General features: G+C 37.2%; 5 protein-coding genes and 1 pseudogene across 6 annotated transcripts in view; 4 read left to right on the top strand and 2 right to left on the bottom strand.

The window, feature by feature from the left end:
* Window positions 1-235: 235 nt before the first annotated feature.
* LOC139122689 (peptide methionine sulfoxide reductase-like) lies at window positions 236-5964 on the bottom strand. Its single transcript, XM_070688305.1, has 5 exons — window positions 5858-5964; window positions 4318-4442; window positions 2650-2822; window positions 1459-1710; window positions 236-899 (listed from the first exon to the last, which is right to left on the bottom strand). The coding sequence occupies exons 2-5, from the start codon at window positions 4438-4440 to the stop codon at window positions 653-655; spliced, it is 795 nt and encodes a 264-aa protein (XP_070544406.1). The 5' UTR covers window positions 4441-4442; window positions 5858-5964; the 3' UTR covers window positions 236-652.
* A 14962-nt stretch (window positions 5965-20926) lies between these two features.
* Window positions 20927-22606, top strand: LOC139123344 (protein FAM151B pseudogene; annotated as a pseudogene).
* An 80-nt stretch (window positions 22607-22686) lies between these two features.
* Window positions 22687-30379, bottom strand: LOC139122693 (renalase-like). Of its 2 annotated transcripts, none has more exons than XM_070688309.1 (7): window positions 30262-30379; window positions 28227-28332; window positions 26603-26748; window positions 25531-25725; window positions 24368-24541; window positions 23900-24075; window positions 22687-23618 (listed from the first exon to the last, which is right to left on the bottom strand). In XM_070688309.1, exons 2-7 carry the CDS (start codon window positions 28322-28324, stop codon window positions 23442-23444), a joined length of 966 nt encoding a protein of 321 aa, XP_070544410.1. In that variant the 5' UTR covers window positions 28325-28332; window positions 30262-30379; the 3' UTR covers window positions 22687-23441. The 2 variants fall into 2 exon arrangements, with proteins under 2 accessions (XP_070544410.1, XP_070544409.1); XM_070688308.1 differs by lacking the exon at window positions 30262-30379 and adding an exon at window positions 29919-30114.
* LOC139122691 (protein FAM151B-like) lies at window positions 30092-33355 on the top strand. Its single transcript, XM_070688307.1, has 3 exons — window positions 30092-30229; window positions 31330-31456; window positions 32325-33355. The coding sequence occupies exons 2-3, from the start codon at window positions 31357-31359 to the stop codon at window positions 33338-33340; spliced, it is 1116 nt and encodes a 371-aa protein (XP_070544408.1). The 5' UTR covers window positions 30092-30229; window positions 31330-31356; the 3' UTR covers window positions 33341-33355.
* An 11340-nt stretch (window positions 33356-44695) lies between these two features.
* Window positions 44696-52096, top strand: LOC139122695 (uncharacterized). The gene is made up of 3 exons (XM_070688312.1): window positions 44696-45187; window positions 50234-50541; window positions 51511-52096. The coding sequence occupies exons 1-3, from the start codon at window positions 45028-45030 to the stop codon at window positions 51583-51585; spliced, it is 543 nt and encodes a 180-aa protein (XP_070544413.1). The 5' UTR covers window positions 44696-45027; the 3' UTR covers window positions 51586-52096.
* A 19587-nt stretch (window positions 52097-71683) lies between these two features.
* The window catches only part of LOC139123302 (uncharacterized), a 7090-nt gene continuing 6684 nt past the window's right edge, over window positions 71684-72089 (top strand). The window contains exon 1 of the mRNA XM_070689457.1: window positions 71684-72089. This exon is cut by the window's right edge and continues 104 nt beyond it. The gene's annotated coding sequence lies outside the window, so the exon portion shown is untranslated.

The following is a 72089-nucleotide window of genomic DNA, read 5'->3' on the forward strand; positions in this document are numbered from 1 at the left end:
TGGGAAGATTGTAGTATATGTTAGTATTGCAAGAGTGTAACTTCTGTTAGTTTAAAAGGAGAATTTCCAAAGTACTTTTAACTTTATTGGCTGCATGTCCGGTGCACAATTCCAAATATCCATGTAGAAAATGACGGGATTCTGCCAAAATCTGGCCATGGGAAGATTGTAGTATATGTTAGTATTGCAAGAGTGTAAGTTCTGAATATAAATAACATGTGCAAACCAGTGGATATCAGTGATACTGTGAAATTTACTCAAAAATTTATAGAGTATAGAAATTTTTTAAGTTATACATCACTGCATGAATTATGAAGTTTTTTGGTCAACATTTGTATTAAAAATATATCTTGATGAAATTTTTACAGATCTTGAAATCTAATCTATTTGGAAGTCACGGTCCTTTTGCTGCATGTATATCACAAGAATGTCTTAACTGCAAGTAAAATTTTTAATATTTCAATAATTCTATTATGTGATGACAGCTCACATCTCCCAAGTTGCATCATCCAAGATTTCTAAGATTGCCTTTCCAATTGTGACCATAGAGGGCATCATCTGCCAAGTTTCATTGGAACTTACCTAAGCCCACTTTCATTTTCCCACCACTGAGGGCAGAATAGCAAATTATCAGTTTCACCTCCAAGAGGTTTCAAGGGTTTTTCTTTGCAGCACAGGAGCCCATATCTTTATTTTTCATGAACTTTCTCACATAACCAGCTTGATCCGCTGTCAACGCTAACTTGTCCACTTCATTCTTGAAATTGTCCTCTTTCCCATGGCCAGTGATGTATCCAAGCAGACGAGATGCACGATATGAATTCAGTAATTCTTTATCACCCATGCCCAGGCTGCTCAACAGGTTGTCATGGAAGCGGAGAAAATATTTCTGATGGTAGCTGTGGAAAATGCAGAACAAATTTTAAAAAGCATCCTAAAGCATATTTAATTACAATGAATATTTGATTTAATGTGATGAGACTGTACTAATTTCAAAAATTATTTTTCATGCACAATTGAAGTTGCAAATTGTGAAGTTATGATGATTATATGAATGAATAACAATTGTAATAAGTATGCTTTGTCAAAGAAAACACTGATGAAAGTGGATTGATTCTCTGTGACACCAAAGTGCAGTAGAACCTGAAAATCAAACATGAAGGCAACTGGAATGACTGTTCTAATTACATTCTCATTAATTTTTGAAAAAAAATTTCAAAAAATAGAATCGTTGTTACAGTAGTAAAACAAATGTAAATCACATTGCATTTTCAATGCATCAAAATGAGTTTTTTTTAAGGAACCTGTCAATGATCAGGCTTGTTGATGGCTTGATCGACAGAGTGATGACATCGAACCTGTTGTGTGCCTTTACCATGATATGTATGCCCAAAAGAACTTGACATTGCCCAAAAATGACTGTTTTACTCAAAAATTGTTGCAGAAAATGCAACTTACTCTTCAGCATCGTAGAATGTACCAGCTGGTAAGATCTGTGTAACTATCTTGTCTTCATTTTTCTTTTGCTGTTCTTCCATGCTCTTTTTGGACAGTTTTTCTTGTTCTTCATCGTGAACAAAGATGGCCGACATGTACTGACGTTTGTGCTGCTCGGCAGGATCATGATTCTCCCAGAATACCTGTAATAATTTGCTGAAGTCTGTCTTCTCAGGATCGTATTCCAGTTCAACTGCTTCTGTATGGTCCCCTCTGAAATGGTGATCATGTCATGTAGTCATAACAACAAAGATTATCATAAAGTCTGAGACTCAAGAGCTCAGAAATTGCTGAGAATTTTTTTTGTTCTGAACAGTCTTTGTAGTGGAGACATGTTGTGTGGTACAGATAATACCCTAAAATACCTTTTTATGCCAGGTGTATGAGAATAGGCATAGTAATATCTAAAGCAGAGGGCACTTGGTGTGTAATCCTTGAGGTTAGCTAACCCTTGTATCCTAAATTCAATATAAACAGATATATTCCGAACCTTACTCACCATTGAAAATAAAGGGTTTGCATTGAACCATGGATTTGAAAGGGTTACCGCTTGATTTCAGAGTCCTTAAATTTATCTAGAGGACCTACTCTGATATGGAAGAAGTTTATTACTAGAATTTGTGCACTTTAAAGATATTTATCAGCAGTTTTATCCTTGATAGTCTGGACAGTGTTTCAGGGAAGCAAGGCTTCAAAACCACTATGCCTCATTACAACAAACATTTACCAAACACTGAGTGTTTCTTTCTGGTGGTCCCTGCATGATCAGTGTCAAGGTGACCTAGTGGTCCAGTAGTCTAGTGTGGTGGTAGTACACTTATTGTACATATTCTTTACTATTTGAATCAACAGAATTACAATTCACTGGTTTGAATAAAAAATAATTTATTGTCCTGACAAGACCTCAAACAGTGGTGAATTGACTATAAACCTGATAGAAATCATGAAATCTGAAATGTTGGTGTTGGCATACTTATTACATTATATTCTAACACAGTGATAGGATATATATTTTCGTTAGCCATTTCTGTTGAGATGAGACCATAGTGCACATATGGCAAATGGAAGAGGGTACGCCACAGAAATGGACTTGAAGGACTAGGTGGGGAGGGGATGGGGAGAGAGTATTTAGAAGGCATAATATTTACTTACAAATCTCTATATGTAGGATTTTTCTTTTCACCTCCTATGTAGCCACACTTGACACGGATCACTCCGGGCGTTCCTCCAAAGACTGATTCAACTCCCCAAAAACAACCCATGGCAAAAGTGGCTTTTACTGTTTTCACATCTGGCTCCTTATAGGGCAGGTCATTTTTCTCAAACTGAAAAACAGAAACATCAACCACAGCCAAGAGTTATTTCCAAATATAGTAGCTTTCCAAATGTATATTACACATACACTACATGTTTAGACAAGTTATTTTTATCAATCGATCAATCCATACAGTTATTAACAAATTCAACCCTTTACCTCCCAGACAGGGTATCACTTCCCCATCTGCCAAGTCAGTAAAAAACAGTATTGCGGCTTGGTATGTTATAGCAACTTTAGTCTGTAAAAATCATGTTTACAGTATCTCTGTCTTCAGGGACCTTTAAGTCTTCAAGTCTTTGTTAAAATGCACCATATGGAACATGTTTTGTTTTACTAGTTTAAACCAACTTCACCTGATGGTGAAATATGAACTTGGCAGGAAAAGGGTTAAGGCCAAATGTCATGAATGTACCACAATGTTTAAAATGACTTCTGTGCGCACTTTATATATTTTATAGCTTCACTGTTATTGCATTTGACTAAAACTCACACGTTTTTAACCTTTACACCGTCCAAGAATATGTCAACCATCTTTTAGTACTACTACTGATGAGAACTATTGATAAGTTGTGGTTACCATGGTTACAATATGTAAATTAGCCTAGGTCGTGATATCTCTTATCACATTAACAATAAATATTTATTACTGGTCATGTTTTGATCATATAAAGCATTTTAAGCAAAGGTGTTGCACAACTTTTATTGAATTGAAGCTGTAGACTGGCAGTCAAAGAGTTTAATATCCTGATGATAGTATAACATACTATCCTTTTAAAAATTATTTTTTCATGAAACAGTCATGTATATCGATCTACACATATATATGAATAACACCTGCAGCTAGAACATTTTACATGTGAATTGAAATTATATTACGTTTGAACTATAACATTTCTATAGGTTGTTTTCAACAGTTTCAATACTACTGCTTGTTGTGTGATTTGAAAATTAACCTTTTAAAGTTAATGTTTGATCTGAGGTCATTCAATGTGATGATTGTTGGTGAAAAATCTTTGAAAAATATTTCTTCCTAGTGGAAGAGGAAAATCAGTGTTTATAACACAAATTCACATAAGAAGAGCTACAAATGTCACGATTAAGGGTCTCTCTGTTTGTACATAATATATTTAACACTAGACTGATCCCCAGTTGCTCTACTTTTCTTGGAAGCAGTAATACTGGCTGGTGTCCACCCCACAATCTACACAATTGCCTACCTGTACCACTACAAGCGTGACAGAGCATTTACTCCTTTAATTTACTCTAATTTGATATTGATATGCCCATAGACTTGGAACAAGTCTATCAGATTGTTTATGATTTCAGCAAAATTGCCAAAACTTATACAATGTGGATTTAATTTTTCCAGTAACTGAAGACAAACTGACCAATTCATTATTATTCATAATGGCCGTCAGGTCCTTTGTGAAAAAACTGATGACTCGGATTTGTTGTGTCATGATCACTTAACAATAATGATAAACTCATCCTTTAGACAGTACCATGTGTTTCAGTAGCTGACTCTCAAAGCCATCACAGTCTTCTTCTTCCTCATCCTCCATAGCAACTGTTGTCATGGTTGCAAAAATGCAACATGTCATGAGAAGACAATTCCAGAATTTCATGGCTGACAAAAAAAAATGAAATAAACAAACGAACAATGTATTGATGAATTTAACAGTGATAAGTATCATCAAAAATTGAAAACAAGAAAATTTTCATCATCACAATTGCTTACGGAAACATTGTGGTATCTGTAACACTTTTAAGTTGGTGCTACTGTAAGTTTTTACCATAAGCCTACATGTTTCAGAACTAGTTTCAGAACACGATGGCTGGCCAGTATATATCTCCAAATCGGTCAATAAAGTCAAGATTTTATACGTTGGTAGGCTGGTTAACATATATCAGAGAATCTCCAGTCATCTTGTCTCGTTAGGTCTGCTACATGTACATCGGCAATATTAGAAAAAGTTTGTTTACAATTTCATCATTTTTTTCAAACTTTGGCAAAAACAAACTGCAGTCTATCAAGTTTTTCCTCTATTTTCCTTCTTACTGTAACACAGTATATCAGACAGTTATATTCCATCTCTGTAGCGGACAATCACAGCCAGATCATTAGGTTTTATCATAGACCCTCGTTCTCGAGGGTCTATGGTTTTATTGACTGTCTGTGATTATACACTAATGATAAAGTTCATACTGCTTCTGAATTTCGCTGGATTCCAACACGTTGTTGAAAAGTTTTGTAAAACTTTAACTTTTGTTAACTTCTGGTAAGTTTAGACCAATTGCCAAATCAAAAACCCTAAAATAGATCAATCAAAAACTTCTTTTGGAGTTGATATTGTGACTTTTTAAAATGTCCTGACAACTTGGCTTTTATGATTAAAAATAGGTGCAATGATACACTGTCAACATATACACTCCCCGGGACTACTAGTACACTGTATATGTTGAACGGGTTCATGAGTGCCTGCGATTTGTACACATTGACATGCCACGTTAGCCCTACGAGTATGGCGAGAGGGCCGGCTTTGGCTACGCCGCGGAGGCGGCGTAGCCAAAGCCGGACACTCTCGCCATACTCGTAGGGCTAATGCCACGTTTGTTTGGCCAAAGTCAGACACATCGGAGTGAATTGTTGTCAAAGCAAACAGTACCTCTAGTCTGTGGGCCGCCGAGCCCTAGAAAAAGCTCTGGAAGTCGATTTTTTTTACCCTGATGTTTGTGGATATTGATATTATGTGTGCATGCAGATATATCCAAACATTATCGACCGAACAGTTATGGATACAACTGGTGCACGTCTTGGAAACCCGGACGCTGAATGGAGACTCTGAAGTTGTTGTTGACTGTTGTTTTTGAGAAAGACTATTGGGAGCGTACACCCTCCAGTTTCACAAAAATATCACATCGTCTGGAGCCCATCTGGAGATCCAATTCAATGCTAGCAACGTTGACGTGAATTATTGTTATTTGAAAAGCTCACAGATCTAATAAGTTTTGCATAATGAAATCAGATGAAAAGCGCCTTACTTGAAAACAGGTTCCATATGCTACAGTCTTACTCCGTCATTTACTTCGTGCAGGTTGAGTTGCACGTACAGCAAAGCGTCAGACGCCGACACCTCACCCCAAGTCACCTGATAAATAGTGACCTTAAAACGACCTCTGACACCAACGTTGACCTAATTCCACATCATGCCCATGTGTCAAATAGGTCAGTGCAGTCAGTGGCCGTTATTCTATTGTTGTCGACTGCCGAGTATACCACACAGCATTTTGGAAGAAATACGATTTGTTCTACCTACATGCACACAGCATGTCTGCTTTTCCCTCTCCAGGTTGCGTCCATAAGCAGATAAGGGACTTGAAGAATTTTAGGGACTGGACAGAAATTAAGGGGGACGGTGTTTTTTCAAAATGTTGATGCGCGAATAATAGAAAACCTTCAAAAGTGTTTGCGCTAAAATTAGGGGCCCTCTTCAATTTTTATGCTTAGAAAACAGTGACCCTGCCCCTGCATGTCACAGTCTCCTAATCAATAATATCTTAACTGACGTGCACGTATCTTTGAACTTTCAAAGAATACTTTTTAATTAACCTCTACTAATAATCACTTTTATGCGAGGTTTTAAGTATTTCAATGAAAATTACAATAAATAATTTTGTAAACTACAATTTGCTATTCAAAATCCAAGGGGACAAAAGCTTTGAAGCCCCACTAGCTGTAACTCTTGAAATTTGTTGACCTCAAAATATCTTCCTATTCTCTCTTGGTTTTCCATGAATTCTACCCACTGAAGGGATATGGGCTTTAGTGCATTAGGAAACCATGTCTCAAAATTTAACGGTCATATTATTTTTATAGAATCCAAAAATCAAATTTCGTGTACACACATATACTTTTTACCTCCCACTTTAAGCAAAGCACATTTACATAAAATATCAAACATATATAAATTTACTAGATATAGCTTGTTACAATGTATATAGGGAAATTGTTTATAGTTTGCACAATAGTTTCCAATGTCATATGATTTGATACTTTGGGTGTAGCACTGTATCGGACACATCTTGCCTTCTTACAGTTGCAATAGTTATGCAAAAATGATGACCCCCCCCCCCAAGGCACGCGTGAAACTTCAAAAATGGCAACCTAACCCCCAAAAAACACCATGTATGTGTGTGTATATATATTATATATATATATATATATATATATATATATATATATATATATATATATATATATATATATATATATATATATATATATATATATATATACATATATATGATGGCGGAGGATGGAGCGTGAAATTTCATGACGGAGAAGAGACGAGAAAGCATATATCAGGTTCCGATTTGCAATTCAGAAATAAAATGATCTTTCGCCCATTGGCTGATTGACTAAATGCAAATAAATGTATCACATATTGCGTTGGTTCCCTTCCAGATGACGAAATAATTTTTTCCATCATTTAGTCGAACGCCATTCAATTATAATCTGTTTACCTTTATAATCCATAATCTGTTCCAATACTGAAATTGACAAAACTTGTACCCTGGTACCGAACACCTAGTTGGAAAAAAATTTCTGCTTAATAATTCAATACAACGACAGCCGCTTGTGCGATTGTGGCCGGTAGTTCGATCGTTTCTCTGGGGCACTCGCCTTCAAGCTTTCGGGTCTCGATTTTGGGGACAAGCACACTCCACGGCACTAGCAACTGTGGGCGGCTATATCGGTATTTTAGACAAAGAAGGCACGGGAGATTGTCCAACAGTCTATTTTTCTATGCACACCACAGGGAACTCAGTCTTTGATGTTCTCTTTATTCATTACATACGTTTTCATGTTCCAGGTATGTTGTTATTTACTATAATTGTATGTGTTCGAAAACAAATATAGAAAAAAAAAACAACAAGAAACATCGGACACTGAGTTTCCTGTGCCGTACACACACAATGTACAAAGGACACAAACATCAAGAACAATCTATTCTGTGACTCCTGATAGGAGTGAAGATTGTAACATTATTCAAAATACTTTGCGATATCTTGTTTAATCAAATGTATGTACATGTATGTCAGTGTGCCTTAGCATGAAAAAGGTTGCTGCCGATCCTTAGCCTCGTATAATATAAACAGTCAGGGGTGGCAGGGCTACGGATCCACAGCAAGAAAAAGGCTGCCTTTATTCATTACTAGAAATATAACACGTGCGGCATACGGGGCGGTGATGAGAAAAACTTGCGATGTGAAAATTGCTCAAGATAATTTTCAGGCTAGTCGATTTTGTAAAGACATAAACATGACAGGGAAAAAAGAATAAGGCGAGGACATATCGGAGTGTAACGGTCGGCCCCGGGCCCGTACTGGGTACCTCCACGGCACTTGCAGTTATGGGATCCTTTTGGTCACAGTGGTGTTCCTTTACATGTAGTTGTAACAACAGTCAAAACAAATTAGAGTTCTTCAATTTTATTAACAAATTACTACATAAGCATAAGACTTCTCGTGGGGCTTGCTTCACTGACTGTATGCAACATCCATATATTGAAATCAACAAAAGATGAGATACCCCGACCTACACAAATTATTGTTATTGTTACTTTATTTCCGTTTATGTCATGAGGGTATTCTGAGTTACACAATATTGATATACACAGATATCCAAACAAAAAATAAAAATTTACTTCAGTCAAGATAAAATACGAAAGTTAAAAATAACTGATTGCACCTAATCGAGTGATTAAGAGCCATCGCATGTAGAAAACTACGTAACTGCGCTTTTAAACTGTGACAAACTTTCTGCTATGTATTCTCTATAGATGAAGGAATATATTATTCCAAATGTTTGCAGTACGGTATACAAACGATCTCTGTCCAGTTGCTGTCTTAAAATTTGGAACATACAGATCAACATTGCTGGAGCTTCGAGTTTTGAAATGATACATCTCAGAAACATAAGAAAACTGCTGTCAATAGCCAGGTGCAAAACCATTCAATATTTGCATGTCTGAACAGCAACAAAAAAATTAATACGTAAATCATTAGGTAGCAAATAGAGACTTGGAAGAATGAAGCGGAAAGAAACTCTTGCATCTACTCCCGATATAACCCTAGCAGCTCTTTTTTTAAGTTTTGTAAAGTCGTTATCCTCTATCATACTGGTGATGTCGAAGAATCTCCGCATGATAAATTCGTGTAGCGATATAATCAGTACATATATTCAAAACTCATTTCTGGATCCTTCGTTATAATTTGTCCAAACTGGTCTAGCAGAAACGATGTAGACTCACGCATGCTGTCTCTGCTTTATTTAAACCAAGTTCACGGTTTCGTTGATGTTGGGGCAGTCTCCGAATCTATATTTTAATTGATCGAGCAGGACATTGGTTATCAAACGATTATGGTTCCTGAATACCAACTGCGGCGTGAGAATTTCATTTTTCGACTGAAATGACATAAACTTCAGTCTCCGAATCTATTTTAATAGATCTAGCACAAGATGGTTTTTCAACCGGTCATATACATCCTGAATACAACGTGGGGATTTCATTTTTTGACTGAAATAACCTACAGTCACCATACGAATACCGCTACGTTTTTTACTATCGAAATGAAGCTCAAAAAGTATTGACTTATTTTTTTTGAATATATCAATATTCAATGAATTCAAGTCCATATTTGTGCACAGTTGTTGCCATGGTTTCAAAATTATTTTCTAGTTAACAAAGTAGTACAAAATAAGCTCAACCAATGATAATTTGGTCTCGAACATTTATGTACAAAAAGGACCTCTGCAATAAATTGTTCGACACAGTTCACGACCTGGCGTTTTTTAAAGTTGCCGACTCATTTTCATCACCCGATGTTTTTACCGGATTCAAAACCTTTCTGTTAAGTTAACAGCCAAATTTGAATAGTCAGTTGTATTTATCGACACAGAGGAGTTGAAGCAATCGCCGTGGTTCACGTTTGACCAGACAGAAACGCTCTGCACACCGAAATTCACCGCCATAATACCACTGACCGTTGCCAAGATAAAGGCAACTTTGCCTGCCATCTTTGGAGGCTTGATTTTGGCATCGAACATTGACATTTTGTCCCAGAATGACAGATCCTTTGCAGCGGCAGTGAAGTTCACTGATGACCTGAAGCGGCGCCATACGTGCTCGATATGGAACCCGCCAACAGCGATCACTGGAAGGATCAGAAACATTGCAATTTCACACCAGATTGTGATCATCAACATCAGAGGTTTTGCATGATGAAAGTCGTTTACATTCATTGCGTAATTCCAACGAAGCTGTAAATAAATCTTCAAGTCACAAACGAAAGCTGAAAAACCATCCATCGACATAAAAGGTTTTGGAGTGGACTGAATCTCATGAAGCTGCCAATTATCTTTCTGAAACACGTTTGAACATGAATATCGTCTGAGTTCACAAACGATATGAGCGCATTTATTTCTCTGTCGACTGCGCGGTGAAGAAGATACATAATGTAACAAAAAGAAGCGAAGAAAAAATATCCCAAAATACCGGTGACAACAGAAAAAGCGGTGTTATATGTAAACTTTTGCTTTGGCAAACACGGAGACATATGCAGCTCGAATACAATAACATTGAAGGCAACACGGACCACAGTACAAACCACTGGAAATGCTAAGAAAATGTAACCTATTTTTGTGTATCTCCTCACATCCAAGTGCATCAAACTGACCCGGATGTACCGACAGGACAGTGCCTCGACTCGTCCAAACGGCGGTAGAGAAAGCATGCGTAGTAAGACAGGAATGAGCATACACAATGCGTAGAATAGAAACGATATAAATGTTAGCAATTTGTCGCTTCTTCCGTAATATTTGTTGAAACGACTTATGATGGCGTAAGAAAACAAACCAATCATCACGAGAATCCAAAACCATGTACAGGCGACTTGCCATCGGGAACTTCTTGAAGTTCCTAAAAAACAGAAGTGATAATATAGAAATGAAAAACCGATCGGCATGCGCTTGACATTATCATGTTCTAGATTAGGTATAGCATTAACAGTGAATTAAGAAATGGATATTGTTCCTGCGATAATAATGGATGCTGGAAGCCGACAATAAAACGTGGTAAAACGTAACGCTTATTGAAAATATTTTTGCATGAAGTCTTATCCAGAAAATATATTCTTATTCAATTTATCATCAAAGCCGAGAAAGGGGTTTGCAGGAGAAACGATTCGATGTTTTAAAGTTCTGGTCAAATTTCCTTTGACAGTTAAGTAATTTAAAATTTGTAGACTTCTGGTTACCTTTATCAGTATTGTCATCTGCAAAGCCGAAATCGTCGCACATGTGACAACTTTCAGCGTTAGCTGTTCCTCTCTTCGATTTATCGTCCGTGGACTTTGAGTCTCCCAAGTCTTGCAAAACTATAACGCTCGACTCGTCTTCTGTCTCTTTTCTATCCATCGTGGACATCACATGCTTGCTAGTGTGGGGTTGGTAGAGAAACCCCGGGAAAGGACCTTTGACCTCAGCTGCGCGTTGCCAGACTCCCCTACACCTTTCACAAATGTAGTAGGGCGGTGTGTGGGATATGTTGAAATACCCTAACCAGTAAAGTGCCGAGCGGATCACGAGAGGAATCGATTCCCGCTTGATAAAATTACCGAATTCTTCGGCAGACATCGTATCTTACAATCAAATGATCTGAAGCGTAGAGAAAGACAATTGGTAAATAAAAACCACTATTCGTTGTTGACGTCGAGAATGAACAAATATGTTGTTCAACATTTTCAAAGAACTCAGTGCATATCTCAAGTACGCTGCAGGGTTGACGAAAATGGTCAAATATTACCAAGGCGAGAAACGTTTATCACGATATCGTTCAACGTAACAAAGCCTGATGATTCGAGCTGTCGGGGAAATTAATTTTCACGTTTTCCTTCTGATATTACTCCGAATCACCGTCCCTCCACCCACGACGGTGTCCGAATTGATCTCCTCGCTAGAATACGTGGCGTCAATAGTCACCCCAAAGTTTAATCAAATTTCATCACGAATCATGACAAGAACCCAGCCTTCATTTGCATAAATGGATAAACAGATATAAATGTCACCATCAGAGTATTAATCAAGGAAATTATCGTATAAAAGTTTTTTTTAAAAAGTAATTTTTGGACATGCATTCACATCTCTGATGGTGATACTTTTGCCTGTAGGAAGGCTAAGAGAATGGCTATTTCAGTGTGTTCAACAGAAAGGAGTAGTTCACACAGGCTCTTGGACGTGCCTTGTGGATAATATTTTCTCGGAGTGAAAACAGGCTACATGTTGTAATTAGGGTAAAGTGTGATTTCATATAAAAAGGTTCACGCCATTTTACCTGTCGATGATGCAAAATGACCCACGCAGAACCTCCTTGTACAGAGTCAGCTTGCCTCACTCTGTATCGCGATAATTCTGGAGTCTCAAGTCATACGTTCACTCAACTCAAGGTTACAGCTGCAGTCCTCCAGCCTTTAAAGATATTTCATTATCGGCAACTGGGAAGTTGTGTCTCTGTATTTATGCTAACCACACTGAGAACTGAAGACAATTACAAAACACTCTTCCGAGTTGAAGCTTGTGAGGCAAGACTTTCTGTTCTCTTTTTTGGGATGAAATTAAACGTAGTTATATCGAATGTTTCTTCCGCCTTCTCAAGTGACCCTGTATGCCTCTAATGTTATAGAAATGGACGTTTGTGTCGTGATGCTGAAACTTTGCTATCCTAGTCACTTGTACGTCACAGTCAGGAAATCTGTGTATGCCAAACACTGAATCTCCAAACTCAAATGACAAGCGCTGTATCACCTTTGGTGTCCGTGACAGCATTTGTATTTGTGAACCTGGCCTATTACCACAGCTTATGATCAGATGTAAGATCAGAGCACTAATCTGAAAATTTTGATAACATCTTGTCAAAATTTTCGGACAGACGTTTGAAATGCATATGATTGAACTGTGACGTCATACAGAATAAGTCCTAACTCCAGGTGAGGTACCATGTGGTACAATTCCTCAAAGCCGGCATGCAGGAAGTCGGAAAAGTGTAGACAGCGTGCTTTCAACTGTGGAATTAATCATCAGCCATCGTATTTTCTTTCATTATGCAGCACAAAATAGACAAACAAGAGAAGTAGGAAACTGTTATACATAATTACAGGATTACTGCCGATAATCAAGCTGGCCAACAAGGAAGAAGACTAGTACTTCTAACCAAGTGAATATCGTCTCGAATTGAGCCAAGGCATAGGAACGAGTCGTGTTATTTTGAAAATCAAATTCAATCGAAAATAAGGATCAACTTCAATTTATCGCACTTGTCCGGTAATCTCTCGTTCACAAGTAATTGACTGAGAAGAAAATTTGTCAAAATCCACAGATCTGATTGAGTTATATTCTTCATTTTAATTATCGAGTTAGTCCCAGGGAAAACATGGGAAAACCCACCCTCACCAGTACAGGTGTCGTTATATCAGCTCACATGTGAGCTACTTTCGTACGAATGTCTGTCTGCCTGCCCGACCGCCTGTATGTCTGTTTGTCTGATGTCGGCACGATATTTCATGAACGATTCCTCGAATCAGAATCAAAATTGGTAAATAGATTTTATTTGGTAATGGAAAGAACTGATTAATTTTTTATGGACGCTGATTGCACATTTAATGCTAACTTGCAAGATTCAATGTTAAGAAATCAGATCTTCTCAGAATAATAGCATCAGATCTTATGATTCTCGTCACAGATGTTCATCTATGAGGCATATGACACATTTTGGTGTCATTTAGCACTTTCACGACAATGACATTGTTGAATGGTAGCTTAACTTGTAGTTGCCCTGACTATGAGCGCGACATATTGAACAAACCTTCATGTCCAAACTTGATGAAAGTTCCTATTCATATCAATGATGCAATGATATACATGTATTTCACTAGTGAAAGACGTCAGCTAATTGGTAATTTGCATATTTAATGTACCTGCAAAATAAGGGATACATAGGTTAAACTTAACCAAAGCCGTCTAAAACTTGCCACACCAAGGTTTAACACAAACATATGACAATAGTGTGAGAAATTTAGCACGTTCATTACAACTTATTCCTTATTTGCATCTTTTTAATGATATTTTCATAGCCTACATCAAAGACGACTGGACATGTGAACTGAATGACATACGTTTCACCTCAAATGATTGACATCTTACATATTTAATGAACTTAAAAAAAATGCTGTTAACCTCAAGTAGCTACACCAAATTTTGATAAGTGTCGCTAGTGGTTTCGGGCATATCCAACGACATTTGGCACTTTCATGTCAACTTTTACTTCCTTACAGTTTACAAGTTTATGACTATGACAATCTTGCGCCACAATGATATGCAGAGTTTGCAAGCTATGGTTGGAGTGTACATGTAGAATAATATAGTTTAAGCCACTAGACGTAGATCTATCGCACATCTATGCTGACACCTGTCTCATACCCAATACCATCTCCATAGCGCCTCGTGTATTTCCCCATTTTGTACCCTTTGTTAATGTTTTTGCCAAGTGATAGTCGATAGGAAAAAACGGTGCATTTGCTTTTTCAGTCTCCCCTTGCCTGTAATCAATATGAAAATAGACGAGTCCGGTTAAGTAATGTTTGTTTCCCCGAATTGGAAAGGTGTAATTCGAAAATGGAGTTTGACATTTTGAAACTATAATTTTCATACAAAATGAAATTTTGAAATCGTGAAAATTAGTTTTATGTTCCCTATTGCGCCTTTAGGTTTCAGGTGTCGTGTTACCCTTCTCACACATGCACACCTCGGTATATTTCCGCCTATGGATCTTCTAATCTCTATATATCTCTCCTCTCCTACTCCCATCTCATCCCACCGTGTCCCATTGCCATTCCAGAGAGAGAGAGAGAGAGAGAGAGAGAGAGAGAGAGAGAGAGAGAGAGAGAGAGAGAGAGAGAGAGAGAGAGAGAGATTACAGTCAATCTTCTTGTCAAAAAGGTGTTACAGTACAGTTTTACAGCTAGATTATTTTATTTATTTATCTTATTTTAAATAATAACATCTGTCATGTTCAGGAGAAACATTAATTTCATTTGTTCGCAAGTCTTTATCTAGAATATGACTGAAGTTTACACGTATCACGGGAATAGATTTCATCCAAAAAACACCTGGATTAACCTCCGACACATTTACAACGGTGTTTGAAAATTGACACTCCAGCCTAATGACACCGTCGCCTATAAAATTTGAGAGTGTAACTGAAGAAATGAGATCCGGTTTTATATGAATATCATTTATCCTGATTCCAGCGTGATTCTTCTTCCCCGTTAACCGCGCGTTTTACTTATAATGCAAGTTTTTGACTCTTTGTCCTTGCATCAATCCTTATCGAAAGTAGCCAAATTCCAAGCCACAAAAAAGCCATAACAATTTCAGAAAATGTTCTGAGCTTCGCGATTTTGTGTTAAAGGAGACTTTATTGGTAACAGTAGTCACAGGCTACAGTCACTGTGCTGCACAAAGGTGTGACGGTACAGTTTTCTGTCCCGCAAATGATTAGTAATTGTTGATAGTATTTTTGTCCATTTATGATAATTTGTCTGCAGTTTCTCTTCAGCGTAGCAATTTTGTTTCTTAGGTGGTAGCTGTGTTTGACTTACAGTAAACTTTTACTTGTTACTGTCAGACAAGTTTTCATTCAGGTAGAATGCCCCTCGAAAATGAAAGATGAAGGACTTTTTGCTCATACTTTCCTCAAGGAATCTTACAACTGTCCCCTTTTAAAATCACGCATGAAAATTGGCGCCATCGTGTACATTTTGGTTCTAGAGAAACAAATTACCCAAGATTTATCGATATCTGACATTCAAAATGGCCGCCCCTCGTGTTAACTCTATGGAGAAAAAAAATCAATTTTTGATTTTCGAAAAACTAAGGGGATGAAAAGTTTTCATACGCCAAGACAGTTAAAATGAGCACTCAGAAGTTGTAGATCAGAAAAGAATAGTAAAAGTTTGAGAGTCCGTATATCTGTCTTCGAGGCGCATTCTACCTTAATTCAGGTATTCTGTGGTACCCGACAATGTTGTCGTACATCTTATGATATGTTCTTATTGACTGATCTGGTATATTGTGTCATTTTCTTTCGATGTCATAGTATACAGTTTTGCGACAGTGTAAAAAAACATCAAAGCTTTTTAAATGCTTGTTATTCATGGTTATGAAAATTTATAAACGTATCAGAAGTTACAAACACTATACTTCAACAAATACCCTTGCAGTAAAATGAGACATTCCGATCTCGAGTCTGACCACAACGTCAGTTCATTCTTCATTTGAGAACATGCGGAAAATTTTGGACAGTGCCTTCCCCTAGAAAATTCCCATTTGTCATTGGGACTAACATATCGATTGCTTGTAGAAATAGGTCGCATTACTAGAGTACACTGAAACTTGCACCCGTATATTTATACTTCTGCTTCCTTGATCGTAACTTCAGAATTTCACAACTTTGCCTTCGATAAACCAATTCACCAACCACTGCTTTCTTAATTTCGGTAGTTCATGATTGGCTTCATTTAAATTACTTTTTGTGAAAACTTCTTTTATCCTGTCTTCTTATGCTTGAGTTTATGTTTGTTCACCTTATGCGAAGCTCGAAGCATCTTAAACTTTTCTTTCTTATATGAGCTGGTTTGTCAAAATAAATAAACGTCAACGAATATTTTGCGAAAGTTGGATAATCTTGCCGCAAGTTTTATCTAACCAACCATGGGGTAAGAGCTTGTACCTCAATCAACCAACCACTTAAATATCTGAGGCAATTTTGCATTTTGGCTGCGTTCACAAATAATGGTGTGGAGTGGGTACTGGAGCAATTCAGGGGAGATTCGAAAATTCTGGGGTTAGTAGGGGCTTGAAAGTTTTGCTCTGCCTATTACGGGGCGGGGCTGAAAATATTTTGGTTCCCACCATTTTAACGTCATCCAATGGCTCTATTGTCAATAATAATTAAATAAAATTTTGAACATTTTTCTCGCATTTCATGACTTTTATCTCACAAAAATCTAAGAATGTATGAATGATATTGAATTTTCGTAAAAACAACAAGCTGGCCTTATAATGGGACAGAATCTGCAACTGTTGATAATTTTTTAATATTTCAATGCAGTGAATCAAATAAAGATTTTGGCAAAATAAAAAAGAGGAGGTATCGAATAAATTAAGGACATTTACGTACCGCGCACGGCGTCTGTTATTTTTGGTGCGTGCGTGTTGCCCGCTTGACCAGATTGTTTGCAGTGTTTGCAGTAAGCGTAGTCGCTTACACAGCGCCCTCTAGTGACGTTACTCCATTACTCCGTGATTTTTAGTCGATCGCGACCGACGACAGGGCAACACCGAAACAGCGTGTGACAACGAAACTGTATACATATACGCAAGGTTGATGTAAATCACAAACCGTCGTGTGAAAGTTATGTGTGCACAAAGTGCAGTCTGTTTGATTACTGACACACTGACATAACCACTCAAATCCGGAAGTCGGAAGTCACAGGTGAGTCTTTGGTACCTCCATAGTTAGCCCTGCGTACAGGCCTGTGTATTCCCGGCGTTATACGGCCTCCACCACAGGAGGCCGTATAACGCCGGTAACACCACAGTCGTTTGGAGAGCTATTCAGCGCTGGGTCTATTCGCCCCATAGACGAGTGTGCAGAAGCGAGAAATCCGCTTCTGCACACTCGTCTATGGGGCGAATAGACCCAGCGCTGAATAGCTCTCCAAACGACTGTGGTAACACACAGCCCTGCCATAAGCTACTCCATAGTCACGAGCCGGTCTGACCTGAAAGACAGACTCTCGTCTCTCGCCGGTACCCGGCCCTTTCACGGGACGGAGACGACGAGACTCCCAGCGGAGCTGAGGGTCGGTCACCTAGAATATATAAGGCCTGACCCGAAGTCTTGTAGAGCTTTTGACTGCTTCCATGCCCCGAGAGTGCACCAGGGCAGGGAACCAGACTACAGAGTTTGATTGTTTAGGCCTGCCGAAACAGTGAAACCTGGTGTAGTACCTATTTCAGGGACTCGCCAGTTTCGGGGAGGGGGGGGATCGATAGGCTTTTCATTATACAATGTTCATCGTTACTCAATATGAGAATCATATTTCATCCCCACTGTCAGCCGACCGTTGGATAGCCAAGAGTTAGTCAGTGTTTGGTAATATGTACAATGTACCTCTGATCACAGAGTTCTTTCAGACTTCAATGTATATCTGAAGAAAATCTTGATAGCTAGAGTATGTTATTAATCAAGGTTTCATAAACAGAATCATGATTTGTATCCAGTTGCCTCCAAGGTATGAGTGAAAGGCACTTGGTCAATGCAACTGTTTGGCATCTACCGGTAATTGAAACAAACTCAGTTTGATGGTGAAAGCTAAATAATTCTCACCATTTTATAGAACTTCTTTGTAATCTTCTGTTTGAAAACTTTTGTATCGTTGCAGGAGTGAGTTTGGCTGTGTCAAGTAAACATGGCTGAAGTGTTTCATAGACCTGGTGATGTGGATGGATTGGACTTAACCTGGGCCCATACTGTAAATAGCACTGACAAGCTGAAATAGGCATTACAAAGTAGGTGTACAGCAGTGTTTTTGCTTTCAGGTATTGAAAAAGAGGTAATGGTTCCTGGAACCCTGGTAATATTTGTTGTGATGCCTGATATGATGAAATTGACAACCAAAGTGAAACCAGTAAAACATTACTGCATGGGGAGCTGTTGCATGAATTAAAAGCTTATTGTTATGTTCTAACCATCGTACCACAATCCATAAAGCTCAACTTGAAAATATGATTGCACAACTTGATCGCAGATTTGGTATCATATTGTGTGAGGAATTCTGTATGAAGGAATTCTAATCTCAGGTTCAAGACCAACTCAGGTGAAAATCATGACTGATGTCAGTTGATATAACCAAATTCAAGTTTGGCACTAATGGTAAAACTTTAACCACGACCATTTAGGGACCGTTCAGTTTTTACGGCCTGGGGGGGGGGCAAAATCTTGTCGCCGGTGTTCAAAAAAATACAGACCCCCCCCTGCATTTTTCATGAAAAAAAGATGACCCCCCCTTTGTCAAACGAAAAAATTTGATGACACCCCCCCCCTGAAAAATAACCAAAACCCATATGTCAAATTTACCTGCACGGTTTGTATTTGAACTCCGGTACGCAGCGCACTTTATTCGTGTAGCAGAGATGCCAGTGCACAAACTTCTCAGCCACATCCATTGAAACGTCACTCTGTGAATTAGGACGACTGTAAGGCAATTTTTAACTTCATTTCTATAGACAACTTATGTCCATGGACATTGCATAAAGTAAACTTTATTTGAGTGGTTCGCCAAAGGCAGCCCTCCAATTAAGAGGGTCATGGGCCATTACATAAAGTCAACTTTATTCTAGTGGGCCACCAAAGGTGGCCTGCCGGTAAAGAGGGTCGATCATGGCTATTGCATAAAGTAAACTTTACTGGACATGGCGTGCTGAAGGCATCCAGCCATTAAGATTGTCACTGGGTATAAAGTCAATTTATTGTAGTGGGCCGCCAGAGGCGGCCCGCCGGTAAAGAGGGTCGATCATGGCCATTGCTTTTAGTAAACCTAATTGGAGTGGGCCGCCAAAGGCGTTTGCCCGTCAAGAGGATCATGGGTAGTACAGAAAGTATATTTATTGTAGTGGGCCGCCGAAGGCGGCTCGCCGGTAAATAGGGTCGATCATGGCCATGGCATGAAGTGAACTTTATTGTTGGTATTATGTTTTTGAAAATGTGGTGACCCCCCTTTCCTACCCCGTGGATTTTGCCAGGCCCCCCCCCCGCCGTAAAAACTGAACGGTCCCTTAGGGGTAATGGGCAAGGTATAGACGATGGATGTATGGATCATACTACTTACAACGCTTACAGGCAAGCCTTGCCACTTCGATGCCTGGTATGCATGTTTTTTTTTATACACACACTAAACTGACTTTAATTTGGATGTGTGTGTGAGTCAATAGCCATCTGGTCGTAAAGACATTAATTTGCACCCCAGACTGGTGATAGTAATCTGTCTCAAGGCTTACATGTCAGATATATTTCGGTGGTCCCAGTCATTAGGTTCCTTCCTGTTAATGATATGAAAACGTTTAGGTGTGTAAAAAAACATGCATACCAGGCATCGAAGTGGCAAGGCTTGCCTGTAAGCGTTGTACAGTTTCTCTGCTGGCTCTGCTGGATGGAATTTTGCCATATGCTGTTACAGCCAGTTTGACTTGTCATTTACTGAAGACTCTTCAAGTAAATTTGAAATGCTAATATGTATAAGGCCGAATGTATTATATATTATTGCCTGAATACATGGGTTTAGGTGCTCGAGAGCAGGGGACAATTTGCCCGACGCCAGGAGGGCAAATTGTCTCCTGCTGTGAGGGTACATAAACCCATGTATTCAGGCAATAATATTTTTATAACATGCCTCTTCACAGTTAATGCTATATGACATTTAGTTACATGCAGGGCATTTTCAAACAATTTTACCATTATCGACCAGCATCAAACAGATTTTAACGAAAGTCAAAATTGCAGTGTGTGCATGAATATTTTACATCTAGCGTTAAGCGTCTACTTTGACGTTGAAAACATCGAAAGGCTTCACTGGCCTGGGTAACCATGGAAACCGGTCAGTACATCGTTCACCGGCCCGCTAACATCCCAGATGTTCCTATTCAAATCAATGCACTGATTTACATTCACCTCGAGGCATGTAATAATGGGCTGATATGTATATGATATGTATAGTTTAGGGCTGATATGTACATAGGGCTGATATGTACCTGGGCTGATATGTGTAGGGCTGATATGTACATAGGGCTGATATGTATAGGGCTGATATGTACATAGGGCTAAGAGCTGGTATTTTTTACAGGGCTGACATGTATATTGGGCTGACTTTATTCCAAAAGTGACACAGAGTTTAGAAATTGTTAGAAATATTGTTTGTTTCTTAAGTAGATATATGAAACAATTTCTGACAGAAGATTACCTGCACATTGTGTATCACCATTGTTTGTCATTATTTAGTCAATCTTTCTATTCTGGTATTGTTGAAGGTGATTGTGATCTGCTTGAAGCAGACGTTTTATTGGACAAGTCTGGTATACCCATTATGGCCCATCCACCGGCAAAAGAGAGTGACATTACCCTGGACACATGGCTGGACAGAATTCTGAAGACAAACAAAGGGATAAAACTTGATTTTAAAGACACTGCAGCCCTGGAGCCATCGTTGAAAGTGTTGACCAAATACAAGGATCAACTGTCAGCCAACAGGCGCCCTCTGTGGCTGAATGCTGACATTGTGAAGGGGCCAAATGCAGATTGTGAACCAGTGAATGCCACCAAGTTTGTTGCAGTGTGCTGTGAAAATTTCCCGTCTGCAACTCTCTCTGTCGGATGGCGATGTAAATGGGACATCAGCACACAAGATCAAATATACACATGGCAGATGATATTTGATATTTTAAAGTATGTCAACAATCTTCCACAAGATATCACTTTTGCTGTCTGTGCTGCCTGGCTGACAACATCCTTGGAACAATTCCTGTGGTTGCTGGGTGTGAAGAATTCTTTTACACTAACAATTTGGTCTCATTCTCATCACAGAGTTGACATGCAGGCACTGGTGTATCTTCGTCATCATGTTGAAAAAACAAGAATCTTCTACGACTTGCCAGAAACACAAATGCAAGACTTAGGCATGCCATTGAGAATTCAACATTCTCTGGACACTCTTTCCACAGAAAATGAAAAGTTTCGACAAAGAATTGTGGGGAATCAGCTATTCAGATAACAATGTCGGTCTTGTGTACTTCAGTTCTGAAGGTATCGCTATCAGTGGTAGAAGTGAAAGATGGATATTGAAATCTGAAGGTGTACTTCGCCGATCAAAACAGCACAATATATTTTCTGTTTGTGGTATAGGAAAGTTTTTAGCCACTGATACAGCGCTGGGTGAGGATTCCTGTCTAGTTTTGAACATTTGTTCATCTGGAAAGACAGATATGGAAATGTATGGTAGCATCAAAGTTAGTGTGAATAATCATGGCTACTACACCCTGTCAAGTCAGAAATCGACAAACACTGCAACATATATTGCGCCCTCTAGAGGCGAATTTCAATTCAAGATCAGTGTAGATTTGTTGAACTCACAAGTAGAGCTATTTGATGATTATGAAGCCCATGGTAATGACAGTCCAAAACTTCAGCTTTCTTTATCTAAATCTGTCCCAGAGCAGCATTGTATCAAGCTCCATAAAACCGGGTCTTGTGTTGTGCTTATCCATGATCTGTTTTTCCAACATAAGTAATTACGTAGGGTAGCCCTTTTCTTGAAATTAATTCAAGTTTTCCACTTTGAAGATTGATTTATATTTTTTTCCTGGAAAAAAGGTCATTCACAATTGTTGCAATCACACCGCATTGGTCTGTATAGTATAAATGAAAAAAAAAAAATTCCGATTTATATGGACTGTCAGGTCAGTAAGTTTGTGAAAGTGTCATTTTCACTCTAAAATATCTGAAATGTCATAGATATATGCTCAGCCATTACCTTTACATGTGCACAAAGAACTGGGTGCATATGCCTCATCTGAAAGCTTAAAGAGTGATTCAAGAGATGTTAGAGCACTAGCTCCATCATCATCGATGGGTAGTCATATTGGTGATACTGATGTTGTATACATATGGAAAAGCCATTATGAGACAATTTTGTCAAAATTCAGTGTAGAATTTAAACTTTTTATTTCTCATAACAAGTTCTGTGATGACCGATGTGTAGCCAGAGGAAATTAATGATTAATTCAAAACCTTAAAACAGGTGTGTCTTCAGGTACTGATGGGATAACACATAGGTGTCTGAATTGAGCTCCTCCTAGAATCTGTGTTCTTTTTTCCTTTTCTTTCACAGCCATTTAAATTTATGGTGTTGTCCCTAAACAACAATCGACCACAGTTTCAAAGGATCCATGTGCATGGTGACATTTTTTGTGACAAATCTTATTATCGCCTGGTTGTTACAACAGTAGCTATTGATACAACAGTTTCAAAACTGCTTTGAGAGAGTATGGCTAAATGGCTGCATGGATCTTCTGTTGACCACTGATCACCAGTTGGGGTTTAAACCATGAAAAATCTCAGAGTTTGCTGAGTAGATTTTATCTCTCAAGTAACCTGTAAGCAGTTACTGTTTTACCTGTATCATATCAGTGTTATCTTACAGTGCTTTGTGGAGTGCTTGGAGTAGGCAATTTTTTTTATTTTGTGTGTTGTTTTGCTATGATTTTCTGTGAATCTGAAATGAAGAATTTATAATGATAATAATAATAAAGGTGTTGTAATTTTATATCAACAAATCTTTTCAATTCAGTTCTTTTTGTTAGACAAGAGCAAAATTAAGGTGGAATATGTCTTGACTGGGACAGAAATTCATGTTTTATGAACCACTGTGAGAGTTTCTACAATTGACTGTAGCATCAATGTTTACTGTTTGATTTGAGAAAGGCCACAAGTTTCTCAGTCAGGGTCGTAGCTGATGATAAACAGCCATCAAAATTAGAATTTGTGAATGAATCTCCACCCAGCAGGACCATGTAAGATGGAGTCTCCTTTACAACCAAAGCTCTTGGCTGACCTTTTACCCCCTTCAATACCTGAAACAGATTTTGGAGAGAAAGTAATTAAGAACGGCACAAAAAAATCTTCTTTATATTTCTGACAAAGGTCAGAACAAACAATTGCTAAACACCAATTTTGAAAAGGGCTACTGCGGATATTTGAAATACATGCTATAATGTTAGAATACAGCGAAGCCCAGTTTGCTGAACATATGAACAGACAGCAAATGTTGTTGCTGATTCTCACATTCTTAATGAGATATGCAGCTCTTTTACCATTTAAGGAAGTTTTGTGAAAAAACACTGCAATATCTCACCTGTGAATATTTCCATCTTAGACATTTAATATCGGCAGGTTCTGGCAAATCTGGAAAAATGTCCTTTAAATGCCTCATCACAAGTGGTTGGACTTCATATCTCCTGGTTTTCAAATATTCCTGTGCAAATGGTACACTGGTGTGGACAACCATTGAAGGACCAACTGAATCAGATTCTGTATTCAATAAAAAAGCTTCTATATAAGATTTCCTATACTTAATATGTTGTAATATTTCGATTTACAAATTAAAAATCCTTGAACTTCTGACAAGCCAAAACTTGTGTCACAAGAGAACCTAGACATAATTTCCACAACAAATTCATATGTTGTGAAGATTTGATGTCAAAGCAAAGATTAAAGTCACATCACTCAAACATCCACCTGACAACAGATCAACTGCATAAACAGAGAGCAATCGAATTAGAAAAGTCTTAGTTTCCATACAGTGCGAAGTGCATCAACTTACCCATCCCCCTCTTGCTTGCATCTAATGATATCCATCGTACGCAAGGATTACTGTTTTCATATTTTCCAACCCAAGGTACATTAAATTTTGTACCGGGTTTGAAATACAACCCAAGTGCATATCGTGATGAGTAATTCACTTCCTCCAGCGTAGTCTTCAACTCATCTGATTCATCTGGGATGTGGAATTAAGAATTGGGAAATTAATGACTATATTATTTTGCATCTGGTTTTCGTTGTCTAGTGAAACATAACAAGAGGCACATTGTCCACAGTATTGGAAGCTGCACAATGCAACAAATTTTAAACTTACCACCGCAGCAGCTAAACTCAGTGCCATACACTTTTGATTAGGTCTAACATTTTTTTGTTTTTCTTAACTTCTGTTTGTATTAATGTTGATATGTCTGGAATCTCTCTCTCTCCACTTCTATTCTAGTTTTTTTTGTTAAAAGAGCCATCTCCCCTATTGAAACTATTACAGATTTGACCAATGTATTGACAGGTCACTGTGATGTGTGTAATATCATAAATACATGGCAACAGTCTAATTTGTGATGAATGTGAATTAAAAATATCGAATGTTGACTGATAAGGGTAATTTTTGAAAGACTTATTTACCAAAAGTATGAATGAGAATCAATATAATATGATGTGGCAGGCTTTTCAATTAAATTTCCAAAAGGGAATTTAATATACTGCATTTGAATCCAATTCTATCAGCTATTTTTGGAGCTCCAAATTACATATTGCTAGATTTCATCAGAATTTTAACAAATTTGACTTTAATATCCCATCTTTACGAACCTGTCAAAGCTATCTAGCCAGCATTTTTGAAGAAAATTTTTACCAAAAATATACAATATTTCATATTCTTCACAATTTGAACAAATCTGACTATTAAAGATCATCCAAGTAAGCTGTATACAAAATTTAAAAGAAATTGATCAAGTGGTTTCTGAGAAGTTTTAACTGTTGACAGTTGATTGATGGATGGACAATTGTGATGTCATGAGGTCCACATCACAGACAGCAAAGCTAAAAAGGATGTGACTTGAAAATTCAAGGCTTACTTTTCAACCTAACATCAAAATTTGCATAAATGAAATACAGACTTTACAGAATTAAGCAGTAATATGAATTTGCCATTGATTTCTGACTTACCAAGACTTTGCTTGATAATTCCATCCACCTGCAGTGCTTGTGGTACTGGTGCTGCTATAACGACAGCATCATATAACAAATCCTTGGAGCTGTCTACATTATCATTGCTGTCTGTCTCAGCTTTTAGGTAAGTCCTTCCATTTTCTTCCGTAACATCAACTCTTTTAACTATCTGATTATATCTTACATCAGCATCTGATGAAATAGACACCACTGTGAGGTTGTGACCTGATAATTATGAGTGGGTAGATCGAGGGACTGTCACGATGTGACAAATGAGGCCCCTCCATCATTCTCATCCTATTTCACAGTTTATTGTCTGCCATGAATATGTGGTTAATACAATGTGGTACCCAAGTTGTAATTATCCTAGTACTGTTGAAACAGCTGAAATGTACTTGTGTTTTATTGCATAGGAGTGATTGTTATCCCATTTATAGATATGACTGCTACCTTGCATAAGTACAGACCAATCAATTTTTGAATGTACATGGCATCATGCCCTTACATAGGGAAATGGTCTGGCAAAATGTGTGTTATCCATGACAATGCTCTAGCTGTTTAAGTGTAAAATATCACATCTGTGAATAATTGTGTAACTAAAGGCACCATATCTGACTTCATTGTTGGTCCACACCCAATGGTTGTTGCAAAGACCTGTTTACAAGGAATTGCGGTTGAACAGGTGAAATCTTAGATATGTAACAGACAAAATCAATTAATTTAAAAACACAATAGTAATGTTTCAGCTTAACTCTGATGCACAGGACAAAATTTTGTTAAACCTCTCTAAGTATTATATATATGTGAGTTATGTTAAATTGATGCAGTGAAAGTGGTAGCAACAGTGATGTACCATAAGTGGACAAAACTTTTCAATACACACTATGAGAGTTTTGCAGAGGTATACTCTGTGTGTTCTATTCCAAATCCTAATGACTTCCCATCTTACTCATGATTAATGTGCAATTCTCTTTCCAATGAGGTAAGTAATACTCTCCATTTATACCAATAATGTTAAGCTCTTGCAACTTAGATCATTTCGTTAGTCCTTGTCAGCTACAACTCTCACCTGCTTGATCTAGAAAATACTTGACAACAGTGTTTGTTCCCAGAGGAGCCACATAATTGACGTAGTCCTCCTTGCATTGTCTCTCATTTTCAATCATCCCTGTTAGAGGTCTTACGATATTTCTTGAAAGTAACTCTTCATAAAAGCTGTGGCAAAAACAACATGATGGCATTCACTGATTATTGCAAAGAGATGTAAAATTCAATTGAAAAAAATCTGGGTACAATGTTTTGTCAAACCAGAATGTACATGGGTTTGAGACCATGGTTCAGACTGAGTGTGTATTTGTAAATGTTCAACATCTTGACTGATATGACAATACATACAATGTGGTAATGACATACGACAGATCATATACTGACGGTTTAATTGCTACAACCTCATTTAAATTTGGTATTAGACCATATTCTCAGTTGGCAAGAGACTTAACAAGATTTTGCAGCCAGGTTGAACATCTTATTTTGATGCAGACACTTCAGGCTTGTGGACTGCACTAAAAAGTTGGCAATTGCCATCTTTAGTGTACAGAGAACACTTCATACAAAACTCAACCTGGATGATTGGCATGCAAGCAGTGCATTCAATATCAAAGTCTTGACAATTCTTGTAATGAATGGGATTGCAGGACATGGCTCTATTGAGTGCTGAGTTCAGTTTTACCCTTCAACCTACCAGTAGTGAACTACAGTGGGTCAAAGTTGGAGGATTAATTTCCTTTGCATATGATACAGGAGTTTATTAGAACTTTATATTTGCTGAAATAAAGAGCATGAGTCTGGTGATGCAGTATGGTAATAAATGTAAAACTGTTGTGACGAATGTTGAAAGTAGTCCATTTGGTAAATTCTGTTCAACCACAGGGAACTCTGGCTCCTTGTTTCTTTGTTTCTATGTTTGTCTATATGTTACATATGATTATTTCCAGGTACAATAAATAACCAATACAAAGTTGTATTTGTGTTTATGTTTGTCACTAAAGAGTGGTGGTTGTTTGTTTGTTTGCAAGTCAATTAATGACACTTTGACACATATGAAATAAAGCAATATAGCCTGCCTTTGCCATGAGGAGTATTCATTTGTGTCTACCACTCTCCTAAATTGGTGATATTTAGAGGGAGTGGTGGACACATGTGAGTTCTAATCACTCCTCATATGCGGGATTGTATTAGAAACGTTTTAAAAGTATTATTTATTGATTACACTGGTAAACAAACAAACATCAACAAACACCATTCTTTATTAAAAACATGAACACAACCACAACTTTTTATTGGTTCTTTATTGTATATGTAAATACTTACATGTAACAATTAAACAAACATGCATAAACAAACAAACAAACAAACAATAAAGAGCCGGGTAGACAAAATTGAGGCATACTGGGCCCACACAGAACAATTTTACAGATGATCACAATCCTTAAGGTGGTCAACTTCCTTCATAAAACCAGGGAGGCCAAAATGTAAACGTGAGTTAATTTCAAGAAGATTATTCGATGTGTCTAATGTGTTTTTCAGGTAGACTGAGAAGAGTCCAAATTCATGATGTGTCCCCAGGCTAGGACAGCGTTTATCAGTGTACATGATTATTGATCATTTTCCGAGGTATCATTACATATCCTCACCTGGCATGTTTCAATCTGTAAGTTTCTGTCTGTGTGATATATTGTGCACCGATATCCACAGTGCACTTTGGGTCTCCTGGAGAACGACTTGTACTCATACGACCACCTGGAAAATATATGAAGAAAGTAGAGTTCTACCCTTCTAATCCAGTGGTGATGATGATGGTGATGATGATGATGATGATGATGATGATGGTGATGATGATCAGACACCTCTAGTGCATCAACAACATGGAATAATGGACGGTGCATCACACAAACATGTATTGCATGTGGATTGGTCAAACATGCAGAGACTGCAACAGACATGCCATTATAGGTGCCAATGATGATATTACCATTAATACTATAATCCTCTAAAAACCATGACAACAGTACTTTACATGAGTTCTCATATCTTTTTCCCCCTGCAATACCCATCACAGCATTAAACTTTTAATATCCCTTGATACCAATGCACTAGGGATTTGTCAATTTCTTTGACTTGGAGTTAATGGATTATTTTTTTTGTGGACATCAAAAGTGACAAACCTCCCTCACAAGGTAAAAAAAGAAAAAAAAAAGTGTGTACCCACTTGGAGCGATATAATTAAGGTAAGGAAAATTGAAAATTGTGTGAAATACATCCACTAATACTTTGTACTTTGAAGATTTCAAAGATTTCGTGACCCAAAAGTTTAATTCAACATTCAAAGGATTTATTTCTTGACAGATATGCAGATACAAGGTTTTGTTCTAATATGGCAAACATCTGCAAAGGATGATAAAACAAACACTAAATTCACTGCCCTGTGATTTAATATTTGATCATTTCAATGAAATGATGCTTTTCAGAGGGCTAATGTGCACCACTGCGGAAGACTGTATCCAATTAGTTGACTGAAATTCATTGTTCTTTATGAATTTTTTCCAAACAGAGAATCGAGTACGGAATAGCACTGGTTTCAGACTCCTAGATTGCTGTCAGTAATCACAATCTACCATTCAGATCTAGCATTCTGAGCTAGGCCACACATTGCCAGGAGGCAGATAGAAGATGCAAAAGTGGTGAAGGATTTAAAATGTTACATAGTTTCAAACATTCTGTTTTTGTGAAATTTGTTTTGCCATGTCAGCTGAAACAAAGAAATTTCAACAAGGAGACAGTTTGAATACAATATACTGAATTTGCTATGTCATATTTTTATGCATGACTAAATGTCCAGAAACTTTGGTGCGTACAGTATATAAATAGATACCAATTTCTACTGTAGAGAGAACAGCAGTAAACCAAAATTTAAGCTTGTAAAGTCGGTTATGGCGCTGCACCTAGCCATCAAGTTGTGGTGTACATGAACCCATGCTTTGTTCACTGAAAGTCTGTTTTCCTCATTGTGAGTAAAGCTTAATATTAAAGGGAACAAACAGCCCCTATTGACAATTTAAAAATTCATGATGACCCCTATACAACCAAACTAAATAATATAGGGTGACCCCAAAGAATCCAGCCCCCCCCCCCTTTCGACGAAAGTGGCCAGCCCCTGGTCTTATGAATAATTTGCGGCACTCATAGCGCCGCCAGTGTCTGAGATATGACCTCGAGTTTCTATTTTAGTCATGCACGTGGTCGCGATCGTCCCCGTCCTTGACGGTGTTATTATGGCAGTATTGATTCCCCTTTTCCCGGCCATAGAAGTAGGAGCAGACACATACCTGCGCCTCGGCCTCTATCAATCATCACAATCTGTATCTTTCTTTTCAGCTCACGGCGTAAAAGTGACGCAGTTGCCGCCCCTGTCAATCCTGCACCAATGATAAGCACCCGACTACATGTACTCATCTCTTGCTGTGTTGAAACTGAATATCGTGTTCTACGATCGGAGTCAGGATTCGAAGGATATTCAGACATGGAAACAGCTAGGTCCACGTCCGGGAGCTCGATGTCATTCAGAAAATCTCAATCAACCGTTAATCGATGGTCGGCAAGCGGCTCTTAATGACTCTGTTTGCCCATTGAGTAATCAGTATAACTATTTAAACAAATTCGAAAATTTACGTGAAATTGTTGTCGTGTTCTAGGCTCTTGTCCAGTATGCTGCCACGGAATTACCTAGCGCACTGTGTCATTATTTTTTGTACATGATAATGGACATACAGCGTGGCCTTGCATTTGTTACCCGGCAGCCTGTGTAAAACATACAAATATGAGGGAGCGTTCAGGAATTACGGCAGGGGTGGATTGGCTACTTCTTCTTGCGCTTCCATCAGAAGAATAGAAACCCTTACCCATTCACTCAAACATTTTTACAACCTGTCAGAAGACAAATATGTTGTTCTTGTGTAAAGGCTACCTGCACACTATGCGCCCGGCCCTTTCACGGGACGGAGACGGTGAAACTCCTAGCGAAGGGTCTGGGTCACATAGAATATAAGGCCTGACCCGAAGTCTTGTAGAGCTTTTAACATGTTTAAGAGATAGCTTTTAAGTCTGCCTCCATGCCATGAGAGTGCACTGGGGCAGGGGGACTCTCCAGTTTCGGAGAGGGAGGGATTGATAGGTTGTTCATTGTACAATGTTCATCATTACTCATTATGAGGATCATATTTTATCCCCACTTGTTTTCAGACATCAATGTATCTGACCTACCACTTGTGGGGGCTCAGTTTGAAGCTCTCGGCGAAAGAAAAGTTTTCATGGTCTTAGTTTTTCGAAAATCAAAAAAATTATTTTTCCCCATAGAGTTAACACAGGGATGGCGGCCATTTTGGATTTCAAATATCGAGAAATCGCAAGTTATTTGTCTCTCTAGTACCAAAGTTTGCACGGTGACCCCTGATTTTTATTCTTGCTTTGGTAAGAGAATGGTTGAAAGTTTCACGGAGGAAAGTTTGGGAAAAAGTTTAAGTCTTTCACTTTCGAGGTGCATATTACCTTAATGAAGATTTTATAATCAGAATCATGATTTGTATCCAGTTGCACCCAAGTTAGGAGTGAAAGGCCCTTGATCAATGCAACTGTTTGGCATTTATTGAAACAAACTTTGATTGTGAAAGCTAAATAATTCTCACCATTTTGTAAAACTTCCGTGTAATCTTCTGTTAGAAAACTTTTGTATTGTTGCAGGAGTGAGTTTGGCTTTGTCAAGTAAACATGGCTGAAGTGTTTCATACACTTGGTGATGTGGATGGATTGGACGTAACCTGGGCCCATGCTGTAAATAGCACTGACAAGCTGAATGAGGCATTGCAAAGTAGGTATACGGCAATGTTTTTGCTTTCAGGTATAGAAAAAGAGGTAATGGTTTTGGAACCCCTGTAACATTTCTTTTTATGCCTGATATGATGGCATTCATGCATTGATAAACCAAACAACTTCAAGGGGAGCTGTTGCATGAATTAAAGCTTACTGTCATGTTTTACCATCGTATTAAAATCCATAAATCCTTAAAACTTGAAAATATGATTGCGCAACTTGATCACAGATTTGGTATTATTGTGTGAGGAATTCTGTATGAAAAAACTCAAACCTCAGGTTCAAGAGCAACTCAGTTGAAAATCAAGATGTCAGTTGATACAAATTTTGTTGAAACAAATTTGTACAACTCTGTCCTTTCTAATGGTATGACTTAATGACCATTGAGGGGAATGGGCAAGGCAAGGATAGAGGGTGGATGTATTGATCATAGTACTTACAGTTTTTCTGCTGGATGGAATTTCGGCATTTGCTGTCACAGCCAATTTGACTTGTCATTTACTGAAGACTTCAAGTAAATTTGAAATGCTGATATGTATAGGGCTGAATGTATTGGGCTGATATATTATGATATGTATATATAGGGCTGATAGTTTAGGGTTGATATGTGCATAGGACTGATATGTATAGGGCTGATATGTATAGGGCTGACATGTACATAGGGCTGATAGTTTAGGGCTGATATGTACATAGGGCTGATAGCTTAGGCTGACTTCTTCCAAAAGTGACACAGTTTAGAAATTGTTAGAAATATTGTTTGTTTCTTAAGTAGATATATGAAACGTTTTCTGACAAAAGATTACCTGCACATTGTGTATCACTATTGTTAATATTTAAACAATCTTTCTATTCTGGTATTGTTGAAGGTTATTGTGATCTGCTTGAAGCAGATGTTTTATTGGACAAGTCTGGTATACCCATTATGACCCATCTTCCGGCAAAAGACAGTGACAACACCCTGGACACATGGCTGGACAGAATTCTGAAGACAAACAAAGGGATAAAACTTGATTTTAAAGACACTGCATCCCTGGAGTCATCGTTGAAAGTGTTGACCAATTACAAGGATCAGCTGTCATCCAACAGGCGCCCTCTGTGGCTGACTTCTGACATTGTGAAAGGGCCAACTGCAGATTGTGAACCAGTGAATGCCACCAAGTTTGTTTCAGTGTGCTGTGAAAATTTCCCGTCTGCAACTCTCTCTGTCGGATGGCGATATAAATGGGACATCAGCACACAAGATCAAATATACACATGGCAGATGATCTTTGATATTTTAAAGTATGTCAACAATCTTCCACAAGATATCACTTTTGCTGTCTGTGCTGCCTGGCTTACAACATCCTTGGAACAATTCCTGTGGTTGCTAGGTGTGAAGAATTCTTTTTCACTAACAATTTGGTCTCATTCTCATCACAGAGTTGACATGCAGGCACTGGTGTATCTTCGCAATCATGTTGACAAAAGGAGAATCTTTTACGACTTGCCACAAACACACATGCAAGAACTTTTGCATGCCATTAAGAATTCAACATATTGTGGGGCACTTTTTCCACAGAGAATGAAAAATTTCGACAAAGGAATGTGGGAAATCATTTATTCAGAAAAGAATGTAGATCATGTGTACATCAGTTCTGAAGGTATTGCTGGAACAAGTACGAGTGAAAATTGTATATTGAAATCTAAAGGTGCACTTAGCCTATCAAAACAGCACATGTTTTCTGTTTGTGGTATAGGAAAGTTTTTAAACATTGATGCAGTGCCACGTGAGGATTCCTGTCTAGTTTTGAACATTTGTTCATCTGGAGAGACTAATATGGAAATATATGATGGCGTAAAAGTTAGTGTTAATAATCATGGCTACTACACCCTTTCAAATTAGGCGTCAACCAACACTGTAACATGTAATATGACCTCTAGAGGTGAATTTCAATTCAAGATTAGTGTTGATAGGTTGAACTCACAAGTAGAACTATTTGATGATTGTGAAGCCCATGGTAATGACAGTTCAAAACTTCAGCTTTCTTTATATAAATTTGTCCCGGAGCAGCACTGTGTCAAGCTCCATAAAAGCAGGTCTTCTGATGTGCTTATCCATGATCTGTTTTTTACAATATAGGTAAGTACATAAAGCTAGTCCTTTTCTTAAAATTAATTCAAGAACTTTACATTGAAGATTGATTTATATTTTTGTCCTGGAAAAAGGTCATTCACAATTATTGCAATCACACTGCATTATTTTGTATAGTATAAGTGAAAAAAATTCGATTGATGTATACTGTCAGGTCAGTATTAGTTTGTGAAAGTGTCATTTTCACTCTAAACTATCAAAAATGTCCAAAGTCTGAAGTTAGAAAACCAGCTCCATCATCATCGGTGGATAGTCCTACTGGTGATACTGATGCTGTATAAATGTGGAAAGCCATTATGAGACAATTTTGACAAATAAAACGAAACAGAATTTACACTTTTATTTCTTCCTTCAAGTTATGTGATGACCGAGGTGTACCAAGAAGAAATAATTGATCAAAACTTAAAAGCCGGTGTGTCTTCAGGTACTGATGGGATTATCACACCTCGGTGCCTGAATTTTGCTCCTCCTAGAGTCTACGTTCCTTTTCATTTTATTTCACAGCCAGTTTAATTAATGGTGTTGTTCCTTGGCAACAAGTGACAACAGTTTTCGTTCCTCTTACAAACAATCAAAGTGCGTGGTGACATTTTTGACAAATCATATTATTGCCCGGTTGCTGCAGTAGTAGCTGTTGGTACAACAGTTTCAAAATGTTTCAAGACAGTATTATCTTACGTCACTGCATGGATTGTCTGTTGACCACTGATCACCAGTCAAGGTTTAAACAGGATAAATCTCTCAATTTGCTGAGCAGATTACATCTCTCAAGTAACCTGTTAGTGGTTACCGATTTTATCCTTATCAGTGTTATCCCACAGTGCTTAAAGGAGCACTTCGAGTAGGCAACTTTTAATGCATTTTGTTTGCTGTTTGTTTTTGCTTTTATTTTCTACGAATCTGAAATGAAGAATTTATAATGATAATAATAATAAAGGTGTTTTAATGTTATACGAACAAATATTTTCATTCAGTTCCTTTTGTTAGACAATAGCAAAATTAAGGTGGAATATGTCTTGACTGAGATAGAAATTCATAAGGTTTATGAACCACTGGGAGAGTTTCTACAATCGACTGCAGCATCAAAGTTTACTAATTGATTTCAGAAAGGCCACAAGTTTCTCAGTCAGAGTTTTAGCTGATGATCTACAGCCATCGAAATTAGAGTCATACATCTCCGCCCAGCAGGACTGTAAGATGGTCTCCTTGACAATCACAACTCCAAGTCGACCTTTGACCCCTTCAATACCTGCAACACAGATTTGGAGAAGAAGAAATGAGAAAAGCACAAAAAACGTTTTATACTACTGACAAAGTTCAGAACTAACAATTTCAAAACAGCAGTTTTGAAGAGGGCTTTTGTGAATATTTGCAATGCATGATAATGTTAAAAGCACAGCTCAGTTTGCTTAAATTCTACTGTGAACAGACAGCAAATCGTGTGGCAAATTTTCTCTTTCTTAATAAAACATACTACCTTTTTTGCCATTTGAGGTTTTGGAAGTTTCTTCAAAAACAGTGCAGTATCTCACCTGTGAATACTTCCATCTTAGACATTTAATATCAGGAGGTTCTGGCAAATCTTGAAAATCTTCATTTCAATGCATCATCCTAAGTGGCTGGACTTCATATCTCCTGGTTTTCATATCTTTCTGTGCAAATGGTACACTGGTGTAGACAACCATTGAAGGGCCAACTGAATCAGATTCTGTATTTGATTGAAGCATTTCCATATAGGATATCTTATATGTTGTATTATATTAAACCTAATTTGTCAATGCCAGTGAATTTTGTGACTTCATTCCCCAAATTATTACTGATACTGTATCTGATTATCCAGTATTGTGGCCCCCGATGTTTTGTTTCATCTAGAAATTCCCTGGCATCGCTAAAACTATAAAATAATGGCAATAATATATCTCCTCCCGGCCCATAATGGATGCAAGCAAACTTTGCACACCAAAGTGCATTCGGCTCCATCTTGTACATTATGTCATGCAACATTTGCTTTTATCCATTATGGGCTGGGAGCAGGAACATTATCGCTTAAATGTTTTCATTTACAAAATTACAAAACCTTGAACTTCTAATAAGCCAAAACTTGTATCGCAAACCTTTGACATTTTCACAAGAAAATAAGATGTTTTAACTTTTATGGTAAAACCTAGTCAATTTGGCCTATTTTGATTCATTCAGGCATTGGTTTAGCTACAACTGATATCTGAGTATGTGCCAAAACTTTGATTGTTGGAATAAAATGATAAATACTTTGTACTGTAGAATTTCAAAGAATGTCGCATGTTAACCATACATAAGTTTTGTGGGTGACAAAAGTTTTGTGGGTGATCTTAAAAAACTAAAGTTTCGATTTTCACAAAAAGAAATCAGGCGGCCAGTAGTTACTTTCCACAACATGCATTAAAATGAGTATGTATACACAAGGAACTGGTAGAAAATAAAAGTGGTGTTAAAATTTGAGCATCCCAAAACACTGTCGCTGGGGTCATTTTATCTAAACTACAAATACATTTACAGGTCTAACAACATTTAATGCTGATATTAGAACTGTCCTGACACATTTGAGTGGTGTTGTCACTTCTAATGCCTTCTCATTTTTACACAACTAAAGTGAAATCTTCTTGACGTATTTCTGAATGAAAAGACTGAAGTCAACGTTCACTCAAACATCCTTCTGACAACAGATCAATTGCATGGATAGAGAGCCTATCAGCGAAATCTTAAAGTTTCTGCAGAGTGCAGCAACTGGTATCTGCTAAAGTGCGGGCTGCTGGTTGCGGGTTGCGGGCTGCGGGTTTTTAGAATTATGGCTGATTTCTAATATATATAATATGGCATTTAGTATATAAGAAATAAACCTTTAGAAGGTGTCTATTATCAATAATCATGATCAGGTCTATCGTACAGTATCCCTTTTCCTGCCGAGTCCATATTTTCAACATCAGGTCAAGATGGTTAAAATTAATGAAACACAACTATATGGTGTATTTTGTCGTAATACTGTACATTTGAAGGCTGTTGAAAACATAAATGCTGTAAACTTCATTTTTTGGACTAAATATGCTATAACAGACCAAACCGAATGGGTGAAAATACGTCATGTTTCTGAAAAAAATCAAAATCTGCTAAACTAAAAGCGGCGATTCCGAGGACCAATTTATTATATATTCCGAGCTGCCTGGCCATTACAAATAATTAGGGATCTGAAATCACTTTTCTTTCTTGCCATGGATGTGAGTGGGAAATAATACCAGACTGACAAAAAAATTCGCGCCTCGGAAATGTCGCCACTTATCGCGGAATGAAAATTGTTACATTTCTAGTATCAGGCCATAGAAAGTAAATTCTTTGAAATGCATCCATTCACAATTTGGTTCTAGGGCAACACATACAGAAAATTAAACAATGCCTACTTAAATGCAATGTGTAAGGAAAGATTTAACTTAAAAAAGCGTAGAAGTGATGTGTATTTAAATGCCGTGTATTTTTCATGAAATCTTGAAAAAGAAAAAGACGTACAACAAAGGACTTAGTTCACTTTGCCGTTTTGGTTCAACCAAGGTCGTGACCGCGGAGAACGACATTCTAACATTTTACGCTAGAATTTCAGCGGGAAAAACACGCCGGTGCGTTGACTTATTTTCAGGAATCGATCTAATAGGAATATTTTTGGATGAGTTTGTGTTCTGGAGCTCTCAATAATTGTGTATCTCCTAATTTTATGAACGTATTCTATGACTTGCACCTGGAGTATGATAGTCACTCTATGCATTTGATCCAGCGTGACTATGAAAAGTTTCCTAGGACTATTATCGTGTTCACAACAATAAAATAATTTTAAACGGCATTGAAAACGATTTTGAAAATATGCTTTTATCGGCGGTTGAACTTATCTGAGTGTGAGAAGGACATGGCATTCTATGAAAAAGCACAGAGTAAGATAGAGTGGTAACGCCTGCATGCCTTTTGTTCCATGGTCGTCTCGGGTAGACTATTGGCTTTTCATATTAAAATGAGCTTCAAAGGTGTTAAACTTTTTGAAGGCTTTGTTTGTGGTTGATAATTACACGAGATTATGCGAAATATACGACGAGATGGCATCGTACTGCCAGTCGCGTAGCAACCACAGTTACTTTGTGAGCTCTCAGGCCAGAAACACTGCTTCATCACGCCGATCAAAACATAACACGCCAGCAGTTTCATAAACATGTCTTTCCTTGACGCACGTGTGAAAGATGGTAAGACTGACCGTAAACCATTGAGTAAAACCAGACAGTATCGATAAAAGACTTTCAAATTTGGTTCAAAACACACTCATGATATATTCATAAAAATATGAGAGGAATTTTTAAAACGGTAAAACTCACTTTCCTGAAGCCTCAAAACACTCCCGTTTTCGCCAGCACGTCCATTCTGCTCAGCACCACCAGAAAACAACAACACAAACTTTGCCGAACATACTTTCGCTTAACAATTGGCGAAAATCCGAAAAGTACCGAAGGATTCATGGTCGGCACTCTTCGGAAAAGAGAGGCGAGAGCAACCTGAGGCGAGGCGAACTTGGATGGGTTACGTAACCGCTTCACGCCTTAAACAATACCCGTTGCGACTCTATCTATCTTTCTCTATGGAAAAAGTAAAAAATTATTAGGCGTGTCTAGTTTTCAACGAACTGAAGTTCTCCCCCTGTTCATCTGTGCTGTCAACGATCCGAAACTAACTATCCATCCTAATTATAGTTATAACATAAAAAGTTAATATAGCGAGTTGTTGTGAAATCTGTCTTGTGTTCATATTATTGCTCATCCGTGTTCAGTCATATCATTTCGAAAGCTTCGATCGGCAGTGCACTGTGCAATGGCGAATGTTGGATGGGAAATTGACTTTTCTGACGTTGGTGGCGCTTTCTCAGATGTAAGCTAAAATAACGGCATTATTCAAGAAGTTCACGGCTTTTATTCCATAAACAAATACATCTAGATATATATTTAGCATTTATTCTAACTACCAGCGAAAATGATACCAAAAAAACACACATTTTTTCATGCCCGCAACCCGCAGCCCGCAACCCGCAAAATAGAGCATCGGGCAGCAATTTACCCATGTCCCTCTTACTTGCATCTAATGATATCCATTGGATACATGAATCACTGTATTCATATTTTCCAACGCAGGGTAAATTGAATTTCGAACCAGGTTTGAAATACAACCCCAGTGCATATCGTGATGAGTAATTCACTTCCTCCGACACAGTCTGTAACTCATCTGATTCATCTGGGATGTGGAATTAAAAATTAGGAGAATTGGTGGGTGTATATTTTGCATCTGGCATAAATCAGTGAGGATTTTAAACCATTCAAGAGTAACATCTAAAATTCCAAGCTGTGTCAATTTAGAAGCAGATTGTGGTTGCGTCCAAAAGCAGCTGGCAATTAAATTGAAAAGGTATCATGTGAGTTACCGGAATCAAGAGACAGGCAGATACCATATGAACTTTGATTAGAGCAGTCTCAGTACTGTGAAACTTTCTGTGGCCTGGTTGCAGTGATTTCTGAATTGAACGTGCTGTACGCCTTGATTTGAGCAGAGACAGCTGTTTCCTGGTTTTAGGTAGAAATGGCGAATTCGATATTGGACGATGGTTTGTTTAGGCCGCGTTCAAAAAAATGGTTAGGGGGGGGGGGCTGGAGGAATCGCGATTGAAATCTTATTTTTTTTCAGATCCCCCCCTCAATACCCTCAAAAATTTTCAACCCCCCCCCCCTCGATACCCTCAAAAAATTTCAAGTCCCCCCCCCGAATTACCATATAGCCGCATATTTATTAGGAATGCACGCAGAGTAAAAAAACATGTAATGTGTCGTTCTGCACGCAAATGTTCAACACTACCTCTTATCAGCAGGTTGTAGAGCCATATACCTAGGGCAAGTTCTTAAATTGATTCATTTTTAAATGCATCAGTGAACTTTTTGGATTTCTCAGTCTAAGCCGACTTGAGTTTATCCAACTCTGGCCAGTTCAATGGCACCAGCTGAAAAGCACACAAAATGACAATCATGAGAGAGTATGAAAATTGTGTATTCCTAGCTACGTTTAACCAAATTGTGAAAAATGAGCACAGTGGCCTACCAAATTTTTTTTTCAAAAGTACAAGACATATACAACTTAGATGCCACTTATAAAAGTTTTACAAAATTGACAATACTGGAAGGTTAAAATATCCATGAAATTAATGTTTTAATCTCAGAAATTTGGGTGTAATAATGGCAAATTTGATAAAAAATAAAAGATTCCATTTAGTCACACATTTTTCCATTTAAATTAGAGTCTTTACTGTTCAAAGTTTTACTTTTGTGTTATTGGTACAATGAGAGTGAAAATTTCATTCACTGCATGAACTTGAAATGAATGGTATTATATATTGATTTTAAGTGATTTTAGAAAAACTGACTTTTCATCGTAGATTTGTATAAGATCAATATGGTGACCCCATCTTTTTTCTCTAATATTTGATTGTTCTCATATGCCAGAATCCAAAAATCCATGGTAACTGTTAGTCCCCTAGTCTTCTATGTGTACAAGTAGATGTGTGTGTCACTGTCAATTGAGTGTCCTATGACCAAAACTCTTCTTAAACTACATCAGAGTCAGAGCTACATGTATCACTGTCACTGCCAGTATGTAGTAGCAGGGCAGTAGTTGTATTAACTTTTTATTTTGACAATAATTTTGTTCAGTTTATACAATTGTGTTCTTGTTCTACTCCCTACAGAATGTTGAGCTATCCAGTACTCAGCTTGCCAACACATCCTACGGTACCGTGCATTTGCATCATTTAATTATCACCAATATTTAAACAAACGGGCTTTGTTGACAAACTGAATATTGTGTTTTTCAGAGCATGCTGTAGAGAGACACCAAGAAACTGTGTTTGATACATTGCATAGAAATATTGAAAAATTATCAACAGTTGTAGCTCCTGCCCCATTACAAGGCCAACTTGTTCTACGAAAATTAATGGCATTCATACATTTGTAGACTTTTTCGAGATTAAAGACATAAAATTTGACAAAACGGTTCTAGATTTTGTTTAATTATTACTAACATTAGAACCATTGGACGACATCAAAATGTTGGGAGTCAAAATATTTTCAGGTCCCCCCCCCTATAGGCAGAGCAAAACTTTCAAGTCCCCCCCCTCAACTACCCTAAAAATTTTCAAATCCCCCCCTGAATTCCTCCAGCCCCCCCCCCACCACTTTTTTTGAACGCGGCCTTAGATTGTTTCACTTCAATCAAACTTCTTCATAGTGCTGGACGACAGTGAGGGACTTACATAATGTAGGTTCTTCTCTAGACTAAAGTGAGAGATTAACAATTGTATAGGGGAGTAAAGTATCTTGGCAATTTCTTCAACAAATCTGTGGGAATTAAATTAACTTGTTGTGGAAGGTGACTGCATGATGAGATATTTCAGTTCTTAGCAGTGGTCAGCTTGAAGGACAGGAAAGCAGATGTACTGATGATATCTTGGTTCAAGAATACTGAATCAGCATTGGTAGAGACCAGGTTTCTGCAGGTATCGGTGGTCCTCTTCACAAAATATTGGCTGAATGAACAAGTACTGTTGTGTGGTCTGGAAAGCAATGCTTTTGCTTTCAACATAATGTAGAAGTAATGTGGAATACTGATCTCAGGTTATCTGAGTTATTGTTGGACATAAAGTATGGTTTCTCTGGCAATTTTAAGCCATCATACTCTCATGATCCTCCACTGTCAGGGCAAAGACAGGAAGAGAAAGAGAATGCTACTGTTTGAGGTTAATGAAATGATTAATAGTCTTCTTTTGGTCACTGAATTTACACAACACCATGGAAGAATACTAGTTTCTTTGTGCTTATGTTAATATGTCAACATCTCTGTTAAAAATACAGCCAGCAGTAGAGGGTTGGCCATCTGTGTTGCTAGGGAGGTTGTCATGAAAAAGCTGTTTTGTAAAGGTCAGGAGTTCGGGACGGGTCAGTTTCTTCGGCCGGGGGGGGGGGGGGGGCCTGGTGGATTATTTTTTGCCGACGTCAAAAAGTGGCTGACCCCCCCTATTCCAAATTTTGAAACAGGGTGACCCCCCCCTATTCCAAATTTCTAAACAGGGTGACCCCCCCCCCCGGGCGCGACAAAGGTAAAACAAAAGATGGACATAAATTATATATATATATATATATATATATATATATATATATATATATATTATATTTTTACATTTACATATATTTATATTTTAAATAGTCATTCTATGTTTTAGTGAAATTGTTGACATGTCAGTTGTAGATAGGAATTTCAAAGTGTCAATCTTAAAGTTTAAATACAGTACATTTTGAATGAGCTGTATTTTGAATGAGTTGTGAATGTATTTCACACTTTCTCTGCTTAACCAGATGTCCTGAACTGTTGTACAGAAATGGATGTCAATCATTAATATCAAGAGGAAAAAGCAGTGAATCAAAAACTTTGATGGGTGTTAAGACTTGCCAACCATCCAATTAAATCTACTGAGGAGCCATAGAGAGCTTTTTTAGCCAAATCTGATGTGTACAGTGTCTGAGAGGACCTTTTCTTGTGTAACATTGAAACCATAAAAGCACAGCTAATAATGACAAAAACTGCCTTTTTTAACTGTTATTTTGTTCATAAAAAGCATCTTTCTACAGAAAACCTATGAAACAAAGGAAAATAAATGCATCAATGAAAGAAAATAAATGATCATTTGCATTTTTCTATCTCTAAAATAAGTCACTGTATCAAATATATATTGTGAAATATTTGTGCATGTTGCTTTCTCATACTGAATTCTCACAGAGAGAACAGAAAAGTATCAGGAATTTGTCATCCTTTTCATATGAAATGCAGATTTCATAATGGTACACTTTCACTTAGCAAACATCAAGATATCTCTGAAAGTATGGCGCCCGAAGGGCGCGCCAAAAAATATGAAACATCCTGATATCTCTGATATATATGCCTTGTATATTAAAGTCATGCACCTGAAGGGCATGCTGAAAGATGTATGATATATTAAAGTAATGAGCTTGAAGAGCACGCTGAAAAATATTGAACATACAGATATCTCTGATGTATGTATGCTTGATATGTTAAAGTTGGACGTGCTGAAAAATATGACTGATTATTAAAGTTACGCGCCCGAAGCGCGCTGAAAAATACAACTGAATGATGAATTTTGTGGCTGACACTAGCATTTTAGGCAATGATGAGCCTGTGTCAAAATTCAAAAACACACTGACCCCCCCTATTGGGCATTTCAAAACATGGTGACCCCCCCTATCACCAAAGTCAAAAACAGGGTGACCCCCCCCCCCCAATGAATCCACTGGCCCCCCATGCTGAAGAAACTGACCAGTCCCGTATGGTCATACAGGTTCTGCCAAAACATGCCCATCCATTTATATGCTAATCAGATTCTGTAGTTTTCAGTGGAAGATTAGGTCAGCCGTTTGTGCTATTACTAAACCTGGTCTTTTTGATACGTAGGAGTCAGTCGAACAGAACAGTTCAGGTGATTTTCAAAATGTACATTGTATATTTTACGAGGTTTGAATTTTCAATATGTGTCACTGAAAGTAGAGAAATATGCGGTCTTTTGAAGGTCACGTATGGTATGGGAGGACAGTGTACATTTGCATATTAGTTGAACAGTACCATATGCTTGTGTTTGGTGTTACTGTTATACTGCAACTTTCCTGTAAAAACAAACAGTCATTCTACATTTGCAAGAGGTACAAGTTCAACCAGTAATTTTGTGAGTGTTTCAACAATATTACAGCGTAGCGTAACTGTTATGGGAAAGACACACCCAATCACCAGTCACACACAAATGTAGATCGGGAAATGATACATTACTAAAACATGATTAAGATTTTTAACATATCTGGAACTAATATCATTGCGTTGGAAAAAACTTACAGGAGTAATGTTTAAAAGCACAGATATGAGTATATTTACTGTTATACTGGCATGTAGGTATATGGAGATTTTGACATGCATGCTTACCAGAAATAAATCGCTAGAAAATTTAATAAAGCTGACATAAATGCATGCCATAGAGAGATAAAACACAGAAACATGGCTTGTACAATTGAGAAGATTTTCAACATATAAAAGTTCAAAAGCACATGGTGTGGGTAACTGAACTACTGTGTCATCTCAGATGCTGATTTCAATTGATAGGTATACAAGTAGGTACCACGAAATGACTGAAATAAGTAGCCAAAAACTCTCATACTATAAACCTTAATTAATGCATGCCATGCTGATACAGAAATATTCAGCAGTAGCATGAAAAGTTGTGGAGCCAATTGAACTGTAAGATATTCATACAGATACCTACAACATAATTCATACATGAATCATTTTTGTTTTATCATTTTCAGTTAACTCTGACCAAAAACAGTCATGGCTTCATCGTTAGATTCCAGAGAAAGACTGCTGTCTGACATTGATGACAAGGTATTGCTGTGTGCAATTTGTATGGAACGTTTCAAATCTCCGAAAATACTGCCTTGTCATCACACATTTTGTGAACATTGTCTCACAAATTGGGTCAAAGCAAACAATGGTCAGCTGATATGTCCAACCTGCAAGATTGAATGGCCTTTACCGTTTGGAGGGGTACCAGCCATCACCAACAATCGATTTCTGAATGCCCTTTTGGTAGTTATCAGCAGTAACGTCCCTCCTCAAAGGATTGGCGATACGGTGTGTGAAGGGTGTAAGAAAGCAGCCAATTACTGGTGTGGTGACTGTGGTGGACATTTTTACTGCAATGCCTGCATAAAAACACATAAAGTAGTGACAGTCTTGCAAGATCATGAACCAATGACAATTGCACAATACAATGAGAAGATGTCAACACAGCACTTCAGAATGACTCAGCCAAGATTCTGTGGCAATCACCATAGTTCTAAATTAGAATTCTACTGTGACACTTGTCAAGTTCCAATATGTCATAAATGTATCGTAGTTGACCATCAATCACCAGATCACAAGATTATATCATTAGAGTCAGCTCTGGAGAAGTATCTGCCAGATATGATCGCATACTCACTGAAAATTGCTCAGAAAGTTAGTGATTTAAAATTAAGAAAGGATAGAGCCTTAGGTGTTCGGCACGACCTGGATGTCAACAGATCCACAGCTGAACAACAAATTAATACGGTGTGTAGAAAATTAATGGGTGAAATCAAAAAGCAACAGATGAAAATGCTGGGTCAAGTTGATGATATCTACATACCAAAGTGTAAACAAAGTGATGCCAATATAGAACTTCTGGAATATAAAATTGCCAGTGCAGAAAGTATTCTTTCATATCTGAACCATCTCTTGACTTTTGTGGAGCTGTGGACATCATGACGGCAAAAAAACAGATGAAAGATCAACAGCAGCACTATGATGATCTGACCAATGTACCTTGTGGTGACACTGACAGTGACCTGGTTTTCACAGAAAATCCTGAGTGTTTACAGATTGATCTTGGTGTTGTCAAAGGAAATCATCTGACCAAACAAGGTATGTTACTAGCAGGAAAGGTAATTTTGAAACAATTTTGTAGAAGTCAAGCTGTAAATTATATTGAGTTGTGCATTAGATTTTGACAGGTCATGAAATTGTTAAATATTTTGAGTTTGTTGTTGGCTTGATTTTAAGCAAAGTTTACCTGATTTATAAGCTTTCAGTACATGCAATGGTAAACAAATGAGTTACTGGGTGCTTTAGATAGAATCAATTGTGACATACAGTATACACACAAAAACCAGGTAACACCACAACAGACACAGACAAATAGATATTATATATACAAGCGACCTAGCGGCCGATATAGCTCTGCTGTGTTTATGTAGAGAATAACTATTTTTTACACATGTGATGAAGAAGGTGGAAATCTTTGATAGCTCAATGCAGTGGTCAGAAAAAGTGGCTAATAAGCTGCAAAAAATACACAATTGAGGATTCCATCATACTTTGAATATATCACATCGGATCATCCCTAATAACATGTCAACCAAAGCTATCTGATGAGTAGTTTTTGAGAATAAAATTTTCGACCAAAAATGGCAACAATTGCCCAAAAAAATAAAAATTGCAGATTTCATCATAATTTCAAAAGATCAGATTTAGTTCATCTATAGAAACCTGTATACAAAATTTCACAGCTGTTAGACTAGTATTTTTTGAGAAATACATTTTTTGACCAAAAATGGGAAAAATTGCCCCCAAAATTCAAAATTGCAGATTTCATCATTATTCAACAAAAATCATTTAGTTTACCTATAGAAACCTGTACACAAAATTTCAAAGCTATCAGATGAGTAGTTTTGGAAATACACATTTTTTGACCAAAAATGGCAAAAATTGCCCCAAAAATACAAAATTACAGATTTCATCAGAAATTCAATATATATTACTTAGCTCATCTGTAGAAACCTGTATACCAAATTTCAAAGCTATCAGACCAGTACTGTTTGAGAAATACATTTTTTGACCAAAAATGGCAAAAATTGCCCCAAATTACAAAATTGCAGATTTCATCATAATTTCAATAAATATCATTAAGGTGATCTGTAGGAACCTGTATACCAAATTACAAAGCTATCAGATGAATAGTTTTGAAAAAACACATTTTTTGACCAAAAATGGAAAAAAATTGCCCCAAAAATACAAAATTGCAGATTTCATCATAATTTCAATAAATATCATTTAGTTCATCTGTAGGAACCTGTATACCAAATTTCAAAGCTATCAAATGAGTAGTTTTGGAAATGCACATTTTTGACCAAAAATGGCAAAAATTGCCCCAAAAAATACAAATTGCAGATATCATCAGAAATTCAATATATATTACTTAGTTTATCTATAGAAACCTGTATACCAAATTTCAAAACTATCAGACCAGTACTTTTGAGCAATACATTTTTTGACCAAACATGCCAAAAATTGCCTTAAAATGCAAATTTGCATATTTCTTCACAATTCGAACAAATCTGAAGTAGATCATCCCTAGGAACATATGTACCAAATATCAAAGCTATCTGACTGGTAGTTTTGAAGAAGAAGATTTTTAAAGATTTTTTTACCAAAAATGACAAAAATTGCCTTAAAAATACAAATATGCAAATTTCACCACGATTTGAACAAATCTGACTGAAGTCACCTAAGTAAACAGCATATCAAATTTCAAAGCAATCGGACAAGCGTTTCAGAAAAGAGATTTTTTTACCAAAAACACCAAAAATTGCCCCAAAAATACAAATGTGCAAATTTCACCACGATTTGAACAAAACTTAAGTGAGGTCACCCCGAGTGAACTGCATATAAAATTTCAAAGCAATTGGACTTGCAGTTTTAGAAGAGAAGGCAATTGTTGACGGACGACGACGGACAACGACGGACGACGACAACGGAAAAACAACCTATTTGATAAGCTCCGCGTCGCTGACAGCGGAGCTAATAAACAGACAGACGTACACACACAAACACACACACACACACACACACACACACACACACACACAACACACACATATATATATTATATATATATATATATATATATATATATATATATATATATAATATATATATATATATATATATATATATATATATATATATATATATAATATAGTGTTTCAGCCAGCTTTTGCTAGCATTGGGACCACAGTGACCCATAGTAGGCCTGAATGGGGGACAAATTAAATTTTTTGGGGACATGTTATGTATTTCAATAAAACAACTCAGTACAGTGTCATCATATATCGTTATGACCTGGTGCTATATCTGGTGTTCAATAGGCAAGTCAGGTGAGTGCATTAACGGTAAAGTACAGTATATTATAGGCCAATGGTGTTGTGCAAAATTGTGTCAACATGAAACTTGCAGTATCATTAAGTTTACTGCTACCACGTGGTATGCACATAAACTGTAGGGCTCCCCCTAGGTCACCAAGATGATTAGCCAACTCATTAGCCAAATCAAAAATCCTATAGCCATTTTGAACAAATTTTAGGCAGTTTATGATCTCAAGTGTGGCAACAACTTTCTTGGTATTCAGGAGTTCTTAATTTTTCAAATCAAGATGTTTTGTATTTTACAATAAAGAAATATTTGTTCAGTTTTTATTGCATTAATTATCTGTGTTTTTATGACATTAAAGTGATAGAAATATTTTTTCATTTCTGGTGGTAAACTTTTACCACCAGACATAAAATTAGGTGGCAATTCTAAAAATCAGGTAGCAATGTGAAGTGTATATTACCACAGATACAGAATATTTCTGTAGCATTCAGTCAGTGTTCACAGAATGACAACTTAATACATTTAGGCTACAAGCTCCTAATGGCAAATTTATGCAGTTTTTAAGTCATGACGAAAATTTTGTGAGCCACACAGATAAAAATTTTCCATGCAGAAGAAAGTATTGGGAAGCATAGTGGCAATGTAGTTACAATTATTGTGGTGTTTAAGGCCCTGGTGTTGTGTCATAGTAGTGATCAAGCAGGCTCAATAGCATCTTAAGCATAAGTATTTTTCTTGAGACAAAAAGGGTTTGGCCAAACCCAAATACTGTAAAACAATACACAATGATATTGTTCATTTAATTTCCCAATATTTTATAGTAATCATTGATTCAAAGATTATGGTAACATTTTAGCCCAGATATATTTTCATTTATATTTTGATATCATCAAGAAATGTCTAGCAATGTTCACTACTATATCATTGAACTGGTGGAATCTGCAGAAATATTAAAATCATTCAGAATCACACCATTTCTTGTACAAGTTATAGCAGTTTGAAATATGCCAAATGGACAATTTTAATAGCTCTACTTTTGAATTGTTGCTTTGATGTTAAGTTACAATGCAAAATTGCAGCTCTCAAATGTGAAGATTTGAAAATGAATATGCTACTGCAAGTACTGTTGACAATTTCCTTTGCCATGACTCTTAATAAAGTAGAATTTAAAACTGACAGTCAAGCTAAATGCCATTTAAATTGGAAGGCACCAAGAAATTTCTTTTTAACATAAGATTGTACCTATTGCCCTCCCTAGGTGGTTTCTTTTGAACCATAATTGTGTACTTAAGAGGTCTTCATTCATGACATCACGTGAGATGACCCAGATTTAACCTTTCAGAAAACCTCAGTTTTTCTCCTTTTCACTTGTACAGTGACTCTGTTTGAGAAAGTTCCTTAAAAATTATGGTTTTTACTATCAAACTGAGTAGCTGCAGGCCAAATTTTGATGCAAGCAATGTAGGTAAAACTTGAACTCAAGGGCGACCAGTGTGCGGCACTCACCTAGGCAAAACCAAGCCTCAGTGTACATCGGTGATGTATTGTAGTATCGAACAGCGACAATGTTTGTTTTACGTACTAGGAATTTGTAACTTTGTAGAAAGGCGAGTAAACTGTTTCAATTAATACATTGCAACTTTGTAGGAAGGAGGGTAAACTGTTTCAACATCTTACAACATTTACTGTTAGCTGTAGTTTTCTGTCCAGGAGGCACTGTCTAAATATTCAATAGCCACTAAAATATGGCCTACTCAGATTGCGTCATGGTGACCCACAACAGTTATTTTATCGGGACAAAACAAAAAAAATTGCGTCAAATGTCGCAATGCCGCACGCTGGCTGAAACACTGTATATATATATAAATATATATATATATATATATATATATATATATATATATATATATATATATATATATATTATTTATATCGAAGTATACAGATATCCTTATGGGAAATTACAGTGCTTGACGCTATGTAAGCAGAGCGTTATAATAACACAAATTACTTCAAGTGCAAAGTAATGAAATATGTTACTTAATAAGTTTCGTTCATCCTTCAATCGTCAGACTAAGTATAAGGATCCTTAGCCCCGCTTTCTCTTTTACATCTTCGGGGCGTACAATTATATTTGCAGGTGGTGTTAAAATTTGATAAATAATTTATTATTATTTAACAAATTTTAACACCACCTGCAAATAGAATGGTATGCCTCAAAGATGTAAATTGTAACACCACCTGCAAATAGAATGGTACGCCCCAAAGATGTAAAAGAGAGTGTCATGGGGCTAAGGATCCTTTCACTTCACCAGTCTGATGATTGCAGGATGCATGAAACTTATAAGTAACAGATTTCATTACTTTGACACAGTATAATTTTGAACAATTGACAATACAATTTTGGACACCTGTCACTACCAAACTGGTCGCTTTAATTCAACTATTATGGTACAATATTGTACAGTTCGTAGTTGTAATGTGCTAAATAATATCATTTGTGGTAATTTGAGCTGATTGGAGTTTTTCCAAATTATAAAAATTTCCATTATTCAAGTAAAACTGATATTTGAGTGCTTCGTTCCTAAGATATAGTATTTCTGTCCAAGATTTTTTCCTCCAATAATCATAAACTTATGCACAATGTTATTGCTACAGATGAACATAACTAAATGAGCATAATTCAATATGACAAGCACAGTTCTGAAACCCAAAGCTACCGACCTGTCGCAGGAATTAATTATTTTAATATTTCTACAGGTAAACCAATAAAATCTGACGTACAGAGGAAAGATGGAGATAGGGTGGAGACAATCACTCCCAATCAACTCCAGGTGCAGAGGGAAGAGAGAAGTGTGACTAAACAAACTGGTAACACTGGACTTAGAGTGATGGGAGTACGAGAACTTGGTGTTGTTAAAAAGAAACAGACTCAGCCTTCTGAGCCACTTGTAGTACGAGCCAAACATCGTCAGCCAACAAACGAAGTCCAGGTGATAAAGAGAGAAACAAAGGCTCCTAAACTAAGCATTCAAATCTCAGGCCATGTGCTATGGAAGGTCCATCAGGTAAGTGTATTGGACGTTTAGACAACACAACTGAAAGGCTAAGTGAGTGTTTCTGGGATTCATATAGATAAAACAGATTGAAAAGAAATTTACATTTCTCACTTAATGTTTTGCTTAGCTTGTTCATTGTTTAAAGTTATATTTGTTGTTCTGCTATGTATGAGCATTCTCAAATATAAGTTGACAGCCCACTACTCTGTATGAAGAGAGGACCTTGCTGGAACTTTAGAAGCAGATTAGTTGTTCAGATTACATTAAGCAAAAACCAACTGTAGGTTGGTTACTCTTTTAACTCCAATCAAAGTATTAAGACTTATGTGAAGTGGACATCATGTGCCATGTGGTGCAGCCACAAAGAAAATAAAAATCCTTGTGTCCCGCCTAATCCTAAAATGCATGCTGAGACTGAAGTACATTTGGTTGGGTTGGGGAATATTGATGAATGATTTACTCTGTTGATATTTCATATTGAACTTTGTTTTGTATCAAAATCTCTGTGTACAATTTGAAACCATCAGCAAACACAGCTTTACACAACTGATTTGCCAGTTTTAACCCTGGACCTCTTTGACCTAGTGGTCAGCAGGAAAAAATTGAGTCTGACAGGTCAGGGTCCCAATTCCAGACATTGATAACCCAACACGTTTAGCCTTCCACACAAAAATTAAAGAAAATATAACCATAGTACAATTATTATGCAAAGACGGCATTTCTATTCTCTGTCTAGCATGTTGAAAAAGCAACTTTTACACAAATTTACATTGTTGCAATGGTAAAAGGACATAAAAATATGGAATTACAAAAATTACTAAAATGAGCATTTACCTTGTTGAATAGCCATTTGATGCACTTTGATTTGTGTTGATATCTATTCTCACTTTCGGGCTGTCTTTATGAAAAACAGTTGCACGGCAAATGCATTGACATTCCACTCTGCTGATGTGCTTGTTTTAACCTTTGACCTTACAGATGGCTGGTCAAAATTCACACTGGAGGGTCAAGGCCCTAGTCCAGGACAGAAGTTCAACAATCCATGTGGTTTAACATTTCACAATGACAAACTTCTTGTGTGTGACAAAGGCAACAACGTTGTTCAGATACTGAACCAAGACTACACAATTGAAAAGGTGCTAGGAAGTTTCAGCGGCCAGTTTTCGAAACCATTCCAGCCACAGTCTGTAGTAGTCTCTCAGGACAACTACTACATACTTGATGACAATAATTTGCAAATTATTGTTTGTGATGAAAATAATAAGGTTATAAGAATAATTTCTTTACCTAGAGGCACAAATCCCTGGTGCATAGCTCTCTTGAGAGAATTTGTTTTGGTCACTGATGTCAAAGGTCATAGGTTACTTAAGTACAACAAGAATGGTCACTTTGTTCAAGAAGTTGGTGGTCCACTAGGTCATGGCCAGACACGATTCAACTACCCCTTCTTTGTTGCTGTCAACAGTAGGGATGTCATCATGGTGTCTGACAGTGGCAATCACTGCATCAAGTGTTTTGATGGTGTTTTCAATTACATGTACCAATATAGTGAGTTCGGTCGGGAAGGTGCCGGCAATAGTCAGCTGTCCTTCCCATTCAGCATTGCCGTTGATAGCGCTGACAATGTTTATGTTTGTGATTCCGGCAATGATAGGATTTCGATGTGGAGTGGAGATGGAACGTGGAGATGTAGATGTAATCTATTCCAGGGTGAAGTGATCGATCCCTGGTACATTGCAGTCAGCGGAGACAGAATCTGTTTTAGAGAGGAAGACAACCAACACATCACAGTATTTTCTAAGTAGACAGAAACGCCAAGGTGATGTGTATGTCAGCATTTCATCAAAATATTGCATTTCTGTCAAATCATTTGGCGCGAAGTAATTTTCCAATTATCACTCAAGCGTGACGACAAAAGCATGACGACGAACGAATCGCACTGTTCAAATCACGTTTACATTTCAAAAATCATCTTCTTTTCACATTCAGAATGATAGTTTTGTAGAATATTATTCTATGTTGATGTCGCCTCATGTCTAGAGTAAGTATAAGCCCAAATGATGTTCTTTACTGATAATTTTCACTTAGAAAATTCAGGAACTTTGACGAAAGGGGTGCCTCACAATCAAATTTTGTTTCCGTATTGACACGCAAGGACCACGGCCCAGCGTAATGCCATTCTGTGAACTGATGAAACTAAGTTGAAGAGGGTCACATTTGACTTAACTCCACTAGAATGGGGTAAATCAACAATTGTGCATGCGAAATAGATGTTGAAAAAAATACCTATACATCGGTGTCTTTTGATCTGTAATGGCAATATTTCCACTCAATAGTTATTGATTCCGTCATTGAGAAAGGCTTAAATGAGAGAGTCAGCACCGATGATCCAACTTAAAGGGGAAGTTCACCAAGAAAGAATTTTACATATGTGCTAGCTTTGTGGTCACTAACCCCGGAAAAGCTATTTTCACCATTTATAACTCATGCGATTTTCACATAAACCGATTAAATAGGACAGGAAGTTGCCTATGTAATTGAATCATGGGAAAAAGCTCCAGGCTTGGAGCTTGCATCATGTGATATGGAAGGGACCATCGTCGGATGGGTATGGCCCCGATTTGTCCACTAAAAGCAACACAGTAGTAAACAGCAACACAAAATATGACAGTGGACAGTTTATTTTAAGTGATTCATCGTCTATGCAAGCATACTCAGTATAAACAAAAGTTATGTAAATACGCACAGCCAGGTTTGAGCGTGGGTGACTGGACAATGCCATACCCATGGGAAGATGGTCCCTTCCATATCATATGATGCAAGCTTAAAGCCTGGAGCTTTTTCCCTGTGGTTCAAATTACATGGGCAACTTCCTGTACTATTTTTATCGGTTTAAAAAAAGTCGCGCGAGTTATAAATGGCGAAACTAGCTATTCCGGGGTAAGTGACCACAAAGCCAGCACATAGGTAAAAATCATCCTTGGTAAACTAAAATTCCCCTTTAATCATGTTTTTCACAGCATGTGGGGCAGGACATAAGTTCATGGGTAGAGGGCGCTGGTTGTAACTGCAGGACTGAACTTCTTACGCATGCACCTAAGACAACTAAGAGATAACAGAACTTTGGAGCTGTAGCAATGTTCAGCGTTTTAGTGAATTTCAGTGCGCATTATTTTTCATTGAGACTTCCTTTAAACAATGGTTAGATGTTTCATTCAATTTCCGTCATGACAAATGAAACGTACCCTTGTTCACCTTTGTTTGTGATTCGAAACTGGCGTAAGCTTAGTACTAGTTCTTGCTGCAAAATTGTAGCTACGGTGAGGCGGTCAGTGATTTTTGGTTTTTGCGACTTCGCTCACAGTAGCGCTACAATGCCGATGGCCCTGTAGAGGTGAAAATAAGCGCACCTCACTGGACAAGGCGTGTTGATGTGAAATGCTAGATATTTACTGCATTTGGTCGTACTGATTTATCACTACTGAAGACTCAATACTATACTTCACTAATCTTGTCGTTTATTGGGTTTGGACTTTCTTCAAACACGTCAATCGCGTTCCATAAACATTGGGCGTGCGTTGTGCATCGGTGTTTCTTGGAGCCGCCATTACCGGAAGTTGGTACTCACATCAACATGCCTTGTCCAATGGGGTGCGCTTATTTTCACCTCTACAGGGCCATCGGCATTGTAGACCGTAGTCTATAAAAATTTGAGAGTGTAACTGCCGAAATGGCATCCGGTTTTATATGAATTTCAGTTATCCCGTGTGATTCAGTTATCCAGTGTGATTCTTCTTCCCCGTTAACTGCGTGTTTTACTATAATACAAGTTTTTGACCCTTGTCTTAGCATCAATCTTTATCCATAAAAAGCTATAACAATGTTCTGAGCTTCGTTATTTTGTATTAAAGGAGATGTTTTTGGTAACAGTGGTCAAAGGCTACAGTACTGTGCTTCTCACAAAGGTGTGACTGTACAGTTTTCAGCACCGTAAATGATTAGTAATTGTGATAGTATTTTGTCCATTTATCATAATTTGTCTCTAGTTTCTCTTTCTCCCTAGCAAGTTTTTTCCTAGGTGGTAGCTGTGTTTGACTCATAGTAAACTTTTACTTGTTACTGTTAGACAAGAACATTGTTATAGCTTTTTATGGATAAAGCAACATATTTTGATTGGCGTTCCCAAGGTAGTATACTTGGGCCTTATTTTTCATCATTTACATAAATGATTTGCCACTTTATATTGATAATAACATTGACATGTACGCAGATGATTCAACCATAACTACCAGTGCAAATGTATTCAAGAAATTGAGACAACTTTGAACTCTGACTTAAATAATGTTTATAATTGGTGTACGAATAATAGAATGGCCATTAATTGCGACAAGACAAAGACAATGATTGTAACAACGCAACAAAAACGTAGACATTTGAATAAACAAACTTTAGACTGTAATCTTGGTGAAACGGAATTGCAAGCAGTACACTGTAAAAAGATTCTTGGTATGCTTGTCGATGAAAATCTGTCACGGAAGCAGCACTGTGACAAGATTTTTAAAAAGTAAATAGTAATATTGCTTTGCTCAAGAGAATAAGACAGTTTTTACCTACTATAAGGAAACTTTTTATAATAGCTATATTTTAACACACTTGGATTACTGTTGTCATTTATGGGGAGCATCAACGTTTATGAAAGGGTTGCATAAGATTCATAAACGTGCTATCAGAGTGATGTGTGATGCAAGGTATAATGCTTCGACCGAGCATTTATTTAAAACAATGCATATAATGCCATTACCAGATAGAATAGTTTATAAGAATGTTTGTATGGTTTTGAAATGTGTAAATAATCTTGCACCGCAATATATGACAAGTCTTTTACCGAAATTGATCATAAAAGAGTTACAAGATCTAAGATGCGAAAATTGTTAGGTGGTTCCTGCAACAAATAAGGATTTTTATCGAAAAGGGTTTACTGTAAATAGTGCCAATCAGTGGAATAATGTCGATTTAAATATAAGATCTAGTAACTCATTGAGCAGTTTTAAAACTGCTTACCTGAAAGCTTATTGGGTATAATTTTTGTGTTTGTGAGTTTTAGTTTTCTTGTCAAATTTGTTTTTGTTATCTAGTGTGATTGTGCATTTTTTTTCTCCTGTGTGCAGGGTGTACTCCTGGCCACTTTTTTCTGCGCATTGTATGTTCTAGTTTTGTTAGTCATGTTTCATGTTGTTCTGCTTTGTATCAGTTTGTATGTTCATCTGAGGGCCCTGGGGAAGATAAGCATCTTTACTGAAGCTTACCAGGCTACCCTCGTTAAACAAGGTTAATAAATAAATAAATAAATGAAGGTAGCATGCGCCTCGAAATGAAAGATGGACTTTTTGCTCATACTTTCCTCAAGGAATCTTACAACTGTCCCCTTTTAAAATCACGAATGAAAATTGGCGCCATCGTGTAAATTTTGGTTCTAGAGAAACAAATCACCCAAGATTTATCGATATCTGACATTCAAAATGGCCGCCCCTCGTGTTAACTCTATGGAGAAAAAAATTCAATTTTTGATTTTCGATTAAATAAGAGGATAAAAAGTTTTCTTACGCCAAGAGAGTTAAAATGAGCACTCAGAAGTTGTAGATCAGAAAAGAATCGTAAAAGTTTGAGAGTCCAAATATCTGTCTTCGAGGCGCATTCTACCTTAATTCAGGTATCCTTTGGTACCCGACTGTGTTGCCGTACATCTTATGATATCTTCTTATCGAGTGATCTGGTATATTGTGTCATTTTCTTTCGATGTCATAGTATACAGTTTTGCGACAGTGTCAAAAAACATCAAAGCTTTTTAAATGCTTGTTATTTACTGTTACGAAAATTGTTAAACGTATATAAAGAATCAGGAGTTACAAACATTATACTTCAACAAATGGCTTTGGTTCTTTTCACCTTTGCAGTAAAATGAGACATTCTGATCTCGAGTCTGACAACAACATTAGTTCAGCCTTCATTTGAGAGCATTCGGAAACTTTGGACAGTGCCTCCCCTTTGAAAATTCCAATTTGTCATTAAGACTAAGATATCGATTACTTGTAGAAATAGGTCAAATTACTCTTGTATACTGAAAGCATGAAATTTGGTACGAATGTAGATTATCATGATATAAACGATTTGGATACCGAGCCACCACGGGTTGAGCCTCGTTCTGGTGTGGCGGCCATTTTTAAATATGGCGACCATCAGTCACTATAAAATCCCATAGTTGCTGCTGTACAGATGATTCTGTGGAGGATAAAGGACGTATTTCCATTATAAATGCCTTTTAAGATTACCATTTGCATTATTTTTTGTTTTAAAATCAATTTTAATACCGATCCCTCACAGGTAGAGTCTGATTCTGGTGTGGCGGCCATTTTGAAATATGACGACCATCAATTCCTACTGTAAAATCCCGTAGTTGCTGCTCTTACGGAGTGGCAGTGAATAGTGGATGTATTACCATCATAAATGCATATTAAGATTACTATTTGCATTTTTATTGTTTTATAATTTCATTTTACCAGAAAAAACGGGTCTCTTAATAAAGTTATTGACAATATGTTTGCAACAAGGCAAAAGTGGAAGATTCAAAATTGTCAAATTGAATATTTTATACGATGATCAGCTGTCAGTGTTCTGTGTAGTTAGACTATCAGAAGGTACTATTCAGAATTTTTTTTACATTTTATTCTTATTTGTAATCATTGATGCACCAGTTTTAAGCATTTTAGAGTTGTAGCTGGTACGTGCGACACTCACCAGGTTTTGCAAATAGGCCTAGATCGACCCATGGCTGTGGTGGGGAGAGTATGATGCGTCCAAGTGTAAAAACAGCCTGTTCCATGTTCTTCCAATGGATGGAGTGTTCTTGAGTAGAAATATTGAATAACAATATTTTGACATTGACTAATTATCTTTTCTAATTTTTATAAGTCAGCCAGTGACAAGTTCTGCGGGTGTTAAATCACGAGGCCTGACATGTGGGGAATTTAACCCAATCTCTCACTCTTGTTCATCTACATTCACGCGTAGGCCTACATACCAAAAAGCACAATATTTACTGTATAACAAACCTTCTAGTTTTAACTTTAAAAACAATAACATTTTGGGCGGAAATCTCTTCTATATCCCCATAATTGGCAATGTTAGAAATTTATCATGTAACTACAATTAGTACATAAGTGCAGCTGTTTAAATTTTGACCACGTGGAGAACACGATCATATTTTTACATTATTTTTTGGCTATATGTACTATATTTTATACATTACCTTTCATAATTCATTTCACATGAAACTGATCTTGTGTAATTTGATATCTATTTCATAATTTAGATATTGGTTTTAGAGTTATTTCAATGTCAATGGTCTATTGCATAAATATATATATGGATTCATGCCTATAATATTTTGAACATGGTATATTTTGGTACTAATTTCTTGGTCGTACATAATTTGTTGTTGAAATGCAAAAACGTGGCACCATAAATTAAATTGTATTACTCCACTTTCTTTTGTTTTAACAAACATGAAAGGTAGGGAAAGCAAAGCTAAAACACAATGCTGCACTTTTGTCCGTCATGTCCGTGCTTGGCACTCCCCGGATCTCTGCTTGCTTTTACATGGCTAGTCAGCTGGCGAGTATTTTATTCCTTTCCATGCTGTTTACATAGGCTAAGACAACAAGTTTAAACGGCAATCCTAAATATTTGCCAATCATTTTCTTTTTATCCACTTGACACATACACCCAAGACCTAAGCAAGGTAGTGTTGGCTGGCCAATTATCTGATCAAATGGGAACCTTCGGAGTTCCTATACAAACAGTGACACTCCAGTCCAGATTGAAACATAAACCTTCAGTATTCACAATAAATCATTTGCACATTCAGTAACACACAATTACAGAAAAGCTATTACCAAATTTTGAACGTTTTGAACATGTCAGCCCAGCTAAATCTGAACTACTTTATAAAGTATACTGAGTGTAGAAGCAATAATTAGATCGATCAAGTATCAGATACATGCTTTTAAACTATAGAACATCCTTTGATTTAATTCTTAAAGATTAGAAACGATAATTAGATAGGTTCAATATCGGATATATCCTGAAAATATTTTACTGAAGAATGTCATAAATTGCTTAAGAATGGCTAGCTAAATTTCTGCTTCTTTATGAAGTTCAGAAATTATCATTAGAGCAGGTAAATATTGGACATATCCCTGTTTTTGTTAATGAAGAAAGCCAAGCTATATGACATATCTTTAGACACTTTTGCTAATTTATGAAGTTTAGAAACGATAATTAGAGCAGCTAAATATCAGGTATATCTATTCCATAATATTTTGTTTATGAAGAAAGTCCAGCTTTCGGATATATCTATACAAGTTTTTCTTCAGGAACGCCCAGGTAATTTTGATGTAATGTATAATGCTTAGAAACGATTATTGGATCAGCTAAACTGTTGAATTAGCTGTGCTCATTGATACAGTTTAGAAAACAAAACCTTTAAAGGCTCAATTCCGCACCTTGCTTGTCATTCAGTTGGTTGTATAATTCAGTATAATGCCTTTCTTTTTTCATCTCCATTACAGCGAGTAGAACACATACCATAATTAGTTTTCAAAAATTGTTCTGCCAAAAATATTTAATTAGAGTTCCACAAAAGAACTTTTCAGGTCAAATCTTACAAAACAAACTTGAAACAAAATAATTTAATATGCGATGCTGATAATATTTTGAGAACATCCGTGACTATGATTTTGGCTGACTTCTTTCATAAAGAAGTGTTTGATAAAAAAATATATGTTTCAGGAAATTTGCCGTATCTGTGTACCCCTAGAAATATGATTCCAATGGCGACTAAATTATATTAAGTTCACTTCATATTTTGAAATATATCTGATACAAACAAAACGGATTTCATATAAGCATTATATTGCCTTCTGTATTGTGTGGAGCAAAAACAAATGGTAGAACGTAAGATAAACCGTAAATTGAAATGTAATCTTTTTGGGTATTAGGTAAGTCTTGGTCCTATTTCATGAAAACTGTAACGGATATTTGTATATTACAAAAGGTCACCTTAAAGAAAAATAAATCGCTTTACTAATGATACCCCACAACCAGGTTATGTATAAGTTAGGCTCGGCATATGACTTAAACAAGACAGGTTTAACAAAAATGTTCGTGGGTCTCGAAATCGTGATTTTGCGGTACCCTTCAACATATGACTGTGACAGCTGTTGCGTCCCAATATTTTTTCAGTTAAAAGTCTATTTCATATTTGTGACATGGCCTCGTAGCAAATAAAACATATTTCACACAAGGCATTGCCCAAAAGTCTATTTCGTAATTGTGACAGGTTCTTATAGCAAATAAAACAGATTTCATACAAGGCATTACCCTTTATTATATGTCTAGGTTAAAAAATGGTAGAATTTGACGTTTAACAAAAAAGATGCGATTCGCAATACTTTGACTTTACAGTTCCCTTTTCCAATGCTTTTTCTGTTAAAAGTCTCTTTCATATTTTGATATGTCTCCGTAGCAAATAAAACAGATTGCATATAGAGAATTGCTCTTTTAATATGTTTAGCGTAAAAATTGGTAGAATTTGAGATAAACAGTGACAGTAATTTGCAATATAAAGTTTGGGGTATAGGGTAAGTTTTGGTCATATTTTATAAAAGCTATGGAAGATATTGCATATTAAAATATGTCGTCTAAAAGAAGAATAAAATCCCTTTCCAATGTTAGCCCACAAGCTAGGTTATGTAAAAAAGTAAGCTCAGCAGATGACTTACAAGAAGACAGGTTAAACGAAAATGCATGCGAGTTGGCAATACTGTAATTTTGCGGTACCCTTCAAAGTATGACCGGTAGACCTATAGCATCCCAATATTTTTCCTATCAAAAGTCTATTTCACATTTTGACATGTCCTTGTAGCAAATAAACAGATGTCATACAAAGCATTGCCTTTTGTGTTATGCCAAGGTAAAAAATTGGTAGAATTTCAGATTTTTGGGGTATTGGGTAAGTTTTGGTCCCATTTCATAAAAAATCTATCGAAGATATTGCATATTACATATGTCATTTTAAAGAGGAATAAATTTCCATTCTAATGATATCCGACAAGTCAGATTACGTTAAAAAAACTTAGCAGATGACTTACAAGTACTACAAGAAAAAAGCACATGGATAGCAAAATGGTTATTTTGTGGTACCTTTCAAAAGTCGACCATAACAGTTATTGCATCCCTATATTTTTTCTGTCAAAATTCTATTTCGTATTGTAGAGATCCCAAGGCTTCTAAAAAGATAGGTTTGTTATCCTGGGGGTGCAAGTAGACCCCTCTGGCCCACGGCCTAACATATCTTGACTGCTGAGGTAGCGTCATCCTTTTATAGGATCGAATACCGTGCATTGTATGCATAAGAATTGTGTTTTTTGCCTGTATTTACCCGTTCAACAAGTCAGGTGGTGAAGGAAATTTAAAAAAAATTTCAAATTACTCTTTTCACAGTTTCTTATTGAAATTATTCAACCTAAAGTTACCCAACGACTTATGTAGTTGACATTTACTGGGTGAGAAATACCTGTCTGGCAGCCATTTTGAAAAAACGGTTGCCATGGCAACGCTTTGGTAGATTTTCAGTGGCTCGGTATCTGAATTTGTTCAGCACATATTAAGACACATCTGAGCCAAGTTTGGTGCTTTTATCACAGAATGCACAATGGGTTGCCATGCCGCACCACTCTGACAATAACACAGACACAACCACTCGAATCCGGAAGCCGGAAGTCACAGGTGAGTCTTTGGTACCTCCGGCCAGGCTCCGGTCTGACCTGAAACTGAAAGCCAGACTCTCGACTCGCCGGTACCCGGCCCTTTCACGGGACGGAGACGATGACACTCCCAGCAGAGGGTCTAGGTCACCTAGAATATAAGCACAGGTGCTCCTTACCTGGGTAGTCTGCTAATAGATCGATTTCCGGCTCGATCTATCGATCCGGCAATCGAAATGCCTGCCACTGCAACCTAAAGTGAGTTTTTAGGTTGCAGTTGCAGGCATATCGACTACCGGATCGATAGATCGAGCCGAAAATCGATCTATTTAGCAGACTACCAAGCTAAGGAGCGCCTGTGAATATAAGGCCTGACCTGAAGTCTTGTAGAGCTTTTAAGTAATTCCATGCCCTGAGAGTGCACCGGGGCAGGGAACCAGACTACAGTTTAATTCTTTACATGCAATACACAAATACAGCGAAAACTGGTGTAATTCCTATTTCAGGGACTCGCCAGTTTCGAAGATGGGAGGGGATTATAGTATGTTGATCATTACTCATTATGAGGATCATATTTTATCCCCACACACTGTCAGCCGACCGTTGGATAGCCAAGAGTAAATCAGTGTTGGGTAATACGTACCTCTGATCACAGAGCACTTTTAGACTTCAATGTATATATCTGAAGAAAATCTTGATAGCTAGAGTATGTGATTAATCAAGGTTTCGTAATCAGAATCATGATTTGTATCCAGTTGCCCGGAAGTTATGAGTGAAAGGCCTTTGATCAATGCAACTGTTTGGTATCTAATTAAAACAAACTTTGATGGTGAAAGCTAAATGATTCTCACCACTTTGTATAACTTCCATGTAATCTTCTGTTCGAAAACTTTTGTATTGTTGCAGGAGTGAGTTTGGCTGTGTCAAGTAAACATGGCTGAAGTGTTTCATAGACCTGGTGATGTGGATGGATTGGACTTAACCTGGGCCCATGCTGTAAATAGCACTGAAAAGCTGAATGAGGCATTACAAAGTAGGTATATCTGCAATGTTTTTGCTTTCAGGTATAGAGAACCCAGTAAAAACAACTGCAACGGGAGCTGTTGCATGAATTAAAAACTTACTGTTATGTTCTACCGTCGTACCACAATCCATAAAGCTCGACCTGAAAATATGACTGCGCAACTTGATCGCAGATTTGGTATCACTGTGTGAGGAATTCTGTATGAAGGAATTCTAATCTCAGGTTCAAAACCAAGTCAGGTGAAAATCATGACTGATTTCATTTGATGTTACAAATTTGGCAGTGTGTTGAAATAAAGTTGTACAACTCTGTCGTTTCTAATGGTATGACTTAATGACCATTTAGGGGTAATGGGCAAGGAAAGGATAGACGATGGATGTATCGATCATACTACTTACAATTTCTCTGCTGGCTCTGCTGGATGGAATTTTGCCATTTGCTGTCACAGCCATTTTGACTTGTCATTTAATGAAGACTCTTCAAGTAAATTTGAAATGCTAATATATATAAGGCCAAATGTATTGGGCTGATATGTATATGATATGTATATATAGGGCCGATAGTTTAGGGCTGATATGTACATAGGGCTGATATGTGTAGGGCTGATATGTACATAGGGCTGATATGTATAGGGCTGATGTGTATAGGGCTGATATATACAGGGCTGATGTGTATAGGGCTGATATGTACATAGGGCTGATATGTATAGGGCTGATATGTATAGGGCTGATATATGTATAGGGCTGATATGTATAGGGCTGATATGTACATAGGTCTAAGGTCTGATATTTATTACAGCTGATATGTATATTGGGCTGACTTTAAGAAATTTCCAAATATTCCAAAAGTGACACAGTTTAGAAATGTTAGAATCTAAGGGCTAATGGCTTTGCCCAGTCATTCAACATTTATCACATGCATTGATCATATACTGTATAATCAATGAGGAAGTAACGCCTTCATATGTAGTTTATCTGCTAAGAAACTGACATTTATAATGTATATGGTTAATGTATTTTTATTTCTTGGAATAGAACGTACATTTCTGAATGAACACTGATGGAAGTTGTAATGAAATTCAGATAATAATATAATAATAATAATAATAATAATAATATTTTATTGTTTAAAGACCACTACACACCTTGTGTAGTGGTCTGTACATTGCAGAAAATTACTGGAAGAAATAAAAACTTCGAAGAAAATACAAAATAACTCAGAGGAAAGAGTGTAATTAAAACCAATCGATAAAAACAAGCAAGCTTAAAATCTAGAATAAAGGATCCCATCAAAAAACAGCAAAGAAAGTATTTTTAAAAATGTCACAAAAAATGCTAAAAAAAATAAATAAGATATAAAAAATGCAGGTAAAATTATAGATGGAACAGATTACATTTTATCATCAGATTTGACAGAAAATGTGCAATGATTTGATGATGCACACTTCTAATGACAACTGCATGTCAACTGCTGCGAAGTTTGATTTGAAAAAAAAACAAAATGCTTTAGGACAGAGAAGAAAAAAATCTTGTTCATCGGATTTTTTGGACCAAGTTCAGGAGCGGCGAGCGAAAATTTTTTTTTTATCTTTTTTTTAGGCCGAAGGGTAAACGCGGTTCTCTGGCATTTTGGCACAGACGCAGGCAAGGCAAGATAATTGTTTCCCTTTTACCAGAAATATCTCAAACAAGAAACACTGATACTGGTAACTGAATTCAATACTATATTTCCCAACAATAACATAGGCCATTACATTCACAGTTAGTGTTTGCACAACATATTCTGAGTATTTCAAAATTCTCTCAGAGTAAAACTGAAATGTACAGCAAATCACTGAAATCCAACAATTCAGTATTGTCCTTTAATATTGTCCTGATGGGACCTAGCATCTGAGTTTTTTCATTTTACTTTCCCTGTTTTGGCCTCTTTACCACTGTCTCTACACATTTCACACAATGGTCTAACAACACTGTACACATATATAGTCATCATTCAGATCGTACTTTAACATCGACGCAACCATGTGTTTTGTCATTGCCGTAAATTTTTATACTTTCGATGCAATTTTCATTCAATCGATGCACCGTCCATCTTCTGTCACGATCTTGTTGAACAAATCGCCGAACGTAACATTAGGACAAACACAGAATAGCGTCTTTGGAACTAACTGTTGGCCATCACGTCGAATGTTGGCGATCAAATTAATACTCATGATGTGACATGTACTAACCTTTACAAAACCAGGAAATTTCTGGCCAAATCGACCCACTTTGGCGTTGTGATTCGCCAAATTCAGACGTCACAACCACAGGTTATCGTAACGTTGCTTGGATAGTCGTTCGAGGTGGGCGGCCGCAGGTCGCCGTTTACTTGGAAAAAGTAACTTTTTTTCCAAGTAAACGGCGACCTGCGCCGCCTGCCTCGCGCCTCGCCGCCTCATCACGCCTCGAACGACTATCCAAGCAATGTTACAATAACCTGTGGTCACAACAACGTGTTGGCGGTCAACTAAATCCAACACGTCGGAAGTCTCATTCAAACTCCCGTGCCCTCGAATACCCGACAAAGTGCAGGGTGCCACCAGCGGCAGTACTAAAAATATTGTAATGCGGAAGTAAGAATTTGCCGCCATCAAAAAAAAAAAATTCCAAATATGCCAAGTAGAAGCGGCGATTCCGATGAACAATTTATTTTTTCTTCCTGGCCTCAGCAGTGTTTTGTCACCAGATTTAAATTTGTTGCAAGGTTTGAAAACTGTACGCAGTCTCATGATGATCATCAATACTGTGTTTTTTTCTTAAATTGATATATGAAACAGTTTCTGATGGAAGATGAACTGCACATTGTGTATAACCATTGTTTGTTAATACTTAGTCAATCTTTCTTTTCTGGTATCGTTAAAGGTGACTGTGATCTGCTTGACGCAGACGTTTTGTTGGACAGGTCTGGAATCCCCATTATGGCCCATCCTCCGGCAAAAGACAGTGACATAACCCTGGAACATGGGTGAACAGTATTCTGAAGACAAACAAAGGGATAAAACTTGATTTTAAAGAAACTGCAGCCCTGGAGCCATCCTTAAAAGTGTTGATCAAATACAAGGATCAACTGTCAGCCCACAGGCGCCCTCTGTGGCTGAATGCTGACATTGTGAAAGGGCCATATGCAGATTGTGAACCAGTGAATGCCACCAAGTTTGTTGTAGTGTGCTGTGAAAATTTCCCGTCTGCAACTCTCTCTGTCGGATGGCGATGTAAATGGGACATCAGCACACAAGGTCAAATATACACATGGCAGATGGTCTTTGATATTTTAAAGTATGTCTACAATCTTCCACAAGATATCACTTTTGCTGTCTGCGCTGCCTGGTTGACGACATCCTTGGAACCATTGCTGTGGTTGCTAGGTGTGAAGAATTCTTTTACACTAACAATTTGGTCTCATTCTCATCACAGAGTTGACATGCAGGCACTGATGTATCTTCGCAATCATGTCGACAAAAGAAGAATCTTTTATGACTTGCCACAAACACATATGCAAGAACTTCAGCATGCCATTAAGAATTCAACATATTGTGCGGCACTTTTTCCACAGAAAATGAAAAATTTCAGCAAAGGGATATGGGAAATCACTTATTCAGACAAGAATGTAGATCATGTGTACTTCAGTTCTGAAGGTATTGCTGTAATGGGTAGGAGTGAAAATTGTATATTGAAATCTAAAGGTGCACTTTATAGCCTATCAAAACAGCACAACATGTTTTCTGTTTGTGGTATAGGAAAGTTTTTAGACATTGATGCAGCGCCAGGTGAGGATTCCTGTCTAGTTTTGAACATTTGTTCATCTGGAGAGACAGATATGAAAATGTATGGTAGCATCAAACTTAGTGTGAATAATCATGGCTACTACAACCTGTCAAGTCAGAAATCGACCAAAACCGTAACATGTAGTGCGCCCTCTAGAGGCGAATTTCAATTCAAGATCAGTGTAGATTTGTTGAACTCACAAGTAGAGCTATTTGATGATTATGAAGCCCATGGTAATGACAGTCCAAAACTTCAGCTTTCTTTATCTAAATCTGTCCCAAAGCAGCATTGTATCAAGCTCCATAAAACCGGGTCTTCTGATGTGCTTATCCATGATCTGTTTTCCCAATATACGAAATTACATAAAGCTAGTCCTTGTCTTGAAATTAATTCAAGTTTCCTACTTCTAAGATTCATTAATATTGTTTTCCTGGAAAAAGGTCATTCACAGTCATTGCAATCACACCGCATTGGTCTGTATAGTATAAGTTAAAAAAACAATTTCCAATTGATATGGACTGTCAGGTCAGTAGGTCTGTAAAAGCGTCATTTTTACTCTAAAATATCCTAAGTGTCATAGAGATATGCTCAGTCATTAACTTTAAATGTGGACAAAGAACTGGATGCAAATGCCTCATCTAAAAATTTAAAGAGTGATTCAAGAGATTGCTAAGCATAAAGTTAGAACACCAGCTCCATCATTATCGATGGATTAGTCATACTGGTGATGTTGTATGTGGAAAAGCCATTGCAAGACAATTTTAAACTTTTTATTTCTCATAACAAGTTCAGTGATGACTGATGTGTATCCAGAAGAAATTAATGATTAATTCAAAACCTTAAAACTTGTGTGTCTTCAGGTACTGATGGGATAACACGTGGGTGTCTGAATTTTGTTCCCCCTAGAGTTTGTGTTCTTTTTTCCTTTTACTTATTTTCACAGCCATTTTAATTTATGGTGTTGTTCCTTAGCAACAAGTGGCCATAGTTTTCGTTCCTATTACAAACAATCCAAGTGCATGTCAACATTTTTGACAAATATTATTATTGCCCAGTCGCTACAACAGTAGCTGTTAACGACAGTTTCTAAACTGCTTTGAGAAAGTATTGCTACATCACTGCATGGATTGTCTGCTGACCGCTGATCTCCAGTTCGGGTTTAAAACAGGAAAAATCTCTAAGTTTGCTGAGTAGATTACATCTCTCAAGTAACTAGTGAGTGGTTACCATTTTTATCTTCATCAGTGTTATGTAAAGTGCTTTGAGGAGTACTTAAGTAGGCAACTTTAATGCATTTTGTTTGTTGTTTGTTTTGCTATTGTTTTCTATGAATCTGAAATGAAGAGTTTATAATGATAATAATAGTAAAGGTGTTGTAATTTTATATAAACAAATATTTTCATTCCGTTCTTTTGTAAGACGAGAGCAAAATTAAGGTGAAATATGCCTTGACTGGGACACAAATTCTAAGTTTTATGAACCACTGTGAGAGTTTCTAGAATCGACTGTAGCATCAAAGTTTACTGATTGATTTCAGAAAGGCCAAAAGTTTCTCTCAGAGTTTTAGCTGATGATATACAGCCATCGATATTAGAATGTGTGAATGCATCTCCGTCCAGCAGGACTGTAAGACGGAGTCTCCTTGACAACAACAATTCCAGGTCGACCTTTTACCCCGTAAATACCTACATTACAGATTTTGGAAAAGAAGAAGTTAGAAAAGCACAAACAACTTTTATACTACTGACAAAGTTCAGAACAAACAATTGAAAAAACAGCAGTTTTGAAGAGGGCTTTTGTGAATATTTGAAACGCATGTTAATGTGAAAACCACAGCTCAGTTTTCTTAAAATTCTACTTCGAACAAACAGCAAATCGTGTGGCCAATTTTCACTCCCTCAATAAAACGTACTACCTTTTTTTGCCATTGCAATATCTCACCTGTGAATATTTTCATCTTAGACATTTAAGGTTCTGGCAAATCTGGAAAATCTTCATTTCAATGCATCATCCTAAGTGCTTGGACTTCATATCTCCTGGTTTTCATATATTCCTGTGCAAATGGTACACTGGTGTGGACAACCATCGAAGGGCCAACTGAATCAGATTCTGTATTTGATTAAAACATTCCATATAGGATATCTTATATGTTGTATTATATTAAACCTAATTTGTCAATGCCAGTGAATTTTGTGACTTCACTCCCCAAATTATTACTGATACTGTATCTGATTATCCAGTATTGTGGCCTCAGATGATTTATTACATCTACAAATTCCTTGTCATCGCCAAAACTATAAAACACTGGCAATAATGTACCACCTCCGGGCCCATAATGGTTGCAAGCAAACTCGGAATTCCCTAATGCAACTGGCTTCGCCTCATACACAATTTGCTTTTGTCCATTATGGGCTGGGAGCAGGTACATTATCGCTTTAATGTTTTCATTTACAAAATTACAAAATCTTGAATTTCTGACAAGCCAAACTTGTATTGCAAGAAAACTCTTGACATTTCCACAACACAAAATAGGATGTTTTACAATCCTTGTCAATTTGGCCTATTTCGATTCATTCAGGCATTGGTTAAGCTTCAACTAATACCTGAGTATATGCAAAAAACTATGATTGTCGAATAAAATGATAAATACTTTGTACTGTAGAATTTCAAAGAATGTTGCATGTGAACCATACAAAAGTTTTGTGGGTGATGTTGACAATAAATTTGGATTTTCACCAACAAAATCAAACGACCAAAATTCATTTCCTCAACAGGCATTAAAATGAGTATGTATACACAAGCAACTTGTCGAAAATAACACTCACCTGGGGTAATTTTACGTAAACTACAAATATATATAGAAGTCTGATATTATAACTATCCTGACATATTTGAGAGATGCTGTCACTTGGAATGCCTTCTCATTGCCACACTAACTGAAACCTTCCTTACATATTTCTCAATGAAAAGACTGAAGTCAACGTACACTCAACATCCTTCTGACAACAGATCAATTGCATGAAGAGTGGTTCAATAGCCGGCTAAGTTGTTTCTGCGTAAGTTTCTGCAGTGTGCAGAAACTTACGCAGACGTTACACCTCATGCTTGCATCTAATGAACACTCTTTTTTGAAAGTTGAGATTAGCCGAGCAGTTCTCTCTGTTGCCTCTCCGCTAGGCGACTGATGCCGTATGTTGTGGGTTCGAACCTGATTGAAAACTTGCCGTATCCATCCGTTAAATGGATCACTGGATTCATATTTTGCGACCCAGGGTACATTGAATTTTGTACTGGGTTTGAAATACAACCCATGCATATATTGTGATGAGTATGGGAATTCACTTCCTCCAGCATAATCTTCGACTCACTGATTCATCTTGAATGTAGAATTAAAAATTTAGGAGAATTGATGAATGTATATTTTGCATATGGTATCTATCAGTGAGATAGGATTTAAACCATTGAAGCACGACATCTGTAATTCAAAGCTTTGAAAGTAAATATAGAAGCAGATTGTGGTTGTGTCAAAAGCAGCTGGCAATTAAATCAAGAAGGTATTATGTTAAGAGTAAATGGAATAAGAGACAGGCAGACACCATTATATGAACTTGGATTAGAGCAGTCAGTACTGTGAAACTTTCTGAAGCCAGATTGCAATGATTCCTGTAGCGAGTTAAACGTGATATACGCCCTGATTTAAGCAGAGACAAGAGTTTCCTTCATATTAGGAAGAAACGATTTGATTCTGAAAGATAGTTTCTCAGATTGATTACTGTCAAGTGAAGCATTCTTGAGTAGTGGTGAGACGTGGCAACAGCCGACTTAAATAATGTAGGTTATCCGACTAAAATGAGAGAGTAACAGTGAAAGTTATAAAGGAGAGTATTAAGTATCTTGCATTTCTTCAACAAGGCTCTGGGAGTTGGGTCAAGGTATTCGAAAGGTGATTGCATGCATGATGACAGCTCAGTTCTTCACCAGTTGTCAGCCAGAAGGACGAGAAAATGGATGTACCGATGACATCTAAGTTTAAGAACAATGAATCAGCATTGGTAGAGTCCATTTTTTGCAGGTATCGATTATCTTGTTCACAAAATATTGGCTGAAACTCGATGCATGCATGAACATGTACTGTAGTGTGGTCTGGAAAGCAATCTTTTGCTTTCAACATTAATGTATGTGGAATACTGATCTCAGGTTATCTGAGTTATTGTTGGACATAAAGTATGGTTTCTCTGCTGACAAGCCATCGTGACTGTCAGGAGGCAAAGGCAGAAAGAGAATGTTACTGTTTGAGGTCAATTGAAATGATCTATATATAGTCTTTCATTGTTTACTGAATTTACACATCAGCATGGCATGTTAATGTGTTGACAAATCTGGTAAAAATACAGCCAGCAGTAAAGGGTTGGCTATCTTTTGTTGCCAGGGAGGTTGTCATGAAAAAGCTGTTGTGTAAAGGTCAGTTAGGGTCATATTGGTTCTGCTGATACATGCTCTTCTATTTATATGCTAATCAGATTTCTGTAGTTTGTCAGTGGAAGATTAGAGAGCCGCTTGTGCTATTCCTAAATTTGGTCATTTTGATACGTAAGAATTAGTCGAACACGAAGAGTTCAGGTAAGTTTCAAAATGTACATTACGTATTTCACATCCAAGGTTTGAGTTTTCAATATGTGTCACTGAAAGTAGAGAAATATGCGGTCTTTTGAAGGTCACGTATGGTATGGGAGGACAGTGTACATTTGCATATTAGTTGAACAGTACCATATGCTTGTGTTTGGTGTTACTGTTATACTGCAACTTTCCTGTAAAAACAAACAGTCATTCTACATTTGCAAGAGGTACAAGTTCAACCAGTAATTTTATGAGTGTTTCAACAATATTACAGCATAGTGCAACTGTTATGGGAAAGACACACCCAATCACCAGTCACACATACATGTAGATAGGGAAATGATACATTACTAAAACATGATTAAGATTTTCAACATATCTGGCACTAATATCATTGCGTTGGAAAAAATTTACAGAAGTAATGTTAAAAACACAGATTTAAGTATATTTACTGTCATACTGGCATGTAGGTATGCAGATTTTGACATGCATGGTACCAGGAAATTAATTGCAAGAAAAATGAACAAAACTGACCTAAATGCATGTCATAGAGACATAAAACACAAAAACATTGCTAGTACAATTGAGGTTTTCAACATATTTTATAAAAGTTCAAAAGCACATGATGTGGGTAACTGAACTACTGTGTCATCTCAGATACTGATTTCAGTTGATAGGTATACAAGTAGGTACCACGAAATGACTGAAATAAGTAACCAAAATCTCTCATACTACAGACCTTAATTAATGCATGCCATGCTGATAGAGAAATATTCAGCATAGCATGAAAAGTTGTTGAGCCAAATGAACTGTAAGATATTCACACAGACACCTGCCACACAATTTATACATGAATCATTTTTGTTTGTCATTTTCAGTGAACTCTGACCAAATACAGTCATGGCTTCATCATTAGACCCCAGAGAAAGACTGCTGACTGACATTGATAACAAGGTATTGCTGTGTGCAATTTGTATGGAACGTTTTAAGTCACCGAAAATACTGCCTTGTCATCACACATTTTGTGAACATTGTCTCACAAAATGGGTCAAAGCAAACAATGGTCAGCTGATATGTCCCACCTGCAAGAATCAATGGCCTTTACCCTCTGGAGGGGTACCAGCTATCACCAACAATCGATTCTTAATGACCTTTTGGAGGTTATCAGCAGCAATGTCCCTCCTCAAAGGATCCGTACTACAGTGTGTGAAGGGTGTAAGAAACCGGCCAAGTACTGGTGTGGTGACTGTGATGGACAGTTCTACTGCAATGCCTGCATACAGTCTC

Source organism: Ptychodera flava, chromosome 22, assembly GCF_041260155.1.
Source record: "Ptychodera flava strain L36383 chromosome 22, AS_Pfla_20210202, whole genome shotgun sequence".
Lineage (NCBI taxonomy): Eukaryota > Metazoa > Hemichordata > Enteropneusta > Ptychoderidae > Ptychodera > Ptychodera flava.

Bases quoted from the DNA above. Each gene is read 5' to 3' on its own strand.
- LOC139122689 (XM_070688305.1), bottom strand. From the start codon at position 4,440: ATGAAATTCTGGAATTGTCTTCTCATGACATGTTGCATTTTTGCAACC. The intron at 2,823-4,317 runs GTACTGTCTAAA...TCTGTTTTTCAG, and splicing joins GTCAGCTACTGAAACACATG to TTTGAGAAAAATGACCTGCC. The intron at 900-1,458 runs GTAAGTTGCATT...CATTTTCCACAG, and splicing joins ACATTCTACGATGCTGAAGA to CTACCATCAGAAATATTTTC.
- LOC139122695 (XM_070688312.1), top strand. From the start codon at position 45,028: ATGACGGCAAAAAAACAGATGAAAGATCAACAGCAGCACTATGATGAT. The intron at 45,188-50,233 runs GTATGTTACTAG...ATATTTCTACAG, and splicing joins AAATCATCTGACCAAACAAG to GTAAACCAATAAAATCTGAC. The intron at 50,542-51,510 runs GTAAGTGTATTG...TTGACCTTACAG, and splicing joins TGCTATGGAAGGTCCATCAG to ATGGCTGGTCAAAATTCACA.
- LOC139122693 (XM_070688308.1), bottom strand. From the start codon at position 30,114: ATGTCTGAATATCCTTCGAATCCTGACTCCGATCGTAGAACACGATAT. The intron at 26,749-28,226 runs GTGAGGATATGT...TTTTTGCCACAG, and splicing joins TACAGATTGAAACATGCCAG to CTTTTATGAAGAGTTACTTT. The intron at 24,542-25,530 runs GTAAGTCAGAAA...TCCACATCCCAG, and splicing joins AATTATCAAGCAAAGTCTTG to ATGAATCAGATGAGTTGAAG.
- LOC139122691 (XM_070688307.1), top strand. From the start codon at position 31,357: ATGGCTGAAGTGTTTCATACACTTGGTGATGTGGATGGATTGGACGTA. The intron at 31,457-32,324 runs GTAGGTATACGG...GTATTGTTGAAG, and splicing joins GCTGAATGAGGCATTGCAAA to GTTATTGTGATCTGCTTGAA.